At 43.6% G+C, this 71,169-nt stretch overlaps 2 protein-coding genes and 2 pseudogenes across 6 annotated transcripts in view; 2 read left to right on the top strand and 2 right to left on the bottom strand.

The window, feature by feature from the left end:
- LOC104660672 (protein SSX3-like) overlaps positions 1–4,535 on the bottom strand; it is a 14,610-nt gene extending 10,075 nt beyond the window's left edge. For 3 of the 4 annotated variants that reach the window (XM_010361120.2, XM_030934015.1, XM_030934016.1), the window contains exons 1-4: positions 4,467–4,535; positions 3,917–4,031; positions 3,264–3,359; positions 1,373–1,422 (exon numbers count right to left, since the gene is read on the bottom strand). In XM_010361120.2, the coding sequence (XP_010359422.1) occupies positions 1,373–1,422; positions 3,264–3,359; positions 3,917–4,031; positions 4,467–4,535 (330 nt within the window). Of the gene's footprint in view, positions 1–1,372; positions 1,423–3,263; positions 3,360–3,916; positions 4,032–4,184; positions 4,308–4,466 lie in introns of all 4 variants that reach the window. The other variant, XM_010361118.2, reaches the window with a different exon arrangement.
- Positions 4,536–7,860: 3,325 nt separating this feature from the next.
- LOC104660676 lies at positions 7,861–10,524 on the top strand (annotated as a pseudogene).
- A 25,951-nt stretch (positions 10,525–36,475) lies between these two features.
- Positions 36,476–46,360, bottom strand: LOC104660673 (protein SSX4-like). Of its 2 annotated transcripts, XM_010361122.2 has the most exons (9): positions 46,222–46,360; positions 45,676–45,764; positions 45,124–45,238; positions 44,363–44,458; positions 42,453–42,502; positions 40,332–40,467; positions 38,711–38,788; positions 37,839–37,943; positions 36,477–37,063 (listed from the first exon to the last, which is right to left on the bottom strand). In XM_010361122.2, the coding sequence occupies exons 2-8, from the start codon at positions 45,742–45,744 to the stop codon at positions 37,843–37,845; spliced, it is 645 nt and encodes a 214-aa protein (XP_010359424.2). In that variant the 5' UTR covers positions 45,745–45,764; positions 46,222–46,360; the 3' UTR covers positions 36,477–37,063; positions 37,839–37,842. The 2 variants fall into 2 exon arrangements, with proteins under 2 accessions (XP_010359425.2, XP_010359424.2); XM_010361123.2 differs by lacking the exon at positions 38,711–38,788 and having other exon boundaries at positions 36,476–37,063.
- LOC115898745 lies at positions 46,258–49,633 on the top strand (annotated as a pseudogene).
- Positions 49,634–71,169: the final 21,536 nt, after the last annotated feature.

The following is a 71,169-nucleotide window of genomic DNA, read 5'->3' as shown; positions in this document are numbered from 1 at the left end:
AAAAAAAACAAAAAAAACAGGCTAAGGGAAAGTCCTCTCTGAGCTTATAAACACTGTTTAAATGTAGTAATAATAACAATTAATACCTTTCATGATGCTTCTTTGAATTCGGTCTCCACACTGGCAACCCAACTCCCAGATCCCTTTACCCTCTAAACCAGACGTTGAACCAGCACTTGTAGGGTCATTCATTCAGGGGCCTACGAGGATCCCCTGGGCTGGGACCAAGGCTTCACAGATGCCCCAGGGGCAGACAAAGACCTCAAGGAGCTCACAGTAGGGAGGGGCCAATAGTTAAAGCGATTCCTAAGCCATTTGAGTGGCCCCAGTAAGAGATCAGAGGTCAGCTGGTCCTTCCTGTTGCGAGAGTGGGTGTCTCAACGGAAGCACCAGCAGGCCCTATGGGGTAAAGCCCTAGTGAGCAACATCTGAACTTCATAAACAAATGCAAACGTGAATGAGCTTTAAATGGCTTGGAGTTCTGGATTAGACTACCCCTGCCACTGTGCCCCAGGAACATTCTTTAACATCTCTGTACTCCTCATTTTATTATTTATTTTATATTAATATAATAAAATACATATTATTTATTTTATTATAGCCTCATTTTATTATTATGCTGCTGATAGCTAGGATCTATAACATGAACTATGATTCTTTACTTCCATTTCATGGACCAGCAATCTGGAGCTCAGAGGACTTAGAAGATTTGCGCCAAGTCACATGGCTTTTATATGGATGACAACTGAAGTGTGTGACTCGTTATTATCTGGAGATAATAATAGAAACAACGTCATAGAGGTCTTCTTAAGGATTAAATAAATGAATCCATGTGAACTGCTTAAAATAGTATCTGGCATCACTATGAAAACAAAAGAAGTATTAAGGATCACAACTCTTTTTTTTTTTTTTTTTTTTTTTTTGAGACGGAGTCTCGCTCTGTCGCCCGGGCTGGAGTGCAGTGGCCAGATCTCAGCTCACTGCAAGCTCCGCCTCCCGGGTTCCTGCCATTCTCCTGCCTCAGCCTCCCAAGTAGCTGGGACTACAGGCGCCCGCTACCTCGCCCGGCTAGTTTTTTGTATTTTTTTAGTAGAGACGGGGTTTCACCGTGTTAGCCAGGATGGTCTCGATCTCCTGACCTCGTGATCCGCCCGTCTCGGCCTCCCAAAGTGCTGGGATTACAGGCTTGAGCCACCGCGCCCGGCCCACAACTCTTAGTATTATCAAGCCATCGATGCTACATCAGGTGTTGTGATAGACATTGGGAGAAGGAGGCAGTGACGGCATTTTTGATATTCTCCCACTCTTACCAGTGTTCACATCCGCGGAGGGACAAAGGTTCTCTGGTCCTTTAGATTTGAGAGATACTCACCTTTGGGAAGACTCCCTGGAGCCTATCAGAAGTCATCTGAGGACGTTCAACTGAAAGAGAATACATCAGAATTTTTCTTTGTTGGTAAAGATTTCCAAACTCTAGAGAGACTTCTGTCGCATGAGGGCATTCTGCAGCAGAGGGTTTTCTGTCCACTCATTGTTGAGGAGTTATTTGAGATTTGCTTCTGAATTACGTTCAGTAATGGTTGGTGCATTTATCTGTGGCATCAATTCAGAATTTTCCATCTCATGGTTTATCAAACGGGGCTTAAACGCCGTCACAGTCTCATCTTATTTCATTACATATCTTTTACCTTTTCCCAAATAATTAAATTAAATGGTTAGGAATCTGAACCGTATCCACTCAAGATGCGCAACAACTAAAAATCATTGTACACTTCAAATGGGTGAATCTTATGGTGTGTCAATTAAGCTGTTAAATGTGTGACGAACCATGGATGATTTATTCCAGTGTCTCTGAAATATTTTCAGTATAAAGACACTCCTTTAATGTCAAAAACTTGGCAGATAGTCAAGCATTGGATTGTCAGATCTCTTATAGTGATTGTGGGAGATGGTAGAATCTGGCCTGTTTGTTGGGGAGTCATAGGTCTATTGGAGACAGTTTGGACTTTCTTACCTTGTCTTATAATTGTTTTGTTAGAGCAGAAGAGCAAGTAAACACATATGTCCCCTTTATATTCCTGAAATGCACAAAGATCTCTAGGCAAGAACTTGTCTTTTTTCACCCTATGTTATCTCTGCTCACTGACAAGTGGGAAAGCTCTCTGTGTTTTGGATGAGGGATCACTCTTTCAAACTCACTTCTGAGCTCATCAGGGAGAATCGGGGTTGTTTGGGAATGAGAAGACTATTTGGTTTTGATAAAATACAGAAAAACAGCGATCTTTATTACATAGTGTGTTCATCACTCTCACTCCTAAGAAACTCATCCAATACCTACATGCTGTTAATGAGACAAACTCTGGAAGTTTTTGGCAGATTCACAGTTTTAATAGTTTCTTTCTTTTTTTTTTTCACTTGTAACATTTTCTTAACTGTCTTTTGATTCAATAACAGTGCTTAGGAAGAGCAACATGTCCTTTAAAAAACAAATGTTTCAAACACACAGAAAAATATGGGGAATAATACTGAGTCCAGTCAGATCTCAACATTACCCCACAGCTATGTTATGTCTTATTTATTTATTCAGAATATTAGAAATACTACAAACAGGCTGGGCGTGGTAGCTCACACTTGTAATCCCAGCACTTTGGGAGGCTGAGGCAGGTGGATCACCTGAGGTCAGGAAGTTTGAGATCAGCCTGGCCAACATGGTGAAACCCCGTCTCTACCAAAAATACAAAAATTAGCTGGGTGTGGGGGCGGGTTCCTGTAACCCAAGCTACTCAGGAGGCTCAGGCAGGAGAGTCACTTGAACCCAGGAGATGAAAGTTGCAGTGAGCTGAGATTGCCTTATTGCACTCCAGCCTGGGTGACAAGAGTGAAACTCCATCTCAAAAACAAAAACAAACAAAACACACTATCAACAAGTCATGGCTGAAGTTGTCTGTGCAGCACTCACCAAACCCTGCCCTCCCTCCTCCACTTACAGGCAGTCACCTTAATTTGATGACTTTTTATTCACATTCATGTTTGTATACATTTACCATTTACTTATCCATAAAAATATATATTCTTGTTTTGCATGTTTTAAAATTTTATATGAATAGCCTCTGTAGTTAACTTTCTGCACGCAATTTTTTTTTTTTTTCACTCAGCCCTGATGTGTATGAGGGAACAAATGCCTGAGGATCTTTCCCAGGTAGCTGAACTGAAAAGCAGTTGGGCTTCAGGAGACCCTTTCCAGCCCCTTTCCATCTACTCACCCTGATTCCCATGGTTAGGGTCATTATCAAAATCATTCCCCTGGAAGTGTGTGGTCTGTTTATTACGCATGAAAGGTGGGAGGGTGATCTTGAAACCTAGAAAGAAGCAAAATGTTTATGCCTTAAGAGACAAGCTTAGGCCTGGCATGGTGGCTCATGTCTGTGGTACCAGCACTTTGGGAGGCTGAGGCTGGAGGATTGGTTGAGGCCAGGCATTTGAGGCTGCAATGAGCTATGATTGCACTACTGCACTCTAGGCTGGGTGACAGAGTGAGACTCAGACTCAAAAAAAAAAAAAAAAAAAAAAAAAAAAAAAAAGAGGGAGAGAGAGAAACAAGCCGAGAGAAGGTAGGGTGTGTGTGTGTGAAGCGGGGTATGGGGGGCCTGGGATGCCAAAGAGACACTTGGACTCATCAGAACAGACGCCTAAGCGTAAGAAATGTGCAGGATCCAGGTATGAGCTCCACTGTTGCCAGTCCCTGCCCTCAGCCCTGACAGGATACAGAAGAGCAGAACACCCAGAAGCTGCCTTGTGATTTTTCCCTGCATAGAAGAAAATGTGGGGTACTTTCTGCAGTCTAAGAAGTAGCCTAGGCAGGAAAAGGGATGCTCATGTGTCCCCAAACTTGTCTGTACCTAGAACTTTCTATTACCTAGTTTACTCATGGCCTCATACTTTCTCTTCTTATACACATAGACGATTTTCTCTGAGACTTTCATCCTTTCCCACTCTTTCTTAGAGAAGTATTTGGCAATATCATCGAAGGCCTAGAAAAAAGAAAAAGGAATTCTGGCAGTGACTCAGCTAGGCATGTCTGCCATTCAGCTGGAGCCGCTTCCTGTGTGCTGGATCTAGGAAGTGGAGATGATAATCCGTCCTGGTTGATGCCATGGCTAACTGAGACAACATCGGGGACCTACCCTAGCTTCTCCCCTGCCACACAGTAGGGCTTTAATGCTGCTGGCTGACTCTCTTCCCGCCTTCCAGAATGGACTGAGAGTCACCAAATGTAGTGCATGGTCACAGACTTGTCTCCAGGGATGCTAGGTGATGACAGAGCGAGGATGGGAGGCTCCCAGGGGTCCGGATCACACCGAGACCCTGCTCCTTGTCCCCAGTATATTTGTCCTCCCCTCCTCAGAAACCTAGTCACCCCACATTGTCCCCTGGGCTACTACTCTGCCCGCTCCAGATCACTTTACCTTTTGTATCTTCTCTGGTATTTGAGCCCCAGCCCTAGGTCTCCTTGCAAAGGCGTCGTCTCCATCCATGGTACCGGGAGCAGTCTGACCTGCAAGAGAAACAGTCTGAGTCTTTCCAGCTGCAGGACCTTTGGTCCTGTGGAGGGAGAAATCAGTGAAACCCGGCCAGTCAGTCACCTGGAATCAGGTGCTGCATTTCTCCATCCGGGGTTTATCTGTCCCTGAGTGAGGACGTGGGGAGAAGTCAGATGAAAACAGGGAGCCAGGGGTCTGTGGGAGAAATATCGATTGGGGATGACAGGTTTCCTATGGGCAAAGCAGCCTTGAGTCTTTGGGAGGGGATTGGTTAATGTTGTTAGTAGTTTCCGTGGGGCTAGTCTTACCCTGAAAGATACACAGACCCCTGTTGGGGAGGCAGGGATGTGACTATGTAATTTTATTCAGTGGGGACATTCTGACACTCCCACTCAATAAATAAAGGAAGGGAAGTGAGTCCCAGAGATAACATGGTTTCTCTGGTGATGGATCTGATCAGGCAGAGGGATGGGGAGTTCTGTTCCGTTGAAGAGAAATGAGCATCACTACAATGAACGTGTTTAGAGGCTATTACTGGGTGATCTGTAAATTATTAGAAGGAAGAGAGCCTGAATTTCTGAGACCACAATGGCCCGCCGTCACTTAGACAGAATGTGGGGCATTTCAAGATGCAGCAATCAGCCAGACGTGGTGGCTCACTCCTGCAATCCCAGCAGTTTTGGAGGCCGAGTCATGCAGATCACTTGAGCCCAGGAGGTCGAGACCAGGCTGGGACACACAGCGAAACCCCCGTGTCTACAAAAAATACAAAAAATTAGCTGGGGGTAGTGGCGCAGGCCTGTACCATCCCAGCAATTTGGGAGGTCAAGGTGGGCAGATCGCTTGAGCCCAGGAGGTTCAGACCAGCCTGGCCAACATAATGAAACCATCTGTACTAAAAAACCAAAAAAAAAAAAAAAAAAAAAAAAAGGGCATAAGCGGGGTGGTGTGCACCTGTAGTCCCAAGGCCTAGGTGAGAGGATCGCTTGAGCCCAGGAGGAAATATTTTAGTGAGTTTTTTTGTTTTCGTTTTTGTTTTTTAATACAGGGTCTCACTCTGTTGCCCAGGCTGGTGTGCAGTGACATGATGATGGCTCACTGCAACCTCCGCCTCGTGGGTTCAAGTGATCCACCAGCTGTGGCCTCCAGAAGTGCAGGGATTACAAGTGTGAGCCATTGTGCCCAGCCCAAATTTCTTAAGTTACTATAGAGTTCCTAGGAAAAATCCCAAACCTGAAAAAGTTAGAAACTGACAGGAAGGATTTGAGATGGTGGCCCGCCTCATATACACTCTTTATTAAAACTAGGTAACAAATGCACCGCAGAGGAGGGGAGGGGTAGGAAGAGTGGAAAGAGAAAATCAGCGCATGCTTACTCAGTGTGGAAGAATGGAAAGGGAGAGAAAGTCAGAGCAATCCCAGGGAATGCTTTAGGCGGGAAAATCAGATTCTCCACCCCCACTTTGAGAAGGTTCTGTCCCTGGAGCCTGGACTGATACAAGGCACATTAGCCTCGCTTGTTCTGCCTATTGTTCTGACTTCTGATTGGCCAGATGGAGTTCACTAACTGCCCTGATTGGTGCATCATCCGTGAGCAGTGATATTGCTGAATATTGTTTCCTTCTCCAGCCACACTTTGTACGGTAAAGTGGGTGGTCTTCAGGCACCGTCAGGAGATTTTGATCTCTCTGAGGACCATCCCTGGATCTTGGGTTAAACATCTGTATTCTAGTCTGAACTGTGGGAAGAAAAAAATAGTCATCTGTGATTTTTCTACTTGAAAGACACAATGTTTTCCAAACTAGCACATTTGCAGAGCTTTGCTGTACTTAGCCATGGCGTTCACTCTTAAGTGGCTTCTATATCTGTTGCAACAACAACAACAACAAAAAAAAAAACAGTCCAAGGCCCTCCAACCTCTGATTACATTTTTGAAAGGGAATCTAAGTGTGGTGTGCACAATTACCATCCTTTAGCTATAGCCCTGGAGAGAAGAAAATGTATTTACTTATGGGACGTGATTGTGGTGTTGGTTACATCTGCCTTGGCCAATCCTCCTGCCTCGTTCTCGGGACTACAGGTGTGAACCATCCCACCTCCACTAATATTTTTTATTTCTTGATTTTTCAGTAGAGACATTTTTGCTATGTTGGCCAGGCTGGTCTCGACCTCCTGGCTCAAGTGATCCTCCGTCTCGGCCTTGGGAGTACAGGCATGCACCACCCTGCCCACGATTTTTTTTTTCTTTTCTTTTAAGAAACGTGTTTCACTATGTTGACCAGGATGGCGTCAAGCTCCTGGGCTGAAGGGATCCTCCTGCCTCAGCTTTGGGACTACAGGCTTACACCACTCTACCCACGTTATTTTTTTTTTATTTTTACTTTTTAGTAGAAACCAGATTCACTATGTTGCTCAGGCTGGCCTCAACCTCCTGGGCTCAAGTGATGCTTCCACCGTGGCCTCAGGACTCCAGGTGTGCCATTTTGCCCTGATAATTTTTAATTTTTTTTTTTTTTTTCTTTTTGAGACGGAGTCTCGCTCTGTCGCCCAGGCTGGAGTGCAGTGGCCGGATCTCAGCTCACTGCAAGCTGTGCCTCCTGGGTTTAGGCCATTCTCCTGCCTCAGCCTCCCGAGTAGCTGGGACTACAGGCGGCCGCCACGTTGCCCGGCTAGTTTTTTGTATTTTTTAGTAGAGACGGGGTTTCACCGTGTTAGCCAGGATGGTCTCAATCTCCTGACCTCGTGATCCGCCCGTCTCGGCCTCCCAAAGTGCTGGGATTACAGGCTTGAGCCACCGTGCCCAGCCTCTAATTTTTAATTTTTTAATGCTTTTATTTTTATTTTATTTTATTTAGGAGAGACAGGCTTTCGCTATGTTGGTCAGGCTGGTATCGACCTCCTGGGTTCAAGCAATCCTCCCACCTCAGCCTTGGAGCTACAGGCCTGAGCCACCGGGCCCATGCTATTTTTTTTTTTGTTGTTGTTGTTTTTGCTAGTAGAAATGGAGTTCCGCTATGTTGGCCAGGCTGGCCTTGACCTCCTGGGCTCAAGTAATCCTCCTGTCTCAGCCTCGGGACTACAGGCTCACACCACCCTGACCCCACTAATTTTCTCTTTTTTTTGAGACGGAGTCTCGTTCCGTCACCCAGGCTGGAGTGCGGTGGCGCATCTTGGCTCACTGCAAGCTCCGCCTCCCAGGTTCACGCCGTTCTCCTGCCTCAGCCTCCCGAGTAACTGGGACTACAGGTGCCAGCCACCACGCCTGACTAAATTTTTTGTATTTGTTTTAGTAGGGATGGGGTTTCACCGTGTTAGTCAGGATGGTCTCGATCTCCGTGAGAGTTGACAAGGTGCTAGCAGCCCTCCCTCGCTCTCGGTACCTCCTCAGCCTCGGCGTCCGCTCTAGCTGTGCTTGAGGAACCCTTCAGCACTTGGATGCACTGTGGGAGCCCCTCTCTGGGCCGGCCGAGGCCAGAGCTGGCTCCCTCTGCCTGTTGGGAGGTGTGGAGGGAGAGGCACGGGAGGGAACAGGGGCTGCGTGTGGTGCTCACAGGCCAGCGAGAGTTCCGGGTGGGCGCAGGCTGGGTGGGCTCTGCACTCTGAGTGACCGGCCCTGGGCAGTGAAGGGCTTAGGACCCAGGCCAGCAGCTGCAGAGGGTCCACCGGGTCCCCCAGCACTGCCTGCCCACCTGAGCTGGCTCAAATTGTCACCGGGCCTCAGCCGCCTCCCCGCAGGGTAGGGCTCGGGACCTGCAAACCTCCATGCCCGAGCCCCGCCCCCAGTGGGCTCCCATGCTGCCTGAGCCTCCCTGACAGGCACCGCCCCCTGCTCCACGGCACCCAGTCCCATCAACTGCCCAAGGGCTGAGGAGTGCAGGTGCCCGGCGCAGCACTGGTGGGCAGCTCCACTGGCAGCCCCCGCCTGGGATCCACTAGATGAAGCCAGCTGGGCTCCTGAGTGTGGGGACTTGGAGAACTTTTATGTCTCGCTGAAGGTTTGCAAACGCACCAATCAGCACCCTGTGTCTAGCTCAAGGTTTGTAAACACACCAATCAGCACCCCGTGTCTAGCTCAAGATTTGTAAATGTACCAATCGGGTGCTCTGTGTCTAGCTAATCTAGTGGGGACTTGGAGAACTTTTCTGTCTAGCACTCTGTGTCTAGCTAAAGGATTGTAAATGCACCCATCAGCACTCTGTGTCTAGTTAAAGCTTTGTAAAGGCACCAATCAGCACCCTGTCAAAATGGACCAATCAACGCTCTGTAAAATGGACCAATCAGCAGGATGTGGGTGGGGTCAGATAAGAGAATAAAAGCAGGCTGCCGGAGGCAGCTATGGCAACCCAGTGTGGTCCCTTTCCATGCTGTGGAGTCCTTGTTCTTTTGCTCTTTGCAGTAAATGTTGCTGCTGCTCACTCTTTGGGTCCATGCCACCTTTATGAGCTGTAACGCTTACTGCGAAGGTCTGCAGCTTCACTCCTGAAGCCAGTGAGACCGCGAACCCACCAGAAGGAAGAAACTCTGGACACATCTGAACATCTGAAGGAACAAACTCCGGACACACCATCTTTAAGAACTGTAACACTCACTGCCAGGGTCCAGGGCTTCATTCTTGAAGTCAGCAAGATCAAGAACCCACCAATTCCGGACACATCCTGACCCTTGTGATCTGCCTGCCTCAGCCTCCCAAAGTGCTGGGATTACAGCTGTGAGCCACCATGCCTGGCCAATATTCTAGTGCTTCTAGTAGAGACCGTTTTGCTATGTTGTCCAGGCTGGTTACTGGTCTCGACCTTCTGGGCTCAAGTGATCCTCCTGCCTCAGCCTGGCACGCATGCACCACCCTGCCTTTTGTTATGTTTCCCAGGCTGGACTCGACCTCCTGGGCTCACTCAATGATTTGAACCCGGGAAGCAGAGTTTGCATTGACCTGAGATCACACCACTGCACTCCAGCTTGGGCGACAGAGCAAGACTGTTAAAAAGAAGAAAAAAAAAAGGAAAGAAGGAAAAGAAAGAAAGAAGAAAGGAAGAAAGAAAGAAAGACCAGCTGAATCTCCATAAGAACAGCAAGCTTTGTGGTGTATTAACTTACCCTCGTCCCATCTCATGCTCCCAGCTTGGTTCTGTTCATTGCTGAAGAAATACAAATAGGATTGGCCAGAACTGGTAGATGGCTGGCTGTTGATCATGAAAATGTCAGACCTGATATAGCCTCCTTGGAAAGGCCCTTTCTGGGGGCTGATACTCTGTGTCGGTGGTGCTGTGGGACGATGACATAGTGCTGACCATTAAGCCAGGCAAACACGGGTCCACATACGGTGGCAATCCACTAGGCTGCCAAGTGGCCATCCCAGCCCTTGAGGTTTTAGAAGAAGAAAACCTTGCTGAAAATGCAGAAAAAAATGGGTATTATCTTGAGAAATGAACCCATGAAGTCACTTTCTGGTGTAACTGCTGTAAGATGAAAATAATTATTTAATTTATTTATTTGAGTCAGAGGTTCACTCTGGTTGCCCAGGATGCAGTGTGATGGCGCGATCTTGGCTCACTGCAACCTTTGCCTTCTGGGTTCTAGCGATTCTTCTGCCTCAGCCTCCTGAGTAACTGGGATTACAGGCACGTGCCTCTATGCCCGGCTAATTTTTGTATTTTTAATAGAGACGGGGTTTTGCCATGTTGGCCAGGCTGGTCTCGAACTCCTGACCTCAGGTAATCCACCCTCTTAGGCCTCCCAAACTGTTGGGATTACAGGCATGAGCCACTGTGCCCAGGAGGAAAACAATTATTAAATGCTATTGTTATTAAAGAAACCAAAGATTGTGATGCTTGGAAGGTGTGTCTATGACTTCGAGATAATGGACTTTGGGCCAAGCCAACCCATGGTGACATCATCAGGTTTCTCCTCCACTGGTGGTCAAGGAGGATGAGATTCGAGAGTCCAGTGAAATCATTAACAAGACCATCTTGTCGTTCTCAGTGTAGCAGCTGTTTTCAGTGGTCTGTGGGAGCCAGCTGGAGAGAGGTGATCTTGTAAAATCTTGTAAAATCTACTCTTAATGCGGGCACATTCCACTTCTATGTGTCTTCAAAACGTTTGTTTTAGAATATATGTTTTTTTTTCAGTTGATACATAATAGAAGAACATTTATGAACCTGCCGTTTGCTTTGTACTATAAGTAAGAGAATGCAATGGCATCTATATTCAGTGAAAGTGTTTTGATGTGCATGTGTACTTTCTAAGGTGAAACACATCTATGTTTACAGATAGCCTTTAAGTCACGTCCTTCAGTGTACTTTTTTTTTTTTTTTTTTGAGGTGGAGTCTCGCTCTGTCGCCCGGACTGGAGTGCAGTGGCCAGATCTCAGCTCACTGCAAGCTCCGCCTCCCGGGTTTATGCCATTCTCCTGCCTCAGCCTCCCGAGTAGCTGGGACTACAGGCGCCCGCCACCTTGCCCGGCTAGTTTTTGTATTTTTAGTAGAGACGGGGGTTTCACCGTGTTAGCCAGGATGGTCTCGATCTCCTGACCTCGTGATCCGCCCGTCTCGGCCTCCCAAAGTGCTGGGATTACAGGCTTGAGCCACCGCGCCCGGCCAGTGTACTTTATATATGTTTTCATAATTTCCTTGCTGGTATAAATGTTTTGTATTTGAAAAAGTTATCTCTAGGTTATTACATAAAAAACTTCACCTTATAAAGTCAAATCATTGTTATAACTGAATTTTAGGAAGGATGAATGGTTAAGCATATATAAAATACTAATATTAAGTAAATTTCATGTTGGCCAACACCAAGATATATTCCATGGATGTCATTATTTTCAGTTAAGAATTAGTGTTTAACATTCCTAAATTGAGTGCTTGATTATAATTTGTCAAAAATGTTTATTTTTAATATTTCTTTAAAGTTTACATAAAGCTTATATTTCAGAAAAAAAAAAAGATACAGAACATGGCCGGGTGCAGTGGTTCATGCCTGTAATCTCAGCACTTTGGGATACCGGGGTGGGCGGATCACTTGAGGTCAGGAGTTTGAGACCAGCCTGGCCAACATGGAGAAACCCCATCTCTACTAAAAATACAAAAATTAAGTGGTCGTTGTGGCACGCGCCTGTAATCACAGCTACATGGGAGGCTGAGACAGGAGAATCACTTGAACCCGAAAGGCAGAGGTTGCAGTGAGCAGAGATTGTGCCACTGTACTCCAGCCTAGGTGACAGAGTGAGAATCCCTCTTTGGGGGGGAAGGTACAGACCATTTCCATCACCACAATGCTATCCCTTGTGTTACTCATTTTTTAGTAATATCCACTCTCCTGACATTCACCATCTCTAATCCCTGACAATCACTAATTGACTTTTCATTTCTACAATTTTGTCTTTTCTACAATGCTGTACAAATGAAATCTTACAGTATATAACGTTTTAGGGGCTTATTTCACTCAGCATAATTCCGTGGAGATTCCTCCAAGATATTGATATTTGTTTGTCAATAGTTCATTGTTGTTGTTGTTGTTGAGACGGAGTCTCACTCAGTTGCCCAGGCTGGAGTACAGTGTCTAAGTTCACTGCAACTCTTTGCCTCCCGGATTCAAGCGATTTTCTTGCCTCAGCCTTCTGAGTAGCTGTGACTACAGGTGTGCACCACCACGCCTTGGAAATTTTTGTATTATTACTAGAGACAGAGTTTTAACATATTGGCAAGGCTGGTCTCGAACTCCTGACTTCGTGATTCACCTGCCTCGACTTCCCAAAGTGCTGGGATAACAGGATGAGCCATTGCGCCTGGCCAGTAGTTCATTTTTATTAGTGAGTAGTATTCTATGATATGGAGGTACCACAGTTTGACTGTTCACTTATTGTAGGACATATTGATTATTTCCAGCTATTGGCTATTACAGGTAAAGCTGCTATGAACAGTTATGTACAAGTTTCTGGATGGGCATAAACTTTGATTTCTCTGATGTGTAATTATTGAATTGTGTGGTCATTGCATGTTCAGTTTTATCAGAAACTACCAAACTGCTTTCCAGAGTGGCTGTAAGATTTTACCTTCCCAGCAGCACTTAATGAGATGTCCAGTTTCTCTGCATCCTTGTCACAATTTGGTGTTGTCAGTACGTCTTTTATTTTAGCTATTGTAATAAGTGTGTAGTGATACCTCATCGTGGTCTTAATTTGTATCTAGTGAAGCAAATGAGTGTTGAACATCTTTTCATGTGCTTATTTGCTTATTTCCTCTTCAGTGAAATGTATGTTCATATCTTTTCATGATTTTCTAGTTGACTAATTTGTTTTTTAACTGAGTTTTTTTATAATTACTATTATTTTTCTTGAGACAGAGTTTCATTCTGTTACCCAGGTTGGAGTGCAGTGGCATGATCTTGGGTCACTCCAACCTCCGCCTCCCAGGTTCAAGGGATTCTCGTGCCTCAGCCTCCAGAGTAGCTGGGATTACAGGCAGGCATCATCATGCCTAATTTTTGTATTTTTAGTAGTGATGGATTTTTGCCATGTTGCCCAGGCTGGTCTCAAACTCCTGGCCTCAAGGGATCTGTCCTCCGTCTACCTTGACCTTTCAAAGTACTGGGATTACAAACGTGAGCCACCATGCTTAGCCTACGGTTGAGGTTTGAGAGTACTATACACATCCATTATATATTCTGGATGTGAGTCCTTTGTTGGATATATGGTTTGCAAACATTTTCTCCCAGGTCATACCCTATTTTTTTATCCTTTTAATAAGACTTCTTGCAGAGCCAAAGTTTTAAATTGGATGAAATCTAATGTATTTTTTTCCCTTGTGGATCATGCTTTTTGAACCATTCAGTATGCCTTAGATCTCAGACGTTTCTCCTATGGTTTCTCATAAAAGTTTTTTTTTTTTTTAGTTTTATATTTTAAATTTAAATCTATGATCCACTTGAGTTACTTTTTTATATAAAGGCATGAAGATTAGGTCTTTTTTTTTTTTTTTTTTTTTTTTTGTCTATGGCTATGCAACTCCTCCAGCACCATTTGTTAAGCAGATGATCCTTCCTTCTTTTTGTTTCTTTCTGAAAAATCAGTGTGATGAAGCCCTGTCTCTACTAAAAATACAAAAATTAGCCCGGTGTGGTGGTAGGCGCCTGAAATCCCAGCTACTTGGGAGGCTGAGGCAGAAGAATTACTTGAACCCAGGAGGTGGAGGTTGCAGTGAGCTGAGGTCCTGCCACTGCACTCCAACCTGGGTGTCACAGCAAAACTCAGTCTCATAAATGAAAAAAAAAAAAAAAGTAACGACAAAAACAACAAAACAATAGAAAGACTGGAGAGAAGGCAGTACTTGAAGAAATAATGTTCTCGAATTTTCTGAACTGAACAAAGACATGAATCTTCAAACCGAAAAGAGCCATCTAGTTCTGAGTCTGATTAACACACATGTGTACACACACCTGCCCACGCACACACACACACACCCTCAGAGTAAATTTCTAGGATAAAGATAAAATCCTGAAAGGTCCCAGAGAGAAAGAGAGGAGAGAGAATGCAATGGAGAAGTTTTTCAAGGAGCTGATTAAAAATAAGTTTGGACCAGGCGCAGTGGCTCACGCCTGTAGTCCCCGCACTTTGGGAGGCCGAGACGGGAGGATTGCTTGAGCTCAGGAGTTTTGAGGCCAGCCTGGCCAACAAGGCGAAACCCATCTCTACAAAAAATGCAAGTAACCAGGTGTGGTGCCACGTGCCTGCAGTCCCAGCTACTTGGGAGGCTGAGGCAGGAGAATCACTGAGTCCAGGAGGTGGAGATTGCCATGAGCCGAGATGGTGCTACTGCATTCCAGTCTGGGTGACAGAGCCAGGCACTGCCTCAGAAAAGCAAAACAAAACAAATAAAAAAAGTTGAACCTAGATATCTATATACAACCAGGATAATCCAGAATGAGGGAAAAGATAGTTCAGAAAATTAATGACACATATACCCTTCAGAAATAATTATTGGTATACAGTCCTGTGAGAAGAGAAAAGTAAATTTAAGAGGAAGGTGATTTCAATAAGCAATTGTGAGAAGAAAAATAGTAAAATTTATTAAACAGTGTAAACTTTTGATTGTAAACTTAAAAAAATTATAGTGTTGAAATAAAATTCCCGGTATTATAAACATGGGAGATGGGAGGAGGGACAGGAAAAAAAAAAAAAGAGAAGTTCTTTTGCTGTTCAATGAATGGATACCAACACTAACGAATGATAAAATGGTAGAATGGCTAAAGCACTAGCATTTCATTTTGTTTTATTTTAGACAGGGCCTCACTCTGTTGCCCAGGCTAGAGTTCCATAGCACAGTCATGGCTCACTGTAGCCCCAGCCTCCTCAGCTCAAGTGATCCTCCTGCCTCAGCCTCCCATGTAGCTGGGACTACAGGCGTGTACCACCAAGCCTGGCTAATTTTAAAAAAAATGTTTTTTTGGTAGAGAGAGTGTTTTCCTATGTTGCCCAGGATGATCTTGAACTCTTATCCTCAAGCAATCCTCCCACCTCAGCCTCTCAAAGGGGTGGGATTACAGGCGTGAGCCACTGTGCCCAGCTAACTCTAGCAGTTTAGAGTGCAAACTCTGGAGCCAGACAGCTTGGGTTCAGTTTTTGGCTTCTCAACTTATTAAGCTGTGTGACCTTGTGTAAGTCATAAAACTTTTCTATGTCTCAGGCTACTCAAGAGTAAACTGGGGATAACCACATTATCTAACTCATTTGATTGCTATGATTAAATGGATAAATACATGTAAAGAACTTAGAATAGTGCCTGTCATGTGGATAAGTGGTATATATATTTTAGTTGTTGTTAGTAATGACTTCACATTACTTTTAAAATGTAAAGGCATATCTGGTTCCAGAAGAGGATGGTGAACCAGCAATAGCTGCTGGTTTCCTTCCCAAACCCAACACTGCAGATGCCACAGAAGAGGTGGGAAGTGGTTGGAGTTCAGAACAGTTCCCAGTAACAAAACCCTTGATGGTTTGTCCCCACTGGCGAATTAGATGGCTTAGAGTGGGAAAAGGTCAGAGGCCACAGATGGAGGATCAGCCCAGGTGGAGCTTTCTAAGTTGCATTCTTTTTTTCTCCTTGAAGCAGGAGAATTGTTTTCTGGAAGGCTTATTACCTGTTCTGTAAACACAATGGAGCAGACTCTTGGCAGGGCTGGCCCAGTGCTAGCCCAAAGTGGCGTGATAACATTAAGGAATAGGGGGCTTGGAAAGCTCCTAGAAAAAGTGCAGACTCATCAAAGCTGGCCAGTAACTGAGCATTCCTTTCCTACCTCTCCCTCTGCCCTCTGAGCTAGGCAGTTAAAACCAATATCATTCACCCGTAGACTCCCTCCACACTGTAAAACAGAAATCCTGTAAGCATCTCTGGGGGCTCATAGGCTAGGGACTGGAAAGAATTGTCTCAGCTCAGCTCTAGAGGCTCCATATCCAACGACCTATCAATCCAGAAACACTGAAACTCACATGGAGTGTCTGGGCTTACACATCTTCCCAGGAAGAAAGGGTTATATAGAAAAACTATCGGATAGGCCAGGCAGGGTGGCTCATGCCTGTAATCCAAGCACTTTGGAAGGCTGTGGTAGGAGGATCTCCTGAGGTCAGAAGTTTAAGACCAGCCTGGCCAACATGGCGAAATCCCATCTCTACTAAAAATATAAAATTAGTCGGTCATGGTGGCGCATGCCTGTAACCCCAGCTACTCAGGAGGCTGGGGCAGGAGAATCACTTGAACCTGGGAGGCGGAGGTTGCAGTGAGCCGAGATCACATCATTGCACTCCAGCCTAGGCTAGAAGAGTGAAACTCCATCTAAAAATAAATTAAAAAAGGCTAGGTGCGGTGGCTCATGTCTGTAATCCCAGCACTTTGCAAGGCTGAGGCAGGTGGATCATCTGAGGTCAGGAGTTCGAGATCAGCCTGGCCAACAAGGTGCAACCCCGTCTGTACTAAAAATACAAAAATTAGCCTGGTATGGTGTCACATGCTTGTGGTTTCAGCTACTTAAGAGGCTGAAGCAGGAGAACTGCTTGGACTCAGGAGGCAGAGGTTCAGTGAGCCAAGATCGCGCCACTGCACTCCAGCCTGGGCGACAGAGCTAGACTCTGCCTCAAATAAATAAATAAATAAATAAAAAGAAAGCGTATTGGATAGATTGAATATGAAAACATTAACTGCTCAAATAAATAATTCAGTGCAATAGGTTGGATATTAAAACTGATAAAGTTGAAAAAGCTATTACTGAGTTGAAGAAATGAGTCTAAAAAATTCATAAAAGTAATCAGTAATGGATAGAGAAGTAAATGAAAGAAAAGTTAATTAATATGGAGGGTAGAAGAATAAATGTCAAAACGCATCTAATAGTAGCCTTATAAGAAGAGAACATAGTTATTAAAAAGGAGAATGTACTTAAGTAATCAATGAGAATTTCTCAGATTTTAAAAAATGACTTAAGATTTAAAGGTATTATAGTACACACACAGGAACAGGGACATGTAAAATTGTGAAAGACAAGGAAAAAATATTTTAAAATGATCAGAGAGAAATAGCTGGTTACTTACAGAGGAAAAATAATTAAACTGACATTGGATCTCTCAAACACCACACTGGAGGCAAGGATACAATGGTGTGTAATTAACTCCAAGGTGTTGAAAGAAATTTTTTTTTTTTTTTTTTTTTTTTTTTTGAGACAGAGTCTCTTTCTCACCCAGGCTGGAGTGCAGTGGCATGACCTCGGCTCATTGCAACCTCTGCCTCCTGGGATCAAGCAAATCTCCTGCCTCAGCCTCCTGAGTAGCTGGGGCTACAGGCGCATACCACCACATCCGGCTAAGTTTTGTACTTTTAGTAGAGATGGGGTTTCGCCATGTTGGCCAGGCTGGTCTTGAACTCCTGACAGGTTATCTGCCCGCTTCAGCCTCCCATTGTGCTGGGAATGCAGGCGTAAGACACTGGATCCGACCAAAGAAAGGAATTTTTGTATCAGGTGGAGTAAAGACAATGTCAGGCATGTAAGACTTCAGGAGATTGAAGACACAGGGAAATGTTAAAGGAAACAAGTATTTATTGCACTTATTAAAGACTGTAAGGAAGGGCTAGCTACAGTGACTGATGCCTGTAATCCCAGCACTTTGGGAGCCCGAGGCAAGAGGATTGGTTGAGCCCAGGAGTTCAAGACCAGCCTGGGCAACATGGCAAAATCCCGACTCTACAAAAAATACAAAAATCCACTGGGCACATCAAGTTCCTGCGTCTGCAGGGAACTAAAAAAAAAAAATAGCTGGATTTGGTGGTGCATACCTGTAGTCCCAGCTAGTCGGGAGGCTGGGGCAGGAAGATTGCTTGGCATCTCGAGTTTGAGACTGCAGTGAGCTAGGATTGGGTCACAGTGAGACTTTGTCTCTGAAAATAAAATAAAAGATCATAAGGACGATTTTACTCAGAGGGGGGACTACTGTGATATGTACAGGGACCACTGCAATGGGATCTTGTGGTGGGAGAGTGATATTGGGATCGACTTTAACTTGTCCACCAAGGACAAGTGGGGATTTGTAGTCAAGGAGTAGGAGCGGGCGGTCAGAAGATGGGAAATTACTTGGAGGATATCTCAGGTGTGCAGGGGGATTCTGGCTAAACTGACTTGACAGGATTTTTGCTGAAACAGGCTAAATGGGCAGAGTCTGTGGATGAAGGACAGAGCCTGAGGTTGGCACCTAGTCAGAAACAGGACTCAGGAGCCTGAGTCAAGTTTGGTCAAAGGAGAGTGTCTCTGAAAGCATAAACAATAAAGTCAACAGCAGTAAAATGAATGGATCACAAAGGAGAATTTTTGTGCATTACTAAGCAGGACTCTGCTTTAACCATTGTGAAAGTTGATTATGTGAAGTGAGTCGTTCTTTTTTTTTTTTTTTTTTTGAGATGAAGTCTCGCTGTGTCACCCAGGCTGGAGTGCAGTGCGTGATTTCGGCTCACTGAAATCTCAGCTTTCTGGGTTGAAGTGATTGTCCTGCCTCAGCTTTCCGAGTAGCTGGGACTACAGTCATGTGCCTCACACAGGACTAATTTTGTATTTTTACTAGAGACAGGATTTTGCCATGTTGACCAGGCTGGCCTCGAACTCCTGACCTCAAGCCATCTGCCTGCCTTGGCCTCCCAAAGTGCTGGGATTTCAGGCGTGTGCCACTGAAACCCACCTGTTTGAGTAATTTTTGACATTTTCAGAGTTGAGTGGCCAGGAGAAAGCACTCAGGGCACATTGCACCTGCTCCAAGAATTGAATTTTCCTCAAGGCTGGTGGCTGAAATGGCCTACTGCCACCCTAAGACCACTTTTACGTAGTAACTGCTGAAACAACCTGCAGTGACTCTAAGGCTTGTTTTACCTATTGTCCGCACTCACCAATCAGAGCTTCCAGCTCCCGAAAGCTTCTCTGGTGCCAATGGACTTGCTTTAAAAAATATAGGTAACTTTACACTTAGTTGTCTTGTTAGTAATAGTTAATAAAATCAATAAAGTTAAATAATATTAACAAATTACCAATAAATTAATAAAGTTTGTATCAATGTTATAAAAAAAAAGGTAACATTTCTGTTTTTAATAAAACTCTCAACTTTCTCTTTGTTCTTTGGACATACCAAAGACCAGCCAGTTTGTTTGTATGCTTCAGATTGCAATTCTATTATTCTCAAATAAAATGTTTATAGATTCATGCCCAGGTGTGGTGGCTCACGCCTGTAATCCCAGCCGTTTGGGAGACTGAGGCCAGTGGATCGCTTGAGCCCAGGGGTTTGTGACCAGCCTGGGCAACATGGTGAAATCCTGTCTCTACAAAAAATACAAAAAATTAGCTGGATGTGGTGTTGCATGTCTGTAGTCCCAGCTATTCCAGAGGCTGAGTCGGGGAGGCAGAGGTTGCAGCAAGCCGAGATTGTGCCACTACACTCCAAGGTGGGTGACAGAGTGAGACTCTGTCTTAAAAAACAAAAACAAAAACCATAATATAACATCCTTAATATTGTAACTAAAAAAAGAGATTCATCTCCATAGGTTTTGACTTTGACATTTGTGGTGTCACAAGTGGGGTCTGAAGCTGACTCACCTTGGAGACATCAATGACCTCTGGAACTATGGCGTGAGGTCTGCACACTTGGCCCCCTTGAGCCTTTGGCTTTTTTGGTTGCCTCTTTCACCCCTGGTGAGTTTCCCTTGGATCAAACTGCCATCTTCTGGGGGGTTGAGTTCAGTTTTATTTGGGAATTTGTTAGGAAGGGTCTTTCTCTCTCTCCTGGTTATGAAACCTCCTCTTTTCTTTTCTTTTCCTTTCTTTTCTTGTCTTGTCTTTTTTCTCTTTTCTTTTCTCTTTTCTTTTTTTTTTTTTTTTGAGACAGTGTTTTGCTCTGTCGCCCAGGCTGCAGTGCAGTGGTGTGATCTGGGCTCACTGCAACTTTCACCTCCCAGGCTCAAGTGATTCTCGTGCATCGTCCTCCCGAGTAACTGGGATTACAGGCGTGCACAACTAGCCTGGCTAATTTTTGTATTTTTTAGTAGACATGGGATTTCACCCCGTTAGGCGGGCTGGTCTTGAACTCCTGAGCTCAAGTGACCTGCCCACCTCGGCCTCCCAAAGTGCTGGGATTACAGGCGTGAGCCACTATACCCAGCCAGAGACCGCCTGTTTAAGAGGGATTTTCTCCCTCCTGGTTATGAGGCCTGGTTACAGAGATTTTTCTGTTAGAGAAGGCTTCTCATGCTTCCTGATAAGTTTGTACTTTATTTTCAGAATCATTTGCATGCTTGGAGTTTAATTTGGCTTTTGTGTATTAGGCATTAAACCAAATCACCTAGATTAATTTATTTACACACAGGCTCTCAAAGTTCAAAGGCATGCCAACATAGTTCCCTCTTTCTGGGACGCCAGCTGGTAATATGTGCCAACATTATGGGGATCATTCACGCAGTCTGTTTTCCTCAAAGTGAACTAAAATAATACAGTCCAAATGGGACTCCTGTCTCGGTATCTTGAGGTTCCAGAACACATTCAAGACTCAAAGACTGTCTCACTGCAAAATACTGTCTAAAGCTAGCTGAGATTTTCTTCTCCAAAGCCTTCCCCTCTCCTTCCTTTACCTCTTCCTCTTTATCCTTCTTTAAGCAAAACTCTTTTTCCAAAACGCCTCAGCTACTCTGGCATACTGACTATTAAAATAAAGACAGTTGAAAAACATCAGATACAAATAAAATCACTGACCTTTGTAGTGTTTCTTAAAAGCAAAAGATGAAATTCCCATGTAAAAGATCTCCTTCCTATACCAAAAGGAAAGACAAAACTCTTCTCTTCAAGGATGAGGAATTGAGACCAAGAGAACACTATACAAAGCTTATGAGAATACCTCTTATCTTTTGGGCCTCCTCACATAATTCAGTCACATTTTACTGTTAACAATTCTTTGTCTAATTCAGCATGTTGGTAACTGACTCAAACTGCTTTACCCAAAATTTGGGTCACCACCTTCATAAGATTACCTATTGAGGAGAAAAATCTTAAAGTTTAGCCTTCTTCCATTTTGTCAGAAATTAGATCCAACGTCTTTTATAAATTGGTGAGTTTGTATGTTTTACTGTCCCATAATCAAAATTCTAAAATGAAAGCTATCTTTGTTTATGTACGTATCTGTGTTTGGATATATTCATACATATGTACATGTGTTATGTTAAATGTATCTACATGGTAAAATCTGGAATCGTTGGCAAACAATTATTTAAAGAATCCTATTCAGATTGGCTTAAATAGGTGCTCGTATAAATATACAGTAATTAACTAAAACGCATTTAGTTCATGCAACTTAATTAAGTCTTTGAAAAATAAGTTGGTTTTAAAATTGTTGGTAAAATAAAATGATAAATGTTTTCAAAATTGTCAGTACACATTTTTGGCTGCTTTTACTGGTTCTATATTTGTCTCTGTCAGATGTTTTAAGGTTATGAAACATAAACCTAACCTAAAAACAGAATGGTCTTTTATGTGCAATTATTTGGTAAGTAAGACTAATTTAATATTGTGGGTGTAATAAAACCTCTGTATTTTCTGAGTTATTGGCAAAATACTCATATATTTAAGGTTTTTGCTCAGGTGAACACCTGACATTTACAGGCTATAAAAATGTTTTAATAAGAAAATAACTCAAAATGATGACTAGCTTTATTTATTTATTTATTTATTTATTTATTTATTTATTTATTTATTTAGAGCAGAGTCTCCCTCTGTCACCCAGACTGGAGTGCAGTGGTGGTATCTCGGCTCGCTGCAACCTCTGCCTCCCAGGTTCAAGAGATTCTCCTGTCTCAGCCTCCCAAGTAGCTGGGACTCTAGGCATGCACCCCCATGCCTGGATAATTTTTGTATTTTTAGTAGCGATGGGGTTTCACTGTGTTGGCCAGGCTGGTCTTGAACTCCTGTCCTCAAGTGATCTGCCCTTCTCAGCCTCCCTAAGTGCTGGGATTACAGACGTGAGCCACCACCCCTGGCCGACTGGCTTTGTTCAATATGTCAGTTTTCGTAAGTAATCTAGGTATAATTGTTAAAATGAATAAATGAGGTAAATGTGAGATACATGTTTATAAGTGAACTTTTCATGTAATTTGAAATCTTTTTTCTCTTGCTCTTACCATATGAAGATGAAATATTAAAGTTATGTTATGTTAGATTAAGTAATAGGTACTCACTAAATGCTGGGATCATTTTCAACTAAAAAAACAATGGATACAAGTCACTGAACATAAATACAAATTTGTTCTTGGACCTTAAGTTTTATAAAAGACAAAAGGTATTTGGATCTGTTAATAAAATGCCCTGTTCCACATGGAAAATTGTTCTCTAAAAATATTTTTAAAGATTATAAAATATATATTCATGAGATGTTAATATATAACAATTCCAAACTACTTCCTAGGTTTTTTCTAAAAATTAAGGTTACTGAAAATTAAAAGTATTAAATATGTAATTCTATATATAAAATGTGCAAAAAATAATTTTTATGTGACAAAATTTTGTGTGGTCTGAGTGACAATACGTTTTTATCCTAACATAAAATGATTGGTTGTTTTAATATAAAAAATAGTCTATGGCCATACCACCCAGAATGCGCCAAATCTTGTCTAATCTCAGAAGTTAAACAGGATCTGGCTTGGATGGTACTTGGAATGGAGTCCAATATGAAAATGAAAATTTCTACGGCTAAGACTGAAGGTAAAAAAAATGATGGAATGTCTAGGCAAGTTGCTGAGGGTTTATGAAGGATGAGCCTTCGGAAGGGAGTCTTATATATGATGAGATTGGTTGGGATTGAAAAGAAATCGTTTATCAGGTTTTCTAAAAATTGAACATTAGTGTCAAGGGTGCACTGAAGCAGGGCGAGTCTGCTCCTCTAGGTTTGAAATAGGTTTTCTTAACATGTTGATCTGTTTTTCTTTACCTTTTAAATAATCAGTCTATAAAAACGGAGATTTTGCATTTTAAGGTAGTTTCTTAACTGTATTTATTAAGTTTTTGTTTTTGTTTATGTTTTCTGGAGTCTCACTCTGTCGCCCAGGCTGGAGTGCAGTGCTGCGATCCAGCCAGTGCAGTGAGCAAGGTTGCTCACTGCAACCTCCACCTCTCAGGTTCAAGCGATTCTCCTGTCTCAGCCTCCCGAGTAGCTAGGATTACAGGGGCCCACCACCATGCCCTGCTAATTTTTGTCTTTTTAGTAGAGACGGGGTTTCAACATGTTGGCCAGGCTGGTCTCAAACTCCTGACCTCAAGTGATCTGTCTGCCTTGGCATCCCAAAGTGCTGGGATTACAGGCATGAGCCACCACACCCAGCTATAATTAGCAATAGTATAATAAATTTAGTTTGTGCAATAGTTTGGAACCAAGATCCCAAGCCTGGGGGCCACCAGCTAAACAAATCAAAAGACTATAGGGGGAATTGAATGAGACCTCTTGTAGTCTTTGAGCAGCATTTTAGGACTGGGTTGAATTAAAGCAGAGTGCCAACTCTATAAAAGGGAGCACTAAGTGAATTAAAGGATTTGGGGGTCAGGGTCTGTCAAGTGAAAAATGTAGACATTCAGGGGATAAGAGTCTCATTGTGCTATGAAGATTTATTATGATGTCTTGGGAAAAGCTGTCTACAGTGTGGAAATATCGTCTTCTCACCCTGATTTGTCCTTCGAATGTCTCTGGTTATGGCACTGTACAGTTTGGTGAACTTTTTATACGGTCCATACATCAAGCATAGGACTTGTTCCTTAAAATTTATGCAGTTTTAGACCGGGCGCGGTGGCTCAAGCCTGTAATCCCAGCACTTTGGGAGGCCGAGATGGGCGGATCACGAGGTCAGGAGATCGAGACCATCCTGGCGAACACGGTGAAACCCCGTCTCTACTAAAAAATACAAAAAGCTAGCCGGGCGAGGTGGCGGGTGCCTGTAGTCCCAGCTACTCGGGAGGCTGAGGCAGGAGAATGGCGTAAACCCGGGAGGCGGAGCTTGCAGTGAGCTGAGATCCGGCCACTGCACTCCAGCCTGGGTGACAGAGCGAGACTCCGTCTCAAAAAAAAAAAAAAAAAGAAAAAAATTATGCAGTTTTATCTTATAGGACTTGTAAACCAAAAGTAAAATCCTAAGCCCCCGTGACCCTGCAGCCATCTGAATGGACTTCTTCCTCAGCCAGGGCTCTTTTAAAATTTAACCTGAGAGATGGTTTCAGGGCACGACAGGGAGTGGGGGTCAGACATGCCTTATTATACCTCTCTGGCGTCAACATCAACACAGACTTGAAATCTGATAAGAAACATTACAGCCGGGCACGGTGGCTCACAACTGTAATCTTAGCACTTTGGGAGGCCGAGGCGGGTAGATCACTTGAGGTCAGGAGTTCGAGACCAGCCTGACCAATATGGTGACACCCTGTCTCTACTAAAAACACAAAAATTAGCTGGGTGCGGTGGCAGGCGCCTGTATTCACAGCTACTCACGAGGTTGAGACAGCAGAATCGCTTGAACCTGGGAGGCGGAGGTGGCAGTGTGCTGAGATCCCGCCACTGCGCTACGGCCTGTGTAACAGCGAGACTCCATCTGAAGAAAAAAAAAAAAAAAGAGAAACATATTACAACCTATTCTCTCTGAAGCCTAGTACCTGAAGGCTTCCTCTGCAAATAAGAACTTGGCTCTCCACAATCCTTTATGTTAACTCTGGCATTCCTTTCTGTTGATCCTAGGGTTTTGTTTTGTTTTTGTTTTGAGACAGAGTCTCTCTCTGTCACCCAAGCTAGAGTGCAGTGGTGCTATCTCGGTTCACTACAACTTCCATCTCCCAGGTTCAAGTAATTCTCCTGCCTCGGAGTAGCTGGGACCACAGGCACAGGCCACTGTGCACAGCTAACATTTTGTCCTTTTAATAGAGATGGGGTTTTACCATGTTGCTCAGGCTGTTCTTGAACTCCTGGCCTCAAGTGATCCGCCTGCCTCGGCCTCCCAAAGTGCTGGAATTCCAGATGTGAGCCGACACGCCTGGCCTATTAATTAGGTTTCTGATTGCTTAGGAAAACTGAGCTTTGGAAAGGTTATGTTTTTAAGTCCATGTAACTTTCTGTATTGCTGTTGAAGTCTGGTGACTATCACTCTGGTTAAATGAGTGACTATTTTCTTTTTTCCCTTTTTCTTTTCTTTCTTTTAGAATTTATTTTTGGCCTGTGACACAGCCCTCAGGAGGTCCTGAGAACATGTGCCCCTAAATGAGTGACTGTTATTTCACAGTGACCTGTGATCCTGTTTTGAACAAATGTTTTGAGCCTTTTAACATCTTTGACAAATTTCCCCCAAATCAAATTCTGTTTTAATTTATCTGTTGCTGTTGAACAAACTAATCAAATTCTAATTTAAGTCTTTTTAACCTGAAATTGACTTTGAGATTTACCAGTGAGGCCCCTGGACGGCCTCAAAAAATGTGTCTCTCATTAGGCTTATTTGATATGCTAGATTATATGAAAAGCAATTTCAAATAATAAAATAATACTAATTGCTGTTTACACTTATATAGATATGATACTGATGTTAATGTTATATGTTTACACTTATATAGATATGTTATTGATGTTAATGTTTATATGTTCTGAAGATCATATAAAATTTATAAAGGTCTGATGGTCCTGGTGTGATGCTATCAGTCATGATTCTGGCTGTTATCTTAAAATGCTCTATATAATAGAAATATCTGAACTATCTTGTCAGTTATTGAACTTTCATCAGATTTTAGTCATCACTCTTCTAAGTTTTTTCATCTACAGTGCTGAATCTTCTCTAAAGGCATCTGGAATCAGATTCATAAAAAAGATTCTAACAAGTACTGTTGAATATAGATTTCTAATAACTTTCACATCAATGAACTGAATAATTTTTTTTCAAAACTCTAACAGAAACTGATGGGTTCATGCAACTGATCATCAAGATCAAGCAGAAAGGCCGGGCGCGGTGGCTCAAACCTGTAATCCCAGCACTTTGGGAGGCCGAGACGGGTGGATCACGAGGTCAGGAGATCGAGACCATCCTGGCTAACACGTGAAACCCCGTCTTTACTAAAAAATACAAAAAACTAGCTGGGCGAGGTGACGGGCGCCTGTAGTCCCAGCTACTCGGGAGGCTGAGGCAGGAGAATGGCATAAACCCGGGAGGTGGAGCTTGCAGTGAGCTGAGATCCGGCCACTGCACTCCAGCCTGGGCAACAGAGCAAGACTCCATCTCAAAAAAAAAAAGATCAAGCAGCACAGGTCGGGCGCAGTGGCTCATGCCTGTAATCCCAGCACTTTGGGAGGCCGAGGCAGGTGGATCACCTGAGGTCGGGAGTTCGAGACCAGCCTGACCAACATGGAGAAACCCCATCTCTACTAAAAATACAAAATTAGCCAGATTTGGTGGCACATGCCTATAATCCCAGCTACTAGGGAGGCTGAGGCAGGAGGATTGCTTGAATCTGGGAGGTGGAGGTTGCGGTGAGCCAAGATCGGGCCATTGCATTCCAGCCTGGGCAACAAGAGTGAAACTCCATTTCAAAAAAAAAAAGAAAAAAGATCAAGGAGAAAAAAATTAATTACATGAGACTAAATAACTGATAAAGTTAATGTATTTTTGAACTTTATTTGTTCTTGGGCTGGGCACGGTGGCTCACACCTGTAATCCCAGCAGTTTGGGAGGCTGAGACAGGATGATCCCTTGAGTGCAGGAATTCAAGACCAACCTGGGAAACATAGGAGACTGGGATTCTAAAAAAAAATTCAGAAAATAAAAACTTTGTTTTTTACTTAAATGCTTTGTTTGCCACATATAAGAAAATTTTCTGATGGGGTGTGGTGGTTCACTTTGGAAGGCCAAGGTGGGAAGATCACTTGAGCCCAGGAGTTCAAGACCACCCCGGGCAACGTCGCAAAACCCTGTCTCTACAAAAAAATAATAAAAAAAATCAGCTGGGCATGGTGGCGCACGCCTGTGGTCCCAGCTACTTGGGAGGCTGAGGTGGGAGGATCACTTGAGTCAGGAGGCAGAGGTTGCAGGGAGCTGTGTTTGTACCACTGCACTCCAGCCTGTGCAACAGAGCGCAACTCTTTCTCAATAAAATGAAAAAAAAAAAAAAAAAAAGAGAGAAAATTTTCTCTGTTAAACTATCTATAGATTATAACAATTTGGTATACTTTTGTAAACTAAGATGGAAATACTTGCTTTTTCTTTCTACTCGATTCCTCCAGAATTAGAAAACTATTTGGAAATATTCTTATGGCAATATGGTTATTTACATAGGTCCAGTAAAAACCTGCTCTTGGTGACTCATTCAACTCCAACATGGCAAAAATCTCCAGTCCTACAGAGATGGAGCAGTGCATTAAGTCCCTGATTGCTGTTTTCCAGAAATAGGCTGGAAAGGATGGTTACAACAGCATTCACCCCAAGATGGAGTTCCCCAGCTTCATGAATACAGACCTGGCTGCCTCCACATAGAACCAGAAGGGCCTCAGTGTCTTTCACCACGTAATGAAGAAACTGGACCTCACTAGTGATGGGCAGCTTGATTTCCAAGAATGTCTGCATCTGATGGATGGCATGACTGTGGCTTACCATGACTCTTTTCTCAAGGCTGCCCATTCCAAGAAGCGGATCTGAGGATCCCTTGGGCCTGGTTTCCTAAGCCACCCCTTTTCCTTCCAGCCTTGCCATCACCATCTCCTCACAGCCCACATGTCCCCTGAGCCCAGCACACCCATCACCTCATGCAGGCCCTGCCTGCAGGTAGTAATAAAACCATTCCCTCCCCCTACCCACTTTCTTCTCCCCTCCTCTCCCCTCCTCTCCCCTCCTCTCCTCTCCTCTCTTCTCTCAAGCATACCCACCACCTCATGCAGGCCCTGCATGCAAGTATGCAGGTAGTAATAAAACCATACATCTCTTCTTTTCTCTTCTGTTTTCTTTTTGAGATGGGGTTCTCCTTATGTTGAGCAGGCTGGTCTTGAACTCCTGGGCTCAAGTGGCCTCCCAAAGTTCTGGGATTACGGGTGTGAGCCATTGAACCTGGCCCACTGTTTTTTTTTTTTTTTTTTGAGATGGAGTCTGGCTCTGTTGCCCAGGCTGGAGTGCAGTGGCGCGATCTCAGCTCACTGCAAGCTCCGCCTCCCGGGTTCATGCCATTCTCCCGCCTCAGCCTCCGAGTAGCTGGGACTACAGGGGCCCGCCACCACGCCCGGCTAATTTTTTGTATTTTTAGTAGAGACGGGGTTTCACCATGTTAGCCAAGATGGTCTCGATCTCCTGACCTCGTGATCCGCCCGCCTCAGCCTCCCAAAGTGCTGGGATTACAGGCTTGAGCCACCGCGCCCGGCCTTTTTTTTTTTTTTTTTAACACACACACAGAGAGAGAGAGAGAAAGAGAGAGAGACACCTCTACTCGCTCTAGAGAGAGAGACACCTCTACTCGCTCTCTCTCTAGAGGGATACAATTATAAACATTGGTTATAGCACTGGGCGCAGTGGCTTGTGCTTGTAATCCCAGCACCCAGCACTTTGGGAGGCTGAGGTGGGTGGATCACCTGAGGAGTTTGAGACCAGCCTGGCCAACATGGTGAAACCACATATCTACTAAAAATACAAAAAAAAAAAAAAAAAAAAAAAAAAAAAAAAAATTAGCCAGGCGTGGTGGCACACGCCTGTAATACTGGCTACTCAGGAGGCTGAGGCAGGAGAATTGGTTGAACCCAGGAGGTGGAGGCTGCAGTGAGCTGAGATCTCACCACTGCACATCAGCCTGGGCAACAAAGCAAGACCCTGTCTCAAAAAGAAAAAAAATTAAAACATTGGTTATATTACCAAGGCTTTCATCAAAACGCATGAAATGGCTAACGTCAAGTGTTTTTAGCTTTACAGTGAGTAAGTAAAAACAGTCACTTTTATTATTTTGAGATATGAACCATCAATACCTAGTTTATTGAGAGTTTTTAGCATGAAGGGCTGTTGAATTTTGTTGAAGGGCTTTTCTGCATCTATTGAGATAATCATGTGGTTTTTGTCTTTTGTTCTGTTTATGTGATGGATTACGTTTATTGATTTGCATATGTTGAACCAGCCTTGCATCCCAGGGATGAAGCCAGCTTGATCGTGGTGGATAAGCTTTTTGATGTGCTGCTGGATTCAGTTTGCTAGCATTTTATTGAGGATTTTTGCATCGATGTTCAGCAGGGCTATTGGTCTAAAATTCTCTTTTTTTGTTGCGTCTCTGCCAGGTTTTGGTATCGGGATGATGCTAGCCTGATAAAATCAGTTAGGGAGGATTCCCTCTTTTTTCTATTGTTTGGAATAGTTTCAGCCTCCTGAGTAGCTGGTACTATAGGAGCATGTCACCACGTTGAGCTAATTTTTGTATTCTTAGTAGAAATGGGGTTTCTTTTTTTTTTTTTATTATACTTTAAGTTCTAGGGTACATGTGCATAACGTAAAGAAAATGTGGCACATATACACCATGGAATACTATGCAGCCATAAAAAAGGATCGGTTTGCGTCCTTTGTAGGGACATGGATGCAGCTGGAAACCATCATTCTTAGCAAACTATCACAAGAACAGAAAACCAAACACCGCATGTTCTCACTCATAGGTGGGAACTGAACAATGAGATCACTTGGACTCGGGAAGGGGAACATCACACACTGGGGCCTATCATGGGGAGGGGGGAGGGGGGAGGGATTGCATCGGGGAGTTATACATGATATAAATGATGAATTGATGGGTGCTGACGAGTTGATGGGTGCAGCACACCAACATGGCACAAATATACATATGTAACAAACCTGCACGTTATGCACATGTACCCTAGAACTTAAAGTATAATAAAAAAAAAAAAAAAAAAAAAAAAAAAATTAAAAAAAAAAAAAAAAAGAAATGGGGTTTCACCATGTTGGCCAGGATGGTCTCGATCTCTTGACCTCGTGATCCGCCTGCCTCAGCCTCCCAAAGTGGTGGGAATACAGGCCTGAGCCACTGCGCCCGGCCGAGTTCTTGTTATTTACATATAGAATAGATCCAACTTTTTCCCATAAAATTACTCAAAACAGAAACTGCTCTGTTCCTGAAGTCTGCTGATGAAAAGAGACGAACTCTGGAAAACAATTGAAGAGATTTATTCTGAGCCAAATAGGAGTGACCATGGCCCATGACATAACCTCAGGAGGTCCTGAGTTGCCCAAGGAGGTTGGGGTGCAGCTTGGTTTTATAGATTTTATGGAGACTCAATCAAATACATTTAAGAAATACATTGGTTTGGTCCAGAAAGGCAGGACAACTCCAAGCAGGGGCTTCCAGCATATAGATAGATTTAAAAATTTTCTGGTTGATGATTGGTTGGGTTTATCTAAAAATCTAGGATGGGCCAGGCACAGTGGTTCATGCCTGTAATCCCAGCACTTTGGGAGGCCAAGGCAGGCAGATCACCTGAGGTTAGGTGTTAGAGACTAGCCTGACCAACATGGTGAAACCTGATCTCTACGAAAAATACAAAAAAATTGGCTGGGTGTGGTGGCGGGCACCTGTAATCCCAGCTATTTGGGAGGCTGAGACATGAGAATTGCTTGAGCCCGGGAGGCGAAGGTTGCAGTGAGTGCCAACGTGGTAAAATCCTGTCTCTACTGAAAATACAAAAATTAGCCTGGATTGGTCGTGGGCACCTGTAATCCCAGCTACTCGGGAGGCTGAGGCAGGAGATTTTCTTGAACCCAGGAGGTGGAGGTTGCAGTGAGCCGGGATCATGCCACTGCACTCCAGCCTGGGTGACAGAGCAAGATTCCATCTCAATAAAATAAAATAAAATAAAATAAAATAAAATAAAATAAAATAAAAAACGATTGCTAAGTAGTTTTGTATTATGATCTCTGAGCTCCGTTCTTACTGCCTAATATTTGTTAAGCCAGTTCTCCAAACAGGATTAGTTTGGCCCAGTGCATCAAGATGAATGCTAATACAGATGGGACTAATAACATGGAACTTGATGCTGAACTCCAGACAAACATGCCTGAATTTTTTTTTTCCTTCTCTCCTCTTTTTGGCTCAAATGTGGCCCATGTCCCTGATATCGACTCCCTTACCTTTCCCTTGACATGGGACAAAGACAGTCGGCCCAGGTCCATCCTGGCATGGAGTGACAATGAAGCCTCACTTTAAGATGGCTGATCAGTGAGGTTTTCAAAGAAAGATGCTGATCAAAAGAGGGAATGTGAAAGCTGATTAGGCGAATGAACCAGCTTTTCCAGGGCCAATGAGCTTCATTTCAAAACAATATGTAACATTTTTCTTTCTAATAAAGCTTCCAACTTCTTTGTTTGTTGGACATACTGAAGACCATCCCAGTCCATGTGTATGTCCTGAATTGCAATTTTGTGATTCCCGAATAGAGCATTTGATTTAGGGGTTTGTCTCTATAATTTATTTTGACTTTGACACAATCAACCAGTATGATGTATTTAAAGGTCGCCCCTCACCCCGACAGGGTGAGTATTATACTGAATTTAAAAATTCATTCTAGACCGGGCGTGGTGGCTCATGTCTGTAATCCCAGCACTTTGGGAGGATGAGGTAGGCAGATCACCCGAGGTAAGGAGTCCAAGATCAGCCTAATCTCATCTCTACAAAAAACACAAAATTAGCTGGGCCTGGTGGCACATGCCTGTAATCCCAGCTACTCGGGAGGCTGAGGCAGGAGAATCGCTTGAACTCGGGAGGTGGAGGTTGCAGTGAGCTGAGATGGCACCATTGTACCCCAGCCTGGGCAACAAGAGAGAAATTCCATCTCAAAAAAAAAAAAAATCATTTTGTTATAATCCTGATAATTGCTCTGCTTTGCATCTTACCATGGACTTGTTGGATAACTAGGTGGCTGTAAACTACCCAGAGAAAGATAGAAACAGCAGTGGAGATAATTTGGAAATTGCAGTGTTACTATAAAAGAATAACAATAGGGGGAAATTATAAGGGTAACTAAACATAAAATTGAGATTTTTCCTGTTGTCAAAAGGGCAAGAAGAGACCTTTCCCCATTTCACTTTCCTTGGAGGATTTCCTTGAGAAAATTTGAATTTGTAAATTCTTCCTTTATTTGTTTTTGAGACAGAGTCTTGATCTGTCGCACAGGCTGAAGTGCAGTGGTGCGATCTCCGCTCACTGCAACCTCGGCTTCCTGGGGTCATGTGATTCTCCTACCTCAGCCCCCCCAAGTAGCTGGGATTACAGGCATCCACCATCATGCCCGGCTAATTGTTGTATATTTGATATAGACTGGGTTTGATTGAGACCATGCTGGCCAGGCTGGTCTCAAACTCCTGACCTCATGATCCGCCTGCCTTGGCCTCCCAAATTGCTGGGATTATAGGCATGAGCCACCATGCCTAACCTCTGCTCCCACTTTTGGATTGTATGAAACACTACACTTCAAAGTGTGGGATCTGGCTTCCCAGACAGCTGCCAAAGGGGCAGATTATGCAATCTAGAAGTGTGTGGGAGTTTGTGCCTGTGGGGTAAATATTGACCAATAAGAAAAGGAACCAAGAGTGAGAACCAGGTATGTAAATTGCCTCTCTTCTCCTCTCCTCTCCCCACTGCACCATTCCAAGCATGGTTTCTCAGTATAGTCTGTCTAGAGGTATCCTGTATGGCCCAAAGCCTGTTTCCTTGGGAACCTGAGCTAAAACAATGGGCATTCAAACACCCGAAGACAGTGTTAAGTGTTGTGGAGGACCTAGATCTGGGCAGAGGAAAATTATCTCAATAAGAAAATGGACAATTTGAAGATTTGGAATAGAGGGAAGGACTAGAAGAACCAGTAGTAGTATAGCGTAGGGATAATAATTTTGGAGAAAAAGGCAGTTCTGGTGATTTTTGCTGTGAACTGCTCAGCTCTGTAAAATATATACTTCTTTCTTTCCATCAGTCTCCCCTATGAAATCTTTAATAAAGTATCCTTTTAAAACTCTCTATTGCCTGTGATGTGAATTTTCTTTTCTTTTTCTTTTTTTTTTTTAGAGATAGAATCACTGTCGTGCAGTGGGGCGATCGCGGCTCACTGTAATCTCCACCTCCCGAGTTCAAGTGATCCTCCTGCCTCAGCTGCCCTCGTAGCTGGGAATACAGGTGCGCGCCAACAATGCATGGCTAATTTAAAAACATTTTTTGGTAGAGATGGGGTTTCATCATCTTGGCCAGGCTGGTCTCAAAGTCCTGACCTCAGGTGATCCACCCACCTCAGTCTCCCAAAGTGCTGGGATTACAGGCGTGAGCCACTGCGCCCAGCCTGTCAGTTTTCTTTTGTAGAATAAAACAGATTGAGTCTTGTGCCAAAATGCAGAGTAAGCTGGACCCAGACAGGTAACAAAATATTATATACAGTAATAGATAAGGCTTTCTACTTACCAATAATAAGCATTTAGAAAATCAAATTGAGAAAAATTACACGTTTATAGTGACAAAAGTACATAAAATATCTAAAACCAGATGATTGGAGCAAGATGGCAGATAGATTCCGTGCCCCACGCAACATTCCACTGAACCGGGAAGAAAACGTTTTCAAGGGTCAATTCTTAACAGTAGAGGAAAACAAGAAAACGTGTCAGTGGTTCACCAGAAATATTGAGGCATTCCAGGGAGACAGAGTAGATGGGATCGGACTGATACAGAAACCCAAGGAGAACAGACCACAGCTCAAATCACTGTAGGCGAGAGATGCTGTTTGTTTTTTGAGACGGAGACTTACTCTGTCGCCCAGGCCGGAGTGCAGTGGTGTGATCTCGGCTCACTGCACCTCCGTCTCCTGTGTTCAAGTGATTCTCCTGCCTTAGCCCCTGCATTAACTGGAATTCACAGGAGGCTGCCAGCACAGCCGGCTAATTTTTGTATTTTTAGTAGAGATGGGGGTTTCACCATGATGGCCAGGCTGGTCTCAAACTCCTGACATCAAGTGATCTGCCTGCTTCAGCCTCCCAAAGTGCTGGCGCTACGGCGTAAGTCACCGCACCCGGCCAGGAGATGCTCTTTGTAACAAAGTCTCTGAAAAACTCCAAACCCTGAATCAAAAAATCACGGAGCAGGAAACGGCCTTAGGAAAATCATCAGGTTAATTTAAAAGTTAATTTGAAATGTCTGAATCAGCCAGATTCCCCTCCAACACCACAGACAGATTGACTGGCAGTAGCCACTTTTGCCTCTAAGATGAAACTCTGCTAATTGCTCATTAAAGAAAGTGAAGGCCTGATGAGGTGGCTCACACTTGTCATCCCAGCACTTTGGGAGGCTGAGGCAGGAGGATTGACTGAGGCCAGGAGATCCAGACCAGCCTGGGCAACATAGTGGATGCCGTTTCTACCAAAAATACAAAAATTAGCTGGGTGTGGTGGCATGTGCGTGTAGTCCCAGCTAGTTTGGAAGCTGAAGTGGGAGAATCCCTTAAGCCTGGGAGACTGAGGTTGCAGTGAGCTGTACTTGCATCACTGCACTCCAGCCTGGGCGACAGAGTGCGATTCTGTCTCAAAAATAACACAAAAACGTAATGTATCAGGACTTGGTGTATCTTCAGCCCTTCACAGTAATAATGAAGGAGAGAAACACATTTGTGGAGAGGGGACCATGTTCACTCTTTATCCATGATAGACAGATAGTCGGGAGCTTTATATCCCCAAGGAACCTAAGCAAAAATGTTCCCTGTCATGATTCACAATCTTCCAACCACCCTTCCTTGCACCTGTCTTGTGGAGTGGGGAACACAACTTATGGATTCCATCTTCCCAGGGAGAAAGAAAAATCAAATCCTTCAGTATCTCTTTTAGGGTATCCTCTCCTCTATTTGCGTGGAAGATAAGGCACTCAATATCTAGTATTGGAATGTTACATTTGTGTAATACAGAACTATATTGGGATAAAATAGAATTTGTTTTCTGTGAGCCACAGGTAGAGGTATGTCCACACTAATCTGGGTGGCAGCCACCTCTTCCTGCAGTGCCAGGCAGGACATGCTCACAGATCGGGGGAACTTCTGCTGCTCCTGGAGCCCCACAACCTCCTTCCTGGCACCCTGTCCCTCTGGTGATTGTGACAGCTCACACTTGGCCTTGGGTCTCCCCTGCTTCTTTGCCTGCCCCTCTTCTGCCCACCCTACATATCTCTGTCTCCCACTGTCCCCACTATGACCACGATTGCCTCTCCCTCCCTGCACTCTCCCTTTCCTATGGCTCCTTGTCTTGGGAAAATGAACCCAAAACCTCTACCGTGTGACTCGGGACAGAACCCAGGGCTTGTTCAATTCTCCCTCCCTCCATCACACACACCTGTCCTCCTTAATGTTTCTGAAGTCAGTGAGCTCCAAACTCAGCCCCTGGTGCACCTGCCAGCTGTGGGACCTGTGACAAGACGCTTACCATCTGTCTGGGACTCCGTCTCTCATCTATCATATAGGCATAATGATGACAGTGTCCTCCTTCCAAGGCTGGGGAGAACCAGGAGGCCTTGATGTCTTCATTCACACACAATGGTTTGTTCGAAAACAGACTCCCCTCTGCCCTTTCTTCCCCACATCTGTTTCCCCTCTGCACCATATAACGGTACCTGTGAGAAAGAGCTGTTGCATTCCAAATCATCGTCCCCACCCCAGCTCCCAGGCCCTTGGTTGGTGAGACCCTTGATGGGCAGTCTCATGCTTCTGTCCAGGGGACTTTCCCACCATTGCGCCCCTGCATGGAGACTAAGTGGACTCTTCTATTCCCTGTCCATCACATGGTTTACCGTGCACGCATCTTCCTCATTCCTCCACATCACCCAGAGGACTATTTCATCTGTGTCTCCTCCCATATACTCCCAAATGGGCCGTCCCAGCCCTAGAACCCGAAAATTGTTCAGAGAGCGAAGGCCAAGATGCCCAACCATCTGCTGCAGAATCCTGCTCCAGGATTGAAGTGTTTAGTCTCCATCAAAATAAAAACTGGAGGCCAGGCACGGTGGCTCACGCCTATAATCCCAGCAATTTAGGAGTCCATGGTGGGAGGATCGCTTGAGCCCAGGAGCTCAAGGCTGCATTGAGCTATGATCATGCCACTGCACTCCAGCCTGGACAGAGCAAGACCCCATCTCTAGAAAAAACAAACAACTGGAAACATCCTCCACTAGAATGGTGGTCAGGAACATCTGTCTGCCTTGTTCCCTGATGTCTCTCCAGCACCTAGAACAGCACTCAGCACGAGGATGCACTCATTAGGGTTTTGTTGAATAAATGACTCCTTTGATACAGCAATTCCACTTCTAATACTCTTTCCTAAAGAAATATTCACATACATGCACAGAGCTGTGTACACAATAACGAGAGGAGCAAAAACTGGGGAACGTTTGCAAATGTTTATTAACTGTCAATGACTGATAGAGGGGAATTGGATGAGGGGAGTACATGCTGAACAGGAAACGGAGTGAGGGGGGCTTGAGCAGGATGCATGGCAATGGAGAAAAGCAGATGGGAGATGCTTATAGTGGTACTTGGTGTGTGCGTGTGTGTGTGTGTGTGTGGTGTAAATGCAGAGGAGAAAATTGGAAATTAAACACTCAGACCTGACCTCAGTAGTCACATCTGAGGAGAAAGGAGGGTAGTTCTGTTCTATGGAGAGAATACCTGACTATACTTGTTTTCTGAGGTGGGTGCATGGATACACAAACGGAAAAATGCATTAAGTATATCTTGCTCATCAATGAAAATGCTAATATCTAACAGAATGGCACAATGCAAGAAAATACAACGGAAAAGCTAACATCGAAGTCTTGGCACACTAAGAAAAATGACGCTCAACTTTTCACTGTTGTAAACACTTGCTTTCACTTGCTATACACCTGATGATGAGGGGTCCACAGCCATGCCCATGTTCGTGAAAGGTCACCACGTTCTGCTTCTCATTGTGGGCATGTGTCATATCCCTGAGGCTGAGGCAAGAAGAGAGAAGGAAATTAAGTGGCAGTGAGTTCCCACTGCCTGATAACTCAATCTCAACTCCTCCTGACCTGCAGACCCTGCACACTCCGATTCTGCCCTACCTCAGGACCTGCACATGCCTTCCACGGTTCCTCGAAGTGAACCATCTGCTCATGCCACGGTGACTTCCTCGCCTGGATTATCAAGTCCTAGGCTAGAGGAAGGTGTGGCTCGCGTATCAGGGCTGACCTGGGGTTTGGGATCCCACAGCATCCTGGGTAGGGAGCATCCCTGGATATACAGAGCAGGGAGTAGAAAGAGTATGGGAAATTGGCCAGGCGCGGTGGCTCACGCCTGTAAACCCAGCACTTTGGGAGGCCAAGGCAGGTGGATCACGAGGTCAGGAGTTTGAGATCAGCCTGACCAATATCTCTACCAAAAATACAAAAATTACACTGGCGTGGTGGCGCGCACCTGTAATCCCAGCTACTCAGGAGGCTGAGGCAGGACAATTGCTTGAACCTGAGAGGCACAAGTTGCAGTGAGCCAAGATTGCACCACTACACTCCAGCCTGGGCGACAGAGCAAGACTCTCTCTCAAAAAGAAAAAAAAAAAAAATAGAAAGAAAAGAGCATGGGAAATCTCATCATTCAGCCTCAATGCTGTACCCTAGACAATTATGAGAAGGTAATGATTTGGGGAACAAGTGATAAGATGGGATACCGGTACCATAACAGAATAGCACATCTGCAGGGATGTGGGGGATGAGCCGAAGGTTCACTTACAGAGTTACTCGTCATCTTCCTCAGGGTCGCTGATCTCTTCATAAATCACCAGCTGCTTTCTCTCACGCAGTCTGTGGGTCCAGGTATGTTTCCCCCTTTTGGGTCCTATGATGGAGAAGAGTTGGAAGATGAGGGTTGGGTAGGTTGGAAAGTGTTAGGCTCTGTTTTCTCAAAAGGAGATGCCTCCCTGCTCCCACGTGCCCATGGGCCTTCTTTATCCAGGTTTTCACATTCTCTGGCTTAGAGAGGCTGAGACCTTAGATCCACACCAGTACACTGCAAATGCCAGTTAAAGTTTTAGCTTCTGGCTCCTTCCGTTGTCAGGTTTAGATTCCCAACATCTTCACTTACGGGAACATTCATGGATACCTCCTTTCATGCTGCACGTATTTGCTAAGGGCACACAGGCATACCTTGTTTTATGGCACATTGTTTTTACAGTGCTTTGCATATGCTGCAATTTTTTGGGGGGAATTCTCACCAATTTTACACTTTTCCATTATTATTATATCTGTTATTGTGATCTGTCATCAGTGAACTTTGATATTATTATTGCAATTGTTTTGTTGTTCTTTAGTCTTTTAAAATAATTTTTGTTTTTTGTTTTTGTGGGTACACAGTACGTGTATGTTCTTATGGGGTACATGAGATGCTTTGATACAGGCATGAAATGTGTAATAATCACATCATGGAAAATAGGGTCTCCATGCCCTCAAACATTTATCCTTGTGTTACAAAAAATCCATTTACACTCTTTTAGTTTTTTAAAAAATGTACGATTAAGTTATTATTGACTATAGTCACCCTGTTCTGTGTAATTGTTTTGGGGGTATCAGGAACTGCACCCATAGAAGATGAGAAACTTAATCGACCAATGTTGTGTGTGGTCTGACTGCTCCACCGATGAGCTGTTCCCCATCTCTCCTCCTTCTCTCGGGCCTCCCTATTTCCTGAGACACAGCAACACTGAAATTAGGACAGTGAACAACCCTAAAATGGTGGCTAATTATTCAAATGAAAGGAAGAGTCACATGTCTCTCACTTTAAATCAGAAGCTAGAAATGGCTAAGCTTAGTGGGGAAGGCATGCTGAAAGCCAAGATAGGCTGAAAGCTCAGCCTCTTGCACCAAACAGCCAAGGTGTGCATGCAAAGGAAAAGTTTATGAAGGAAATAATAGTATATAATTCAAAGGAAAAGTTCTTGAAGGAAATAATAATACTAATACTCCAGTGAACGGAAGACAAAGAAAGCAAAACTGCCTTACTGCTTAAATAGAGACAGTTTGAGTGGTCAGGATAGAAGATGAAACCAGCCACAATATTCCCTTAAGCCAAAGTCTAATTCAGAGCAGCACCCAAACCCTCTTCAAGTCCATGAAAGCTGAGAGAAGTGAAGAAGCTGCAGGAGAAACGTGTGAAGCTAGAGGAGGGTGGTTTGTGAGGTTTAAGGAAAGAAGCTGTCTCCATAACATAAAAATGCAAGGTGAAGGAGCAAACCCTGATGGAGAAGCTGCAGCAACTTACCCAGAAGATCTAGCTAAGATCACTGATGAAGGTGGCTCCACTAAACAACAGATTTTCAATGTAAATAAAGTAGCCTTCTATTGGAAGGAGATGCCATCTAGGACTTTCATAGCTAGAGTGGATTGACTCCAACTGTGAAAGAAGTTCTACTGTGGGTAAAATGCTATCCAATAGCGTCACATACTACAGAGAAATCCTTCAAGAAAGGGAGAGCTAATGGATGTGGCAAATTTCATTGTTGTGTTATTTTAAGAAACTGCCACAGCCACTCCACCCTTCAGCAACCAACACTTTGATCAGCCAGCAGCCATCAACACTGAGGCAAGACCCTCCACCAGCAAAAAGAGTGTGACTCACTGAAGGCTCAGAAGATTATTAGCATTTTTAACAATGAATTATTTTAAAATTAAGGTATGTACATTTTTAGACATAATGCTATTGCACACTTAGTAGACTGCAGTATAGTGTAAACATAATGTTTTTATGCACTGCAAAACCAAAAATAAAAAATGTGTGTGACTCACTTTATTGCAGCGGTCTGGAACCGAACCTGCAATATCTCTGAAGCACATCTGTATTGGGTATCAGGCATTGAGCTGAGTAAGACATGATTGCAGGTCATCACAGATAGAATTGATTGAGCACCTTTCATGTCATCAGGCCTTCTAGATTAAATGTAATGTTTCCAAACAACTTATGAACTATGATTCTTTATTTCCATCTTATGGACTAGGAACCTGGAGCTGAGGAAATTTGGAAGACTTGCCCAAAGTCACATGGTTTTTGTATGGGTGACAACTCCAGTCTGTGTCTCTGGAAGTCATGTCTAACATCTCATCTGGAGCTGGGCGAGCTCCTCAGCCCAGCCTGGACCCAGGCTTGTCTGGGATCCATGCCACACACCCAGTCCCCACAACTGAACATAGCCAGGGAAGCCAGAGGGGTTGTTCCCGAATTGTTTCCTCTTACCAGATGTCTTGTTAATCTTCTCAGAGCTACTTGGTTTTCCCGGGAGGCACGGCTGTTTCCCACAATTTCGTGGGCCAGATGCCTCTGCCACTTGCTTTGAATCATTTTCTTTCTCTGCTGGCTTCTTGGGCATGATCTTTATAATGTGAAGGTCACAGATAAACAGTATCAGTGACATTTCTATAGTGTTTTAGAGCTTACAAAGTGTCTTCACATGCATTACCTTAATCAATGTTCTCAACAACACTGGGAGAGTTACATAGGCCTATATTAGGAGAAACCTGGGAGGTTAGAAGGGAAAGGAATGGCCTAAATGAATGGGCTTTCCAGGGATAGAATGCTTATCCTCACAGTCTTTTAAGACTGACATTCTTGCAAACAGCAAAAATCTCCATGTAATTGAGAGTGTCATATACAGAAGATTTGGAGAAGAATAGCATTCTGAGAATTCACAAGGTCTACAAAAGGAAGAGCTTCTATAAAATACAAGGGATCCCATATAAGCTTGTCGACAGCTGCTGGGAGAGTAAATGTAAAAACATAGAGAGGTGACAAAACACTGCTGGGAAAGATAGTGTGGGGAGATGAATACAGGGAAGGGAGAGAGAAAGAAATGGTTTGCTGAAATTAATCTAGGCAGCAAAGAAAGCAGTACCAGATATGACATACCACCCTACAGAGGCACCAACATTGAATGTGGAATTAAGTAAGGTGGTACCCATACCAATTTTGGTTACATTGGGATGTGTCACTGACCAACAGTCTTAACCTACTTTTTTTTCCTTTTTTTTTTCTTTTGACACGGAGTCTTGCTCTGTTGCTAGGCTTGAGTGCAGTGGCAAGATCTTGGGTCACTGTAACCTCTGCCTCCCAGGTTCAAACAATTCTCCTGCCCCAGCCTCCAGAGTATCTGGGACTACAGGCAGGCTCTAACACGCGCCGCTAAGTTTTCTATCTTTAGTAGAGACGAGGTTTCACCAAGTTGGGCACATGGGTCTTGATATTTTCACCTCGTGATCCACCCACCTCAGCTTCTCAAAGTGCTGGGATTACAATCGTGAGCCACCGCGCCCGGCCCTTAAGCTACTTTTTATTCAGCTTCCTCACTTACAAAATAGTCAGCAACACATGTAAAATAGGCTAAGGGAAAGTGCTCTCTGAGCTTGTAAACACTGTTTAAATGTAGTAATAATAAAAAACTAATACTTTTCATGATCCCTCTTTGAATTCGGTCTCCACACTGGCAACCCAACTCCCAGATCCCTTTACCCTCTAAACCAGAGTTGAATCTGCACTTGTGGGGTCACTCATTCAGGGGCCTCCGAGGGATCCCCTGGGCTGGGACTGGGGCTTCCCGGATGCCCCAGGTGCAGACAAGGCCCTCAAGGAGCTCACAGTAGGGAGGGGCAAACAGTCAAAGCAATTCCTAAGCCATGCAAGTGGCCCCAGTAACAGATCAGAGGCCAGCTGGTCCTTCCTGTTGCGAGAGTGGGTGTCTCAGCGGAAGCACCAGCACGCCCTATGGGGTAAAGCCGTAGTAAGCAGCATCTGAACTTCATAAAAAAATGCAAACGTTAATGAGCTTTAAATGGCTTGGAACTCTGAATTAGACTACCACTGCCACTGCGCCCCAGGAAATTCTTTAACATCTCTGTACCCCGATAGCCTCATTTTATTCTTATGTTGCTGATAACTATGATCTAAAACATGAACTACGTATGATTCTTTACTTCCATTTCATGGACCAGGAATCTGAAGCTCAGAGAACTTAGAAGATTTGCGCCAAGTCACATGGCTTTTATATGGATGACAACTTAAGTGTGTGACTCATTATTATCTGGAGATAATAACAGAAACGTCATAGAGATCTTCTTAAGGATCAAATAAATTAACCCATGTGAACTATTTAAAATAGTATCTGGCATCACTATGAAAACAAAAGAAGTATTAAGGATCACAACTCTTAGTGTTATCAAGCTGTTGATGCTACATCAGGTGTTGTGATAGACATGGGGGGAAGGAGGCAGTGAGGGCATTTTTGATATTCTCCCACTCTTACCAGTGTTTGCATCTGTGGAGGGACAAAGGTTCTCTGGTCCTTTAGATTTGAGAGATACTCACCTTTGGGAAGACTCTCTGGAGCCTGTCGGAAGTCATCTGAGGACGTTCAACTGAAAGAGAATACATCAGAATTTTTCTTTGTTGGTAAAGATTTCCAAACTCTAGAGAGACTTCTGTCGCATGAGTGCATTCTGCAGCAGAGGGTTATAAGTCCATTCATTGTTGAGGAGTTATTTGAAATTTGCTTCTGAATTATGTTTAGTAATGGTTACTGCATTTATCTGTGGCATCAACTCAGAATTATCCATCTCATGGTTTATCAAATGGGAACTAAATTCCATCACAGTCTCATCTTATTTCATTACATATCTTTTACTTTTTCCCAAATAGTTAAATTGATTTGTTGGGAATCTGAACTGTATCCACTCAAGATGTGCAACAACTGAAAATCTCTGTACACTTCAAATGGGTGAATCTTATGGTATGTCAATTAAGTTGTTAAATGTGTGACAAACCCATGGATGATTTAGTCCTGTGGCTCTGAAATATTTTCAGTATAAAGACACTCCTTTAATGTCAAGAACTTGGCAGATACTCAAGCACTGGATTTTCAGACCTCTTATAGTGATTGTGGGAGATGGTAGAATCTGGCCTGTTTAGTTGGGGAGTAATAGGTCTATTGGAGACAGTTTGGACTTTCTGACCTTGTCTTATAACTGTGTTCTCAGAGCAGAAGAGCAAGTAAATACATATGTCCCCTTTATATTCCTGAAATGCACAAAGATCTCTACTCAAGAACCCGTCTGTTTGTCACCCTATATTATCTCTGCTCACTGAGAAGTGGGAAAGCTCTCTGTGTGTTGGATAAGGGATCACTCTTTCAAACTCTCTTCCAAGCTCAACACGGAGAATAGGGGTTGTTGCGGAATGTGAGGACTATTTGGTTTTGATAAAATATAGAGAAACAGCAATCTTTATTACATAATGTGTTCATCACCCTCTCTTAAGATACTTATTCAATACCCACATGCTGTTAATGAAACAAACTCTGGAAGTTTTTGGCAGATCTAGTTTTAACATTTTCTTTTTTTCACTTCTAACATTTTCTTAAATGTCCTTTGATTCATTAACAGTGCTTAGGAAGAACAACATGTCCTTTAAAAAAGAAATATTTCAAACCCACAGAAAAGTATGGGGAATAAAATTGAGTCCAGTCGGGTCTCAACATTACCTCACGGTTATCTTAGATCTGATTTATTTATTCAGAATATTAGCAATAGTATAAACACTCCAGGAGTGGTAGCTCATGCCTGTAATCCCAGCACTTTGGGAGGCTGAGGCGGGTGGATCACCTGAGGTCATGTAGTTTGAGGCCAGACTGGCCAACATGGTGAAACCCTGTCTCTACCAAAAATACAAAAATTAGCTGGATGTGGGGGTGGGTGCCTGTAATCCCAGCTACTTGGGAGGTTGAGGCAGGAGAATTGCTTGAACCTGAGAGGTGCAGGTTGCAGTGAGCTCAGATTTTGCTACTGCACTCCAGGCTGGGTGACAAGAGTGAAACTCAAAAACAAAACAACACAAAACAAACAAACAAAAAAACCCAAAAACGCAAAACATACTATCAATAAGTCACAGTTGAAGCTGTCTGTGCAGCACTCACCAATCCATGCCCTCCCTCCCTCCTCCACTTACAGCCAGTCACCTTAATTTCATGGCTTTTTATTCACATTCATGTTTGTATACATTTACCATTTACTTATTATCCATAAAAATCTATTTTCTTGTTTTGCATGTTTTAGAATTTTATATGATTGGCCTCTGCAGTTAATTTTCTGTATGCAATTTCTTTTTTCACTCAGCCCTGATGTGTATGAGGGAACAAATGTCTGAGGATCTTTCCCAGGTCGCTGAGCTGAAAAGCAACTGGGCTTGAGGAGACCCTTTCCAGCCCCTTCCCATCTACTCACCCTGATTTCCGCGGTTTCGATCATTATCAAAATCATTCCCGTGGAAGTCTGCAGCCGGTTCACTACACATGAAAGGTGGGAGGGTGACCTTGAAACCTAGAAAGAAGCAAAATGTTTATTCTTTAAGAGACAAGCTTAGGCCTGGCACAGTGGCTCATGTCTGTAGTACCAGCACTTTGGGAGGCTGAGGCTGGAGGATTGCTTGAGGCGAGGCACTCAACACGAACCTGGGCAACATAGAGAGACCTCCATATCTACAAAATATAAATAAAATTAGTTTGGCATGGTGGCACGTGCCTGTAGCCTCAGCTTTTCCACAAGCTGGGCAGGAGGATTGCTTAAGCTCAGGAGTTCGAGGCTGCAGTGAGCTATGATTGCACTACTACACTCTAGCCTAGGTGACAGAGTGAGACTGACTCATAAAAAAGAGAGAGAGAGAGAGAGAGAAGCCAAGAGACGGAAGGGAGGGTATGCGTGTTAGTTGAGGGGATGGAGGGATGCCACAGAGACAGCTGGGCTCATCAGAAAAGACGCCTAAGGGAGAGAAACGTGCAGGATACAGGTATGAGCTCCACTGTGGCCAGTCCCTGCCCTCAGCCCTGCAGGATACAGAAAAGCAGAACACCCAGAAGCTGCCTTGAGATTTTTCCCTACACAAAATGAAAATGTGGGGTACTTTCTGTAGCCTAAGAAGTAACCAAAGCAGGAAAAGGGATGCTCATGTGTCCCCAGACTTCTGTGTACCTAGAACTTTCTGTTACCTAGTTTAGTCATGACCTCATAGTTTATCTTCATATACACATAGATGATTTTCTCTGAGGCTTTCATCTTTTCCCACTCTTTCTTAGAGAAGTATTTGGCAATATCATCGAAGGCCTGGAAAAAAAAAAAAAGAAATTCTGGCAGTGACTCAGCTAGGGATGTCTGCCATTGAGCTGGAGCCGCTTCCTGTGTGCTGGATCCGGGAAGTGGGGATGATAATCCGTCCTGGTTGATGCCATGGCTAACTGAGACAACATCGGGGACCTACCCTAGCTTCTCCCCTGTCACTCAGTAGGGCTTTAATGCTGCTGGCTGACTCTCTTCCCGCCTTCCAGAGTGGACTGAGAGTCACCAAATGAAGTGCAAGGTCACAGACTTGTCTCTAGGGATGCTAGGTGATGACAGAGCGAGGGTGGGGGGCTCCCAAGGGTCCAGATCTCCCCCGAGACCCTGCTCCTTGTCCCCAGTACCTCTGTCCTCTCCCCCTCAGAAACCTACTCACCCCACACTGTCCCCTGGGCCACTACTCTGCCCCCTCCAGGTCGCCTCACCTTTTGTATCTTCTCTGATATTTGAGCATCATTCCTGGGTCTCCTTGCAAAGGTGTTGTCTCCGTTCATGGCAGCGGGAGCAGTCTGACCTGCAAGAGAAACAGCCTGAGTCTTTCCAGCCACAGGACCTTTGGTGCTCTGGGCAGGGTGGTGTGTGCCTGTAGTCCCGGCGCCGAAGGAATGAATTGAGTGAGGTTTTTTTTTTTTTTTTTTGAGACAGGTTTTCGCTCTGTTGCTTAGGCGTGTTGCAGTGACACGACCCTGGCTCGCTGTAACCTCCACCTCCCGGGTTCAAGCGATCCACCACCTGTGGCCTCCAAAGTGCTGGGATTACAAGCGTGAGCCACCACACTCCGCCTAAATTTCTTAAGTTACTACAGGGTTCCTAGGAAAAATACCATACCTGAAAAAGTTAGAAACTGACAGGAAGGAGTTGAGGTGGCGACCTGCCTCATATAAACACATTATTAACACTAGATAAGAAAGGCACCACGGGGGAGGGGATGGGTAGGAAGAACGGAAAGAGAAAATCAGCGCACGGCTTACCCTGATTGTGGAAGAATCAAAAGAGCAAATCAGAGCATGCGCACTCTGAACTTAAAGTAGCCAATCCAAGGGGATGCTTTCGGCGGGAAAATCAGAGTCTCCGCCCCGCTTTTGAGAAGATTCTGTCCCTGGAGCCTGGACTGATAGACGCCAAATCAGCTTCGCTTGTTCCGCCTACTGTCCTGACTTCTAATTGGCCAGATGGAGTTCACTAACTGCCCTAATTGGTCCATCATCCTTGGGCAGTGACATTGCAGAATATTGTTGCCTCCTCCAGCCACACTTTGTGTGACAAAGTGGGTGATCCTCAGGTGCCATCAGGAGATTCTGATCTCTCTGAAGACCGTCGCTGGATCTTGGGTTAAACATCTGTATTCTAGTCTGAACCATGGGAAGAAAAAAATAGTCGATCTGTGATTTTTCTACTTGAAAGACACAATGTGTTCCAAACTAGCACATTAGCGGAGGTTTGCTGTACTTCGTCGTGGCATTCATTCTTCAGTGGCTTCTACATCTGTTGGAACTAAAAAATCCGTCCAAGGCCCTCCAACCTCTGATTGCATTTTTGGAAGGGAATCTAAGTATGGTGCACACAATTACCATCCTTTACCTGTAGTCCTGGAGAGAGGAAAAGGTATTTACTTACGGGACGTGATTGTGGTATTGGTTACATCCGCCTTGGCCAATCCTCCCACCTCGTTCTCGGTACTATAGGCATGCGCCACCTTGCCCACGTTTTTTTTTTTTTTTTTTTTTTTTTTTTTTTTTTTTTTTGTAGTTGAAACCGGGTTTCTCTATGTTGGCCAGGCTGGCTTCAATCTCCTGGGCTCAAGGGATCCTCCCGCCTCAGCCTGGGGTCTACAGGCATGCACCACCTTGCCCACGGTATTTTTTTTTTTTTTCCAGTAGAAACCGGGTTTCGCTATGTTGCACAGACTGGCCTCAACCTCCTGGGCTCAAGCGATGCTTCTGCCTCGGCCTCAGGACTACAGGTGTGTGCCATTCTGCCCTGATAATTTTTTTTAGGAGAGACAGGCTTTCGCTATGTTGACCAGGCTGGTATTGACCTTCTGAGCTCAAGCAATCTTCCCACCTCAGGCTCGGAACTACAGGGGTGAGCCACCCTGCCCATGCTATTTTTTGTTGTCCTTGTTGTTAGTAGAAATGGGGTTTCACTATGTTGGCCAGGCTGGCCTTGACCTCCTGGGCTCAAGCAATCCTCCTGCCTCGGCCTCGGGACCACAGGCATACACCACCTAGCCCCTTCTAATATTTTTAATTTTTCTAGTAGAGACAGTTTTGCTATGTTGTCCAGGCTAGTCTCTACCTCCTGGGCTCAAGTGATCCTCCCCCCTCGGCCTCGGGACTACAGGCATGCACCACCCTGCCTTTTGCTATGTTTCCCAGGCTGGTCTTGACCTCCTGGGCTCACTCAAAGATTTGAACCCGGGAAGCGGAGGTTGCATTGAGCTGAGATCCCACCACTGCACTCCAGCCTGGGCCACAGAGAAAAACTGTTGAAAAGAAAAGGAAGGGAAGGGAGAAGGGATGGGAAAAGGGAAGGGAAGGGAAGAGAGAAGGGGAGGGAGAAGGGAAGGGAAGAAGGAAGGGAAGAAAGGGAAGGGAAGACGGGAAGGGAAGATGGGAAGGGAAGAAGGGAAGAGAAGAAGGAAGGGAAGGGAAGGAAAGGGAAGGAAAGGGAAGAAGGAAGGGAAGAAGGAAGGAAGGGAGGGAGGAAGGAAGGAAGGAAGGAAGGAAAGAAAGAAAGAAAGAAAGAAAGAAAGAAAGAAAGAAAGAAAGAAAGAAAGAAAGAAAGACAGACAGACAAGAAAGACCAGCTGAATCTCTGTAAGAACAGTAAGCTTTGTGGTATTTTTTTTTTTTTTTTTTGAGACGGAGCCTGGCTCTGTCGCCCAGGCTGGAGTGCAGTGGCCGGATCTCAGCTCACTGCAAGCTCCGCCTCCTGAGCTTACTCCATTCTCCTGCCTCAGCCTCCTGAGTAGCTGGGACTACAGGCGCCCGCCACCTCGCCCAGCTAGTTTTTTGTATTTTTTAGTAGAGACGGGGTTTCACCGTGTTAGCCAGGATGGTCTCGATCTCCTGACCTCGTGATCCACCCGTCTCGGCCTCCCAAAGTGCTGGGATTACAGGCTTAAGCCACCGCACCTGGCCAGCTTTGTGGTATTTTAACTTACTCTTGTGCCATCTCATGATCCCAGCTTGGTTCTGTTTATTGTTGATGAAATACAGACAGGAGTGGCCAGAACTGATAGATGGCTAATTGTTGATCATGAAAATGTCAGGCCGGGCGCGGTGGCTCAAGCCTGTAATCCCAGCACTTTGGGAGGCCGAGACGGGCGGATCACGAGGTCAGGAGATCGAGACCATCCTGGCTAACACGGTGAAACCCCCTCTCTACTAAAAAATACAAAAAACTAGCTGGGCGAGGTGGCGGGTGCCTGTAGTCCCAGCTACTCGGGAGGCTGAGGCAGGAGAATGGCCTAAACCTGGGAGGCAGAGCTTGCAGTGAGCTGAGATCCGGCCACTGCACTCCAGCCTGGGCGACAGAGCGAGACTTCGTCTCAAAAAAAAAAAAAAAAAAAAAAAAAAAAAAAAAAAAAAAGTCAGACCTGATATAGTCCTCCTTAGAAAGGCCCTTTCTGGGGGCTGACAATCTGTGTCTGCGCTGCTGTGGAATGATGACATAATGCTGACCATTAAGCCAGAAGAACATGGGTCCACATACGGTGGCAATCCACTAGGCTGCCAAGTGGCCATCGCAGCCCTTGAAGTTTTAGAAGAAAACCTTGCTGAAAATGCAGAAAAAAAAATGGGTATTATCTTGAGAAATGAACCCATGAAGCTGCCTTCTGATGTTGTAACTGCTGTAAGAAGAAAATAATTATTTTATTTATTTATTTATTTAAGTCACAGGTTCACTGTGGTTGCCCAGGCTGGATTGCAATGGCGTGATCTTGGCTCACTGCAGCCTCTGCGTCCTGGGTTCAAGTGATTCGCCTGCCTCAGCCTCCTAAGTAGCTAGGATTACAGGCACGCACCACTATGCCTGGCTAACTTTTGTATTTTTAGTAGAGACAGAGTTTCACCATGTTGGCCAGGCCGGTCTCAAACTCCTGACCTCAGGTGATCCACCCACCTTAGCTTCCCAAAGTGTTGGGATTACAGGTGTGAGCCACTGAGCCCAGCGAGGAAAAGAATTATTAAACACTATTGTTATTAAAGAAACCAAAGGCTGTGATACTTGGAAAGTGTGTCTGAGACTTCAAGATAATGGACTTCTGGCCAAGCCAACCCATGGCGACATCATCAGATTTCGCCTCCGCTGGTGGTCAAGGAGAATGAAATTCCAGGGTCCATTGTTATCATTAACAACACCATCTTGTTGTTCTGAGGGTAGCAGCTGTTTTCAGTGGTCGCTGGGAGCCGGCTGGAGAGACAGGTGGTCCTATAAAAGCTCTGCTCTTAATGTGGGCACATCCCACTCCCATGTGTCTTCAAAACCTTTTTGTGGAATATATGTTTTTTGCAGTTGATACATACTAGAACAACGTTTATGAACTGGCCCTTTGCTTTGTAACGTAAGTAAGAGAATTTAATGGCATCTATATTCAGTGAATGTTTTGATGTGCATGTGTACTCTCTAAGGTGAAACACATCTATGTATACAGACAGCCTTTAAATCACATCCTTCAGTATAATTTATGTATGTTTTTATAATTTCCATGGTAGTATAAATGTTTTGTATTTGAAAATGTTATATCGGGGTATTACATAAATGACTTCACCTTATAAAGTCAAATCATTGTTATCATTGAATTTTAGGAAGGATGAATAGTTAAGCATATATAAAATACCAGTATTAAGTAAACCTGATGTTGGCTAACACCAGGATGTATTCTATGGATGTCATTATTTTCAATTAAGAATTAGTGTTTAACATTCCTAAATTGCTTTGAGTGCTTGATTAAAATTTGTAGAAAAATGTGTATTTATTTTTTATTTTTTTATTTTTTATTTTTGAGATGGAGTCTTCTTTGTCACTCAGGCTGGAGTACAGTGGCGCAATCTCGGCTCACTGCAGGCTCCACCTCTGGGGTTCACGCCATTCTCCTGCCTCAGCCTCCCAAGTAGTTGGGACTACAAATGCCTGCCACCGTGCCCGGCTAAGTTTTTGTATTTTTAGTAGAGACGGAGTTTCACCGTGGTCTCGATCTCCTGACCTGGTGATCCGCCCACCTCGGCCTCCCAAAGTGCTGGGATTACAGGCATGAGCCATCGCGCCAGGCCGAAAAATGTTTATTTTTAATATTTCTTTAAATTTTAAATAAAGCTTATATTTCAGAAAAAAAAAATACAGAACATGCGGTGGCTCATGCCTGTAATCCCAGCACTTTGGGAGGCTGAGGTGGGTGGATCATTGAGGTCAGGAGTTTGAGAACAGCCTGGCTAACATGGAGAAACCCCATCTCTACTAAAAATACAAAACTTACCAGGCATGGTGGCACGCACCTGTAATCCCAGCTACATGGGAGGCTGAGACAGCAGAATGGTTTGAACCTGGGAGGCAGAGGTTGCAGTGAGCTGAGATCGTGTCACTGCACTCCAGCCTAGGTGACAGAGTGAAAATCCCTCTCTGGAAAAAAAAAAAAAAAAACGTTACAGAACATTTCCATCACCTAAGTGCTATCCCTTGTGCTACTCATTTTTAGTAATACTCACTCTCCTCCCACCCACCATCCCTAATCCCTGGCAACCACTAATCTGTTTTTCATTTCTATAATTTTGTCTTTTCTACGATGCTGTACAAATGAAATCTTACAGTATGTAATGTTTTAGGGGCTTATTTCACTCAGCATAATTCCATGGCAATTCATCCAAGATATTAATATTTTTGTATCAATAGTTCATTGTTGTTGTTTTTGTTGTTGAGACGGAGTCTCAGTCTGTTGCCCAGGCTGGAGTGCAGTGGTGTGATATCGGTTCACTGCAACCTCTGCCTCCCAGGTTCAAGCGATTTTACTGCCTCAGCCTCCTGAGTAGCTGTGACTACAGGCTGTGACTACAGGCGCGCGCCAGCACGGCCGGGTAATTTTTTTTTTTTTTTTTTTTTTTTTGAGACGAAGTCTCGCTCTGTTGCCCAGGCTGGAGTGCAGTGGCACCATCTCTGCTCACTGCAAGTTCTGCCTTCCGGGTTCACGCCATTCTCCTGCCTCAGCCTTCCAAGTAGCTGGGACTACAGGCGCCCGCCACCACCCCCTGCTAATTTTTTGTATTTTTTAGTAGAGGTGGGGTTTCACTGTGTTAGCCAGGAAGGTCTCGATCTCCTGACCTCGTGATCCGCTCGCCTCGGCCTCCCAAAGTGCTGGGATTACATGCGTGAGCCACTGTGCCAGGCCAATTGTTCATTTTTATTATTGAGTAGTATTCCATGGTATGGAAGTACCACAGTTCAACCATTCGCTTATTGTAGGACATATTGATTATATCCAGCTTTTGGCTACTACAAGTAAAACTACTATGAACAATTATGTACAAGTTTCTGGATGGGCATACGTTTTAACTTCTCTGAAGTGTAATTGTTGAATTGTATGGTCATTGCATGTTTAGTTTTATAAGAAACTACCAAACTGCTTTCCAGAGTGGCTGTAAGATTTTACCTTCCCAGAAGCATTTTACTAGATGTCCAGTTTCTCTGCATCCTTGTCACCATTTGGTGTTGCCACTATGTCTTTTATTTTAGCTATTGTAATAAAGTGTGTAGTGATACCTCATTGTGGTCTTAATTTGCATCTAATGAAGCACATGAGTGTTGAACATCTTTTCATGTGCTTCTTTGCTTATTTCCTCTTCAGTGAAATGTATGTTAATATCTTTTCATAATTTTCTAATTGTATTATTTGTTTTTTTACCATTGAGTTATTATTATTATTATTATTACTATTATTATTATTTTTTAAGGCAGAGTCTTACTCTGTTACCCAGGTTGGAGTGCAGTGGCATGATCTTGGCTCATTTCAACCTCTGCCTTCCAGGTTCAAGCGATTCTCGTGCTTCAGCCTCCCGTGTAGCTGGGATTACAGGCGTGCATCATTATGCCTGTCTAATTTTTGTATTTTTAGTAGAGATGGTTTTTTGCCATGTTGCCCAGGCTGGTCTCAAACTCCTGGCCTCAAGGGATCTGGCTTCCATCCACCTCAACCTTTCAAAGTGCTGGGATACACCCGGCCTACAGTTGAGTTTTGAGAGTACTATACGTATCCATTATATATTCTGGATGTGAGTCCTTTCCTGAATATGTGGTTTGCAAACATTTTCTCCCAGTCCATACGTTGTTTTTTCATCCTTTTAACAGGGTTTCTTGCAGAGCAAAAGTTTTACATTGGATGAAATTTAATTTACTTTTTTTCCTTACGGTTTATGCTTTTTGAACTGTTCACTATGCCCTAAATCTCAGACGTTTCTCCTATGTTTTCTTTTTTTTTATTTTTTATTTATTTTTATTTTTTATTATACTTTAAGTTCTAGGGTACATGTGCATAACGTGCAGGTTTGTTACATATGTATGTTTGTGCCATGTTGGTGTGCTGCACCCATCAACTCGTCAGCACCCATCAATTCATCATTTATATCATGTATAACTCCCCAATGCAATCCCTCCCCCCTCCCCCATCCCCATGATAGGCCCCGGTGTGTGATGTTCCCCTTCCAGAGTCCAAGTGATCTCATTGTTCAGTTCCCACCTATGAGTGAGAACATGCGGTGTTTGGTTTTCTGTTCTTGTGATAGTTTGCTAAGAATGATGGTTTCCAGCTGCATCCATGTGCCTACAAAGGACGCAAACTCATCCTTTTTTATGGCTGCATAGTATTCCATGGTGTATATGTGCCACATTTTCTTAATCCAGTCTGTCATTGATGGACATTTGGGTTGGTTCCAAGTCTTTGCTATTGTGAATAGTGCCGCAATAAACATACGTGTGCATGTGTCTTTGTAGTAGAATAATTTATAATCCTTTGGGTATATACCCAGTAGTGGGATGGCTGGGTCATATGGTACATCTAGTTCTAGATCCTTGAGGAATTGCCATACTGTTTTCCATAATGGTTGAACTAGTTTACAATCCCACCAACAGTGTAAAAGTGTTCCTATTTCTCCACATCCTCTCCAACAACTGTTGTTTCCTGATTTTTTAATGATTGCCATTCTAGCTGGTGTGAGATGGTATCTCATTGTGGTTTTGATTTGCATTTCTCTGATGGCCAGTGATGATGAGCATTTTTTCATGTGTCTGTTGACTGTATGAATGTCTTCTTTTGAGAAATGTCTGTTCATATCCTTTCCCCACTTTTTGATGGGGTTGTTTGTTTTTTTCCTATATATTTGTTTGAGTTCTTTGTAGATTCTGGATATTAGCCCTTTGTCAGATGAGTAGATTGCAAAAATGTTCTCCCATTCTGTAGGTTGCCTGTTCACTCTGATGGTAGTTTCTTTTGCTGTGCAGAAGCTCTTTAGTTTAATTAGATCCCATTTGTCAATGTTGGCTTTTGCTGCCGTTGCTTTTGGTGTTTTAGACATGAAGTCCTTGCCCATGCCTATGTCCTGAATGGTACTACCTAGATTTTCTTCTAGGGTTTTTATGGTATTAGGTCTAACATTTAAGTCTCTAATCCATCTTGAATTAATCTTCGTATAAGGAGTAAGGAAAGGATCCAGTTTCAGCTTTCTACTTATGGCTAGCCAGTTTTCCCAGCACCATTTATTAAATAGGGAATCCTTTCCCCATTTCTTGTTTCTCTCAGGTTTGTCAAAGATCAGATGGCTGTAGATGTGTGGTATTATTTCTGAGGACTCTGTTCTGTTCCATTGGTCTATAGCTCTGTTTTGGCACCAGTACCATGCTGTTTTGGTTACTGTAGCCTTGTAGTATAGTTTGAAGTCAGGTAGCGTGACGCCTCCAGCTTTGTCCTTTTGACTTAGGATTGTCTTGGCAGTGCGGGCTCTTTTTTGGTTCCATATGAACTTTAAAGCTGTTTTTTCCAATTCTGTGAAGAAACTCATTGGTATCTTGATGGGGATGGCATTGAATCTATAAACAACCTTGGGCAGTATGGCCATTTTCACGATATTGATTCTTCCTATCCATGAGCATGGTATGTTCTTCCATTTGTTTGTGTCCTCTTTGATTTCACTGAGCAGTGGTTTGTAGTTCTCCTTGAAGAGGTCCTTGACATCCCTTGTAAGTTGGATTCCTAGGTATTTTATTCTCTTTGAAGCAATTGTGAATGGAAGTTCATTCCTGACTTGGCTCTCTGCTTGTCTGTTACTGGTGTATAAGAATGCTTGTGATTTTTGCACATTAATTTTGTATCCTGAGACTTTGCTGAAGTTGCTTATCAGCTTAAGGAGATTTTGGGCTGAGACAATGGGGTTTTCTAAATATACAATCATGTCATCTGCAAACAGGGACAATTTGACTTCTTCTTTTCCTAACTGAATACCCTTGATTTCTTTCTCTTGCCTGATTGCCCTAGCCAGAACTTCCAACACTATGTTGAATAGGAGTGGTGAGAGAGGGCATCCCTGTCTTGTACCAGTTTTCAAAGGGAATTTTTCCAGTTTTTGCCCATTCAGTATGCTATTAGCTGTGGGTTTGTCATAAATAGCTCTTATTATTTTGAGGTACGTTCCATCAATACCGAATTTATTGAGCGTTTTTAGCATGAAGGGCTGTTGAATTTTGTCAAAAGCCTTTTCTGCATCTATTGAGATAATCATGTGGTTCTTGACTTTGGTTCTGTTTATATGCTGGATTATGTTTATTGATTTGCGAATGTTGAACCAGCCTTGCATCCCAGGGATGAAGCCCACTTGATCATGGTGGATAAGCTTTTGGATGTGCTGCTGAATCCAGTTTGCCAGTATTTTATTGAGGATTTTTGCATCGATGTTCATCAGGGATATTGGTTTAAAATTCTCTTTTTTTTGTTGTGTCTCTGCCAGGCTTTGGTATCAGGATGATGTTGGCCTCATCAAATGAGTTAGGGAGGATTCCCTCTTTTTCTATTGATTGGAATAGTTTCAGAAGGAATGGTACCAGCTCCTCCTTGTACCTCTGGTAGAATTCAGCTGTGAATCCATCTGGTCCTGGACTTTTTTTGGTGGGTAGGCTATTAATTGTTGCCTCAATTTCAGAGCCTGCTATTGGTCTATTCAGGGATTCCACTTCTTCCTGGTTTAGCCTTGGGAGAGTGTAAGTGTCCAGGAAATTATCCATTTCTTCTAGATTTTCTAGTTGATTTGCGTAGAGGTGTTTATAGTATTCTCTGATGGTAGTTTGTATTTCTGTGGGGTCGGTGGTGATATCCCCTTTATCATTTTTTATTGCGTCTATTTGATTCCTCTCTCTTTTCTTCTTTATTAGTCTTGCTAGCGGTCTGTCAATTTTGTTGATCTTTTCAAAAAACCAACTCCTGGATTCATTGATTTTTTGGAGGGTTTTTTGTGTCTCTATCTCCTTCAGTTCTGCTCTGATCTTAGTTATTTCTTGCCTTCTGCTAGCTTTTGAATGTGTTTGCTCTTGCCTCCCTAGTTCTTTTAATTGTGATGTTAGAGTGTCAATTTTAGATCTTTCCTGCTTTCTCTTGTGGGCATTTAGTGCTATAAATTTCCCTCTACACACTGCTTTAAATGTGTCCCAGAGATTCTGGTATGTTGTATCTTTGTTCTCATTGGTTTCAAAGAACATCTTTATTTCTGCCTTCATTTTATTATGTACCCAGTAGTCATTCAGGAGCAGGTTGTTCAGTTTCCATGTAGTTGAGCGGTTTTGATTGCGTTTCTTAGTCCTGAGTTCTAGTTTGATTGCACTGTGGTCTGAGAGACAGTTTGTTATAATTTCTGTTCTTTTCCATTTGCTGAGGAGTGCTTTACTTCCAATTATGTGGTCAATTTTGGAATAAGTGCGATGTGGTGCTGAGAAGAATGTATATTCTGTTGATTTGGGGTGGAGAGTTCTATAGATGTCTATTAGGTCTGCTTGGTGCAGAGATGAGTTCAATTCCTGGATATCCTTGTTAACTTTCTGTCTCGTTGATCTGTCTAATGTTGACAGTGGAGTGTTGAAGTCTCCCATTATTATTGTATGGGAGTCTAAGTCTCTTTGTAAGTCTCTAAGGGCTTGCTTTATGAATCTGGGTGCTCCTGTATTAGGTGCATATATATTTAGGATAGTTAGCTCTTCCTGTTGAATTGATCCCTTTACCATTATGTAATGGCCTTCTTTGTCTCTTTTGATCTTTAATGGTTTAAAGTCTGTTTTATCAGAGACTAGGATTGCAACCCCTGCTTTTTTTTGTTCTCCATTTGCTTGGTAGATCTTCCTCCATCCCTTTATTTTGAGCCTATGTATGTCTCTGCATGTGAGATGGGTCTCCTGAATACAGCAGACTCATGGGTCTTGACTCTTTATCCAGTTTGCCAGTCTGTGTCTTTTAATTGGAGCATTTAGTCCATTTACATTTAAGGTTAATATTGTTATGTGTGAACTTGATCCTGCCATTATTATATTAACTGGTTATTTTGCTCGTTAGTTGATGCAGTTTCTTCCTAGCCTCGATGGTCTTTACATTTTGGCATGTTTTTGCAATGGCTGGTACCGGTTTTTCCTTTCCATGTTTAGGGCTTCCTTCAGGGTCTCTTGTAAGGCAGGCCTGGTGGTGACAAAATCTCTAAGCATTTGCTTATCTGTAAAGGATTTTATTTCTCCTTCACTTATGAAACTTAGTTTGGCTGGATATGAAATTCTGGGTTGAAAATTCTTTTCTTTAAGAACATTGAATATTGGCCCCCACTCTCTTCTGGCTTGTAGAGTTTCTGCCGAGAGGTCTGCTGTTAGTCTGATGGGCTTCCCTTTGTGGGTAACCCGACCTTTCTCTCTGGCTGCCCTTAAGATTTTTTCCTTCATTTCAACTTTGGTGAATCTGGCAATTATGTGTCTTGGAGTTGCTCTTCTGGAGGAGTATCTTTGTGGCGTTCTCTGTATTTCCTGAATTTGAATGTTGTCCTGCCCTACTAGGTTGGGGAAGTTCTCCTGGATGATATCCTGAAGAGTGTTTTCCAACTTGGTTCCATTTTCCCCTCACTTTCAGGCACCCCAATCAGACGTAGATTTGGTCTTTTTACATAATCCCATACTTCTTGCAGGCTTTGTTCATTTCTTTTTCTTCTTTTTTCTTTTGGTTTCTCTTCTCGCTTCATTTCATTCATTTGATCCTCAATCGCTGATACTCTTTCTTCCAGTTGATCGAGTCGGTTACTGAAGCTTGTGCATTTGTCACGTATTTCTCGTGTCATGGTTTTCATCTCTGTCATTTCATTTATGACCTTCTCTGCATTAATTATTCTAGCTATCAATTCTTCCACTCTTTTTTCAAGATTTTTAGTTTCTTTGTGCTGGGTACGTAATTCCTCCTTTAGCTCTGAGAAGTTTGATGGACTGAAGCCTTCTTCTCTCATCTTGTCAAAGTCATTCTCTGACCGGCTTCGATCCGTTGCTGGCGATGGGCTGCGCTCCTTTGCAGGGGGAGATGCGCTCTTATTTTTTGAATTTCCAGCTTTTCTGCCCTGCTTTTTCCCCATCTTTGTGGTTTTATCTGTCTCTGGTCTTTGATGATGGTGACGTACTGATGGGGTTTTGGTATAGGTGTCCTTCCTGTTTGATAGTTTTCCTTCTGACAGTCAGGACCCTCAGCTATAGGTCTGTTGGAGATTGCTTGAGGTCCACTCCAGACCCTGTTTGCCTGGGTATCAGCAGCAGAGGTTGCAGAAGATAGAATATTGCTGAACAGCGAGTGTACCTGTCTGATTCTTACTTTGGAAGCTTCCTCTCAGGGGTGTACTCCACCCTGTGAGGTGTGGGGTGTCAGACTGCCCCTAGTGGGGGATGTCTCCCAGCTAGGCTACTCAGGGGTCAGGGACCCACTTGAGCAGGCAGTCTGTCCGTTCTCAGATCTCAACCTCCGTGTTGGGAGATCCACTGCTCTCTTCAAAGCTGTCAGACAGAGTCGTTCGCGTCTGCTCAGGCCTCTGTTGCTTCCCCTGTTGTTTTTTTAGCAGAGCCCTGCCCCCAGAGGTGGAGTCTATAGAGACAGGCAGGTTTTCTTGAGCTGCTGTGAGCTCCACCCAGTTGGAGCTTCACAGTGGCTTTGTTTAACTACTTAAGCCTCAGCAATGGTGGGCGCCCCTCCCCCAGCCTCACTGCTGCCTCGAGGTTAGATCTCCGCAGACTGCTGTGTTAACAATGAGGGAGGCTCCGTGGGCGTGGGACCCTCCCGGCCAGGTGAGGGATATATTCTTCTGGTGTGCCCGTTTGCTTAGAGCGCGGTATTGGGGTGGGAGTTACCCGATTTTCCAGGTGTTGTGTGTCTCAGTTCCCCTGGCTAGGAAAAGGGATACCCTTCCCCCTTGCGCTTCCCAGGTGAGGCGATGCCTCGCCCTGCTTCAGCTCTCGCTGGTCAGGCTGCAGCAACTGACCAGCACCGATTGTCCGGCACTCCCTAGTGAGATGACCCCAGTACCTCAGTTGAAGATGCAGAAATCACCGGTCTTCTGTGTCGCTCGCGCTGGGAGTTGGAGACTGGAGCTCTTCCTATTCGGCCATCTTTCTCCTATGTTTTCTTGTAAAAGTTTTTTTTTAGTTTTCTATTTCAGATTTATATGATCCACTTGAGTTACTTTTTTTGTATAAAGTTATGAAGACTAGGTCTTTTTTTTTTTTTTTTTTTTGGCCTGTGGCTATGCAACTGCTCCAGCACCATTTGTTAAGCAGATGATCCTTCCTTCTTTTGTCTCTTTGTGAAAAATCAGCTTGGGGCTCTTTCTAGGTTCTCTATTTTGTTCCAGTGATCTATGTGTCTATTCTTCTCCCAATACTACACAGTCTTGATTCCTGTGGCTATATAAGAAGTATTGAAATATAGTACAGCCATTCCTCCCACCTTATTCTTCTTTTTCAAAAATGGTCTTAGCTATATAAATATTTTTTGAGATGGAGTCTCACTTGTGTCACCCAAGATGGAGCTCACTGGGATGATCTTGGCTCACTGCAACCTTTGCCTCTGTGTTCAAGCAATTCTCCTGTCTCAGCTTCCCAAATAGCTGGGATTACAGGTGCATGCCACCACACCCGGCTGATTTTTGTATTTTTAGTAGAGACGGGGTTTCGCCATGTTGGCAAAGCTAGTCTTGAACTCCTGACTTCAAGTGATCCGCCCGTCTCGGCCTCCCAAAGTGCTGGGATTACAGGCCTGAGCCACCATGCCCAGCGTTGTCTTAGCTATTGGCAATTTGTTACAGCAACAATAAAAAATGAATACATATAGAAACAGATTAGTGAAAAAAATAGAAAGTCAAGAAACAGACTGATTTATGTGCAAACTTCAGCATGCATTTCCAAACAGTGGCCTAAAGATGGGTTGTATAATAAATGATTGCTTGACAAGTGTCTATGCATTTGAAAAAAAAAAAAAGATTAAATCCTTACTTTGAACCACATAAAACAATAAATTCTAAAAATTCAGAGACTTAAATGTGAAAACGTGAAGTCATAAAGAACTAGATGAAAATTTAGGAAAATATTACAGTGTAAGACATCTTGAGTTGGCATAGGCACTTCCTGACGTTACACCAAGGCTATGAACAATGAATCTGACATACTTAAAGATGTAAAAATTAAAGTATCATCTAAGTCAAAAGACACCATAAACATCTGTTTAAACAGGCAAATTTTGGGGAAAATGGTGAAGCATCTGCAGTAAAAGTAATCATCTCTAATATACAAAAAAGCTTTTGCATATCAGTAAGAGAAACTGGAACAGCCCAGTGAAAAAATGTATTCAGGCACTGCACTACTTCACCGTATAGTAGAAAAGGATTATGAAATAGAAAGTATGAAAGTAAAATAATAAAGGAAATGGAGAATAGATCCCAGAAGTTTCACGGTTCATCCAGTAGAAATTCCAGACATACAGAATAGAAAGACGGGCCGGGCGCAGTGGCTCACGCCTGTAATCCCAGCTCTTTGGGAGGCCAAGGCAGGCAGATCACCTGAGGTAAGGAGTTTGAGACCAGCCTGTCAAACATGGCAAAACCCTGTCTCTACTGAAAATACAAAAATTAGCCTGGTGTGATTGTGGGCGCCTGAAATCCCAGCTACTTGGGAGGCTGAGGCAGGAGAATCAATTGAACCAGAGAAGCGGAGGTTGCAGTGAGCTGAGGTCTTGCCACTGCACTCCACCCTGGGTGACAGAGCAAAAGTACGTCACAAAAATGAAAAAAAAAAAAAAAAAAAAAAAAAAAAAAAAAAGAAGACTGTAAAGACTGGAGAGAAGGCAGTACTTGAAAAAATAATGTTCTAGAATTTTCTGAACTGAGCAAAGACGTGAATCTTCAAACTGAAAAGAGCCACCTAGCTCTGAGTCTGATTAACACACATGTGCACACACACACACCCTAGGAATAAAATTTCTAAGATAAAGATAAAATCCTGAAAGGTCCTAGAGAGAAAGAGAGAAGAGAGAATTTAATGGAGAAGTTTTTCAAGAAGTTGATTAAAAATAACTTTGGGCCAGGCGCAGTGGCTCATGCATATAGTCCCAGCATTTGGGAGGCTGAGATGGGAGGATTGCTCGAGCTCTGGAGTTTGAGACCGGCCTAACAAGCAAGGCGAAACCCATCTCTACAAAAAATACAACAATTAGCCAGGTGTGTTGCCACATGCCTGTAGTCCCAGCTACTTGGGAGGCTGAGGCAAGAGAATAGCTTGAGTCCAGGAGATGGAGATTGCTGTGAGCCGAGATTGTGCTATTGCATTCCAGCCTGGGTGACAGAGCCAGACACTGTCTCAAACAAAACAAAACAAAACAAAACAAAACAAAACAAAAACAAACAAAAAAAGGTGTACCTGGATATCTATATACCAGGATACTCCAGAATGAGGCAAAAAAAAAATTTTTAGAAAATTAATGAGACATATACCCTTCAGAAATAATTATTGGTGTACAGTCCCATGAGAAGAGAAAACTAAATTTAGGACGAAGGAGGTGGTTTCAATAAGCAATGGTGAGGAGAAAAATAGTAAAATGTATTGAAAAGTGTAAACTTCAGATTCTAAACATAAAAATTTATAGTCTTGACTAAAATTCCCGGTATTATAAACATGGAAGATGGGAGGAGGGACAGAAAAGAAAAGAGAAGTTCTTTTGGTGTTCAAGGAATGGATACAGATGCTAATGAATGATAGAATGGTTAAAAGCACTAGCATTTCATCTTGTTTTATTTTAGACAGGGCCTCACTCTGTTGCCCAGGCTACAGTTCCATAGCACAGTCATGGCTCACTGTAGCCCCAGCCTCCTCACCTCAAGTGATCCCCTTGTCTCAGCCTTCCATGTAGCTGGGACTACAGGCATGCACCACCAAGCCTGGCTAATTAAATTCTCTTTTTTTGGGTAGCTATTTTCTTTTTCTTGCTATGTTGCCCAGGCTGATCTTGAACTCTTGTCTTCAAGCAATCCTCCCACCTCTGCCTCCCAAAAGGGTGGGATTACAGGAGTGAGTCACTGTGCCCAGTTAATGCTAGTATTTTAGAGTACAGACTCTGGAACCAGACAGCTTGGGTTCAGTTTCTGGCTTCTCAACTTATTAGGCTGTGTGACCTTGTGTAAGTCATATAACCTTTCTGTATCTCAGGCTACTCAAGAGTGAACTGGGGATAACCACATTATCTAACTCATTTGATTGCTATGATTAAATGGATAAATACATGTAAAGAACTTAGAATAGTGCCTGTCATGTGGTTAAGTGGTATATATATTTTAGTTGTTGTCAGTAATGACTTCACATTACTTTCAAAATGTAAAAGCATATCTGGTTCCAGAAGAAGATGGTGAACCAGCAATAGCTGCTGGCTTCCTTCCCAAACCTAACACTGCAGATGCCACAGAAGAGGTGGGAAGTGGTTGGAGTTCAGAACAGTTCCCAGTAACAAAACCCTTGATGGTTTGGCCCCACTGAAGGATGAGATGGCTTGGAGTGGGAAAAGGTCAGAAGCCACAGATGGAGGATCAGCCCAGGCGGAACTTTCTAAGTTGCATTCTTTTTCCTCCTTGTTTTCTGGAAGGCTTATTACCTGTTCTGTGAACATATAGAGCAGACACTTGGCAGGGCTGGCCCAGTGCTAGCCCAAAGTGACGTGATAACATTAAGGAATAGGGGGCTTGGAAAGCTCCTAGAAAAAGTGCAGACTCATCAAAGCTGGCCAGTAACTGAGCATTCTTTTCCTAACTCTCCCCCTGCCCTCTGAGCTAGGCAACTACAACCAATATCACCCGTAGACTCCCTTCACATTGTAAGGCAGAAATCCTGGAAGCTTCTGTAGGGGCTCATAGGCTAGAAATTGAAAAGAAGAATTGTCTCAGCTCAGCTCTAGAGGCTCTTTACTCTAAGTCCTATCAATCCAGAAACCCTGAAACTCATGTGGAATGTCTGGACTTACACGTCTTCCCAGTAACAAAGAGTTATATAGAAAAACTATCGGATAGGTCGGGTGTGGTGGCTCACACCTGTAATCCAGCAGTTTGGAAGGCCAAGGCGGGAGGATCACTTGAAGTCAGCAGTTTAAGACCAGCCTGGCCAACATGGCAAACCCCATCTCTACTAAAAATACAAAATTAAGTGAGTGTGGTGGTGCACACCTGCAACCCCAGCTACTCAGGAGGCTGGGGTAGGAGAATCACTTGAACCTGGGAGACAGTGGTTGCAGTGAGCTGAGAACACACCATTGTACTCCAGCCTGAGCAACAAGAGTGAAACTCTGTCTAAAAATAAATTTTAAAAAAGCCCAGGCGAGGTGGTTAACGCCTGTAATCCCAGCACTTTGGGAGGCTGAAGCGGGCGGCTTACCTGAGGTCAGGAGTTCGAGACCAGCCTGCCAACATGGTGAAACCCTGTCTCTACTAAAAATACTAAAATTAGCCGGGCATAGTGTCACACGCCTGTGGTCCCAGCAACTCAAGAGGCTGAGGCAGAAGAATTGCTTGGACTCGGGAGGCACAGGTTTATTGAGCCAAGATCGTGCCACTGCACTCCAGCCTGGGCGAAAAAGCAAGACTCCATCTTACATAAATAAATAAATAACCTGTTGTATAGCTTGGATATGAAAAATTAAGTGCCCAAATAAATAATGCAGTGGAATAGGTTGGATATTAAAATGGATATAGTTGAAAAAGCAATGACTGAGCTGAGGAAATGCATCTAAGAAATTCATAAAAGTAAATGGTAATGGTAGAGATGAAGTAAATGATAGAAAAGTTAATTAATAGGGAGGATTGAAGAACAAATGTCAAAACACATCTAATAGTAGCCTTATAAGAAGAGAATATAGTCATTAAAAAGGAGAGTGTACTTAAATGAGTAATGAATGAGAAGTTCTCAGATTTAGAAAAATGACTTAAGATTTAAAGGTATTATAGCGCACACATACACACACAGGAACAGTGAAATGTACAACTGTGAAAGGCAAAAAATATTTTTAAAATTATCAGAGAGAAATAATAGCAGGTTACTTACACAGAAAAAATAATTAAACTGACATGGGATCTCTCAAACACCACACTGGAGGTAAGGATGCAATGGTGTAATAACTCCAAAGTGTTGAAAGAAAGGGATTTTTTTTTGAGACAGAATCTTGCTTTGTCACTTAGGCTAGAGCGCAGTGGCGTGATCTGGACTCAATGCAACCTCCGCCTCCTGGGTTCAAGAGATTCTCCTGCCTCAGCCTCCCGAGTACCTGGGGCTACAGGCACATACCACCACACCCGGCTAATTTTTGTACTTTTAGTAGAGATGGGGTTTCACCACGTTGGCCAAGCTGGTCTCAAACTCCTGACCTCAGGTGATCTGCCCACCTCAGTCTCTCAAAGTGTTGGGATTACAGGCGTAAGCCACTGCACCCGGCAAAAGAAAGGAATTTTTATATCGGGTGGAGGAAAGACAATGTCAGGCACATAAGACTTCAGGAGATTGAAGACAGGGAAATGTTAAAACAAACAAGTATTTATTACACTTATTAAAGACTGTAAGGAAGGGCCAGGTGCAGTGGCTTATGCCTGTAATCCCAGCACTTTGGGAGCCCAAGGCAAGAGGACTGGTTGAGCCCAGGAGTTCAAGACCAGCCTGGGCAACATGGCGAGACCCCGTCTCCGCAAAAAATACAAAAATCGGCCTGGCGTGGTGGCTCACGCCTGTAATCCTGGCCTTTTGGTAGGCGGAGGCTAGTGGATCACCTGAGGTCAGGAGTTCAAGACCAGCCTGGCCAACATGGCGAAACCCCATCTCTACTAAAAGTACAAACATTAGCTGGGTGTAGTGCCTCATGCCTGTAATCCCAGCCACTCAGGAGGCTGGGGCAGAAGAATCACTTGAACCCGGGAGGCAGGGGTTGCAGTGAGCCAATATCACGCCACTGTACTCCAGCCTGGGCGACAAGAGCAAGAGTCCATAAAAAAAAAAAAAAAAAAAAGGTGGATTTGGTGGTGTGTACCTGTAGTCCCAGCTACTGGGGAGGCTGGGGCAGGAAGATTGCTTGGGATCTGGAGTTTGAGGCTGCAGTGAGCTAGGATTGGTGAGCTAGGATTGTCACTGCACTCCAGCCTGAGTGACACAGTGAGACTTCATCTCTGAAAATAAAAAAAAGATCGTAAGGACGATTTTACTCAGAGCGGGGACTACTGTGCTAGGTACAGGGACCACCGCAATGGGGTCTTGTGGTGGGAGAGTGATATTAGGATCGACTTCAACTCCACCAAGGACAAGTGGGGATTTGTAGTCAGGGAGTAGCGTCAGGGAGTCAGAAGATGGGAAATTACTTGGAGGAAACCTCAGGGGCAGGGGGATTCTGGCTAAACTGACTTGACACAATTTTTACTGAAACAGGCTAAATGGGCAGAGTCCCTGGATGAAGGACAGAGCCTGAGGTTGGGACCTAGTCAGAAACAGGACTCAGAGGAGCCCTACTCAAGTTTGGTCAAAGGATAATGTCTGCCTGAAAGCATAAGCAATAAAGTCAACAGCAGTATAATGAATGGATTACAAAGGAGAATTTTTGTGCATTGCTAAACAGGACTCGATTTACAATCATTGTAAAAGTTGATTATGTGAAGTGAGTCGTTCTTAGTTTTTTTTTAAGTTCTTATTTGCAGAGGAAGCCTTCAGCTACTACACTTCAGAGAGAATCGGTTGTAACATGTTTCTTTCTTTTTTTTTTTTTTTTTTTGAGTCGGAGTCTTGCTATGTTGCAGTGGCAAAATCTCGGCTCACTGCAACCTCCGCCTCGCAGGTTCACGCCATTCTTCTGCCTCAGCCTCCCGAGTAGCTGGGACTACAGGCGCCAGCCACCACGCCCCGCTAATTTTTTGTGTTTTTAGTAGAGGCAGGGTTTCACTGTGTTAGCCAGGATGGTGTCGATCTCCTGACCTCGTGATGCACTCTCCTCGGCCCCCAAAGTGCTGGGATTATAGGCGTGAGCCACCGCGCCCGGCCGTAACATGTTTCTTATCAGACTTCAAGTCTGTGTTGATGTTGATGCCAGAGAGGTATAATAAGGCATGTCTGACCCCCACTTCCTGTCATGGCCTGAAACCTTCTCTCAGGTTAAATTTTAAAAGAGCCCTGACTAAGGAGGAAGTCCATTCAGATGGTTGGGGGCAGGGGGCTTAGGATTTTATTTTTGATTTACAAGTCCTATAAAATAAAACTGCATAAATTTTAAGGAACAAGTCTTGTGCCTGATGTATGGACCACACAAAAAGTTCACGAAACTGTCCAATGCCGTAACCAGAGACATTCGAATGACGAATCAGGGTGAGAAGATGATATTTCCACAGTGTAGACAGCTTTTCCCAAGATGTCAGAATAAGTCTTCATATCATAATGAAACCCTTACTCCCTGAATGTCTACATTTTTCACTTGACAGAACCCGACCCCCAAATCCTTTACGTCGCCTAGTGATCACCTAGTGGTCCCTTTTATAGAGTTGGCACTCTGCTTTCATTCAACCCACTCCTAAAATGCTACTCAAAGACTACAGGAAGCCTCATTCACTTCCTCCATAGTCTTTTCATTTGTTTAGCTGGTGGCCTCTAGGCTTGGGATCTTGGTTCAAAACCATTGTACAAACTAAATTTATTATACTATTGCTAATTATAGCTGGGTGTGGTGGCTCAAGCCTGTAATCCCAGCACTTTGGGATGCCAAGGCAGGCAGATCACTTGAGGTCAGGAGTTTGAGACCAGGCTGGCCAACATGTTGAAACCCCGTCTCTACTAAAAAGACAAAAATTAGCAGGGCGTGGTGGTGGGCACCAGTAATCCGCACTACTCGGGAGGCTGAGGCACAAGAATCACTTGAACCTGGGAGGTGGAGGTTGCAGTGAGCAACCTTGCTCACTGCAGTGGCTGGATTGCACCACTGCACTCCAGCCTGGGCGACAGAGTAAGACTCTGTCTCAGAAAACCAAAACCAAAACTAAAACCTAATAAATGCAGTTAAGAAACTATTTTAAAACACAAAATCCCCGTTTTTTCAGATTGATTATTTAAAAGATGAAGAAAAGCAGATCAACATGTTAAGAAAACCTATGTCAATCCTAGAGGAGCAGACTCATCCTGCTTCAGTGCACCCTTGACACTAATATTCAATTTTTAGAAAAACTGATAATTTCTTTTCAATCCCAACCAATTTGATCACATATAAGACTCCCTTCCCAAGGCTCATCCTTCATAAACCCTCAGCAACTTGCCTAGACATTCCATCATTTTTTTTTACCCCTAGTCTTAGTCCTATAATTTTTCATTTTTATATTAGACTCCAATCCAAGAACTAACCAACCCCCACCCTGTTTAAATTCTGAAATCAGACAAGGTTTGGCAAATTCAGGTGGTAGAGCCATAGAATTTTTTTTTGAGACGTAGTCTTACTCTGTTGTCACGCTGGAGTGCAGTGGCACGATCTCAGCTCACTGCAACCTCCGCCTCCTGGGTTCAAGCAATTTTCCTGCCTCAGCCTCCCAAATAGCTGGGACTACAGGCGTTAGCCACCACACCCAGCTAATTTTGGTATTTTTAGTAGAGTCGGATTTTCATCATGTTGGTCAGGATGGTCTCAATCTCTTGACATCATGATCTGCCCACCTCTGTCCCCCAAAGTGCTGAGATTACAGGCCTGAGCCACCACTCTCGGCCTAGACTATTTTTAATATAAGGCAACCAATCATTTTATTTTAGGATAAAAATGTATTTATCACTCAGACCACACAAAATTTTGTCATATAAAAATTATTTTTTTGTACATTTTGTATACAGAATTACATATACTAAGAACCTTTAATTTTTAGTAACCTTAATTTCTTTTTTGAGACGGAGTCTTGCTCTGTTGCCCAGGCTGGAATGCATTGGTGCAATCTCGGCTCACTGCAACCTCCACCTCCTGGGTTCCAATGATTCTCCTGCCTCAGGCTCCTGAGTAGCTGGGATTACAGGCATGGGCCACCATGCCTGGCTAATTTTTTTACTTTTAGTACAGACGAGATTTCACCACGTTGGCCAAGCTGGTCGCGAACTCCTGAGCTTGTGATCCACCTGCTTCAGCCTCCCAAAGTGCTGGGATTACAGGCTTCAGCCACTGCACTCGGACATAATCTTAATTTTTAGTAAAAATCTGGAAAGTAGTTTGGAATTGTTATATATTAACATCTCATGAATATGTACTTTATAATCTTTAAAAATATTTTTATAGAACAATTTTTTAATTATATTTTAAGTTCTAGGGTACATGTGCACAACAGGCAAGTTTGTTACATATGTATACATGTGCCATGTTGGTGTGCTGCACCTATTAACTCGTCATTTACATTAGGTATATCTCCTAATGTTATCCTTCCCCCTTTCTCCCACCCCATGACAGACCCCAGTGTGTGATGTTCCCCATCCTGTGTCCAAGTGTTCTCATTGTTCAATTCCCACCTATGAGTGAGAGCGTGCGGTGTTTGATTTTCTGTCCTTGCGCTGGTTTACTCAGAATGATGGTTTCCAGCTTCATCTATGTCCCTACAAAGGACATGAACTAATCCTTTTTCATGGCTGCATAGTATTCCATGGTGTACATGTGCCACATTTTCTGAATCCAGTCTATCATTGATGGACATTTGGGTTGGTTCCAAGTCTTCACTATTGTGAATAGTGCCACAATAAACGTACGTGTGCATGTGTCTTTATAGCAGCATGATTTATAATCCTTTGGGTATATACCTGGTAATGGGATGGCTGGGTCAAATGGTATTTCTAGTTCTAGATCCTTGAGGAATCACCACACTGTCTTCCACAATAGTTGAACTAGTTTACAGTCCCACCAACAGTGTAAAAGTGTTCCTGTTTCTCCACATCTTCTCCAGCACCTGTTGTTTCCTGACTTTTTAATGATCACCATTCTAACTGGTGTGAGATGGTGTCTCATTGTGATTTTGGTTTGCATTTCTCTGATGACCAGTGATGATGAGCATTTTTTCATGTGTCTGTTGGCTGCATAAATGTCTTCTTTTGAGAAGTGTCTGTTCTTATCCTTTGCCCACTTTTTGATGGGGTTGTTTGATTTTTTCTTGTAAATTTGTTTATGGTCTTTGTAGATTCTGGATATTCACCCTTTGTCAGATGGGTAGATCGCAAAATTTTTCTCCCATTCTGTAGGTTGCCTATTCACTCTGATGGTAGTTTCTTTTGCTGTGCAGAAGCTCTTTAATTTAATTAGATTCCATTAGTCAATTTTGGCTTTTGTTGCCATTGCTTTTGGTGTTTTAGACATGAAGTCCTCCCCCATGCCTATGTCCTGAATGGTATTGCCTAGGTTTTCTTCTAGGGTTTTTATGGTTTTAGGTCTAACATTTAAGTCTTTAATCCATCTTGAATTAATTTTTTGTATAAGGTGTAAGGAAGGGATGCAGCTTCAGCTTTCTACATATGGCTAGCCAGTTTTCCCAGCACCATTTATTGAATAGGGAACCCTTTCCCCATTTCTTGTTTTTGTCAGATTTGTCAGAGATCAGATGGTTGTAGACGTGTGGTATTATATCTGAGGGCTCTGTTCTGTTCCATTGGTCTATATCTCTGTTTTGGTACCAGTACCATGCTGTTTTGGTTACTGTAGCCTTGTAGTATAGTTTGAAGTCAGGTAGCGTGATGCCTCCAGCTTTGTTCTTTTTGCTTAGGATTGTCTTGGCAATGCAGGCTCTTTTTTGGTTTCATATGAACTTTAAAGCAGTTTTTTCCAATTCTGTGAAGAAAGTCATTGGTAGCTTAATGGGGATGGCATTGAATCTATAAATTACCTTGGGCGGTATGGTCATTTTCATGATATTGATTCTTCCTATCCATGAGCATGGAATGTTCTTCCATTTGTTTGTGTCCTCTTCTATTTTGTTGGGCAGTGATTTGTAGTTCTCCTTGAAGAGGTCCTTCACATCCCTTGTAAGTTGGATTCCTAGGTATTTTATCCTCTTTGAAGCAGTTGTGAATGGGATTTACTCATGATTTGGCTCTCTGTCTGTTATTGGTGTATAGAAATGCTGTGATTTTTGCACATTGATTTTGTATCCTGAGACTTTGCTGAAGTTGCTTATCAGCTTAAGGAGATTTTGGGCTGAGACAATGGGGTTTTCTAAATATACAATCATGTCATCTGCAAACAAGGACAATTTGACTTCCTCTTTTCCTAATTGAATACGCTTTGTAACAATTTTTTTTTTGAGATGGAGTCTTGGTCTGTCCCCACGCTAGAGTGCAGTGGTGCAATCTAGGCTCACTGGAACCTCTGCCTCCTGGGTTCAAGTTATTCTTCTGCCTCAGCCTCATGAGTAGCTGGGACTACAGGCACCTGCCACCATGCCTGGCTAATTTTTGTATTTTTGGTAGCGACAGGGTTTCACCATGTTGGCCAGAATGGTCTCAATCTTTTGACATCATGATCCAACCGCCTTGGTTTCCCAAAGCACTGGGATTACAGGCTTGAGCCACTGCACCCAGCCAGAACAATTTTCAATGTGGAACAGGGCATTTTATTAACAGATCCAAATATCTTTTGTCTTTTATAAAACGTAAGGGCCAAGAACAAACTTGTATTTATGTTCAGTGATTTGTTTCAGTTGTTTTCTTAGTTGGAAATGATCCCAACATTTAATGAGTACCTATTACTTAATCTAATATAACATAACTTTAAATTTCATCTTCCTATGATAACAGCAAGATAAAAAAAGATTTCAAATTACATGAAAAGTTCATTTATAAACATGTATCTCACATTTACCTCATTGATTCATTTTTAACAATTATACCTAGATTACTTATAAAAACTGATATATTAAACAAAGCCAGTTGGCCAAGCGAGGTGGCTCACGCCTCCCCTTCCAGGGACTCTGCCCATTTAGTCTGTTTTAGCAAAATTCGTGTCAAGTCTGTTTAGCCAGAATCCCCCTGCACCTGATGTCTCTTCCAAGTAATTTCCCATCTTCTAACCCCCCGACCCTACTCCTTGACTATAAATCCCCACTTGTCCTTGGTGGAGTCAAAGTCAATCCCAATATCACTCTCCTACTGCAAAACCCCATTGCAGTGGCCCATGTACATATCATAGTACTCTCCCCTCTGAGTAAAATCGTCCCTAAGATCTTTTTTTTTTTAATTTTCAGAGACAGAGACTCAGGCTGGAGTGCAGTGACCCAATCCTAGCTCACTGCAGCCTCAAACTCCAGGGCTGAAGCAATTTTCCTGCCCTAGCTTCCCCAGTGGCTGGGACTACAGGTACACACCACAAAATGCAGCTATAT

This window comes from Rhinopithecus roxellana, chromosome 7 (assembly GCF_007565055.1).
Source record: "Rhinopithecus roxellana isolate Shanxi Qingling chromosome 7, ASM756505v1, whole genome shotgun sequence".
NCBI lineage: Eukaryota > Metazoa > Chordata > Mammalia > Primates > Cercopithecidae > Rhinopithecus > Rhinopithecus roxellana.
Note: the sequence above shows the minus strand (reverse complement) of the source record. Positions and strands in the feature narration are given on the sequence as shown.

Excerpts from the sequence above, each read along its gene's own strand:
- LOC104660673 (XM_010361122.2), bottom strand. The coding sequence starts at position 45,744 with ATGAACGGAGACAACACCTTTGCAAGGAGACCCAGGAATGATGCTCAA. Across the intron at positions 45,239-45,675 it reads TATCAGAGAAGATACAAAAG|GCCTTCGATGATATTGCCAA; the intron begins GTGAGGCGACCT and ends TTTTTTTTCCAG. Across the intron at positions 37,944-38,710 it reads TCAGACCACACACAACATTG|GACCCAAAAGGGGGAAACAT; the intron begins GTCGATTAAGTT and ends TCTCCATCATAG.